General features: G+C 45.8%; 1 long non-coding RNA gene across 1 annotated transcript; it reads right to left on the reverse strand.

The window, feature by feature from the left end:
- Positions 1–567: 567 nt before the first annotated feature.
- LOC123286394 (uncharacterized) lies at positions 568–25,333 on the reverse strand. The gene is made up of 3 exons (XR_006528713.2): positions 25,206–25,333; positions 1,330–1,479; positions 568–670 (listed from the first exon to the last, which is right to left on the reverse strand). It is a non-coding gene; the product is annotated as an uncharacterized lncRNA (long non-coding RNA).
- Positions 25,334–72,089: the final 46,756 nt, after the last annotated feature.

The following is a 72,089-nucleotide window of genomic DNA, read 5'->3' on the forward strand; positions in this document are numbered from 1 at the left end:
TGTGTTCAAGGAGAGGGCTGCACGTGGGTCTGGGGGCACTGGCCTGCAAAGCCGTGAGGCAAAGCTGGCAGCCACAAGGCGCAGAGGGTTCCTTCCATCCACAGCAGCCACACGCCCCCACTGCCAGCTCGGGGGCCACTCACGGGCTCAGGAAATGCTTCTGGTGTTGGCGTTCAGGATCCTGAGTCAGTTTTCCTGATTTTTGAAGCCAAAGACCACAGGATCTTGTTTTCCGAGCTTCCAGGCACTGCCCTGTTCAAAGTGATCCCAACAAAGCGGAAACGACATCTAGAGAATATGTCCCTTGTCCTCACTCAAATTTCCTTCATCGGAAACCAAAGACTATTTCTATCCAGACAGACATTTTCCCACTGGCTGGAAGACTGGCACGCTGTATTTCGGTTTATACAAAAGAAAAGCAGCAACCGTGCCGAAGCATGGCATGACTGCGTATTTACCCTTCGTTTATTGGAGACAGACTGGAAGAGTGTCCTGTCTAGATCGTTGAAGTAAAATCTCTAAAAGACAGAGTTCTTAATAAAAAGAAGAGAGAGGGGGAAGCCAACATACGTGCATACAAACAAAGCCTTTATTCACTCCAGCGGGACCAGAAGTCAGCAGTGGGCACGGGCTGGGGTTTCAGCCGGGATCGGCCAACGTGGATGTGACCCTGCAGGTGAGAGACGGAAAACGAAAGCACAGGATGGCAGATAATCTGAGAGCCATGAGGTCCCCCCACGCTCCCCGGGAGGCCCCTCCGGCAGCGCTCAGAGTCCACTGTCTCCTAACAGCCTCTGAGAGGAAAGGTGAGCAGAATAGAAACAGTTCACTGGGGTTCTGAATTCACTGATGTTGGTGACAAGGAATATGACTGTATTTACACTCCTCTCTCTGGCATTTAGAAAATGATTAGTTGAATATTCAGGAGTGAGCTCAAGTTAAATGCAAATGTGTTTTTTAAAATGCCTCAGAGGAACAAGGCAAAAATCCTGGGACTTAGACTATTAACATTTATTCCTATTCTAGAATAAATGATTTAAAAACATCTCTCTTTTTACACGCAGGAACAAGAATCATTCAGCTCCAAATGCGTCTGTGGTTAAAGTAGTGTCTGGACGATGTCAGAGAGCATCCCACAGTCCCCACTGGAAGCTGGCATGGAAGGCAGGGGTGTGGTCAACACCCAAGGAGACCCTGTTCTAGAAACACAGCAGTGATGGCCTGGAGAGTCCAAGACAAGACTCGGTTGGGAGATGTGTTGCTCCACATTTATGTTATAAAATACCCAGCGGTGAGTTCAACATGACAAGAAAAGGAACGATCACTCACCCTTTCCTGCAAACCCGGGTGGCCATCATTGACAAAATGCGGTAGATCTTGTGAGAGGTCCCAGGAGCCAGCATCATGGGCCGTCGGCAGGGTCACGATGCAGTGTCCTGGTCACCAGGGAATCAGCGTGAAATAAACGGTGTGAGGGAGCTGCAGGGGCAAGAAGGTGCATGTCGCTCAATACCTACAGGCCCTGGGACGCCGTGGCACTGAGGGATTCATGAAATTAGACAGGAGTGGCACATGCGACAACAAAGAAATTGAGGAGAAGGACTCTACACACACACAAAATTTGCCCAGGCCCTTCACACCCTAGTTACACAGGTCGTCCAAACTCAAAGTGTCAAAAAATGGATTTCATTATCTTCTTTCCAACACAAACTCTGCTTCCCCTCTGGTTACTTAGAGATGTTACTATTCTTCCAGTCACCGGCGTTAGAGACCTGGGAAAGGAGTTCATGTCCTTGCCCCCTAACTCCTCCCCGAACGCACACACAGTCCTCACTGAGACCCTCTTTCCTCGTCTCCGTCATCACTCACACTGCTGTGGATCACGGCCTCGTTGGTTCCTGCCTGGAAAGAGCAAACTGGATGGTCCCCTGGTCTCTGGAAGTGATTTCCTGGGCCCTCCTCCTGTCTGTGTTCATGCAGTCACAACGAACACATGCAGCTGTGGGATAAAGAGCACTTCCTATGCCGTGATGCCTTGGCGCCCCTGCTCCCTCTGCACAGAATCGGGATGTCTTCTTCGCCTGGCCCCCACGGGTCCCTCCGCTCACCCTGGAAGACTGAAGGTCATCCCACAACATCCTGGGCAAAGGAGGCGCCGAATCCTTCCTTTCCCAACTACTTCCTGAGCCTAGACGGTATTTATCACAAATTACAGTAACTGTTTATTCTCCCCTCTATCCCTACCACCTACCGGAGGAATGTGACAAGTGAACCTGGACTCTCATTTTGCTTTTTTGTTGTAAGGATAAAATGTTATTGTGTAAATAAAGGTAGATGGCGCACGATTTAAGGCGAGGGGGGTTTTGAGTACAGCGCTCAGGCCACATTGGATGCACAACAGACAGTCATGGGTATTCTTATCTTTCCACTCTCAGTCCCTGGCCCAGTGCCCGACACGAAGTATTCACTTGGTAAAGTGAAGTGGCAAGTGGGTGGCTGTTCAGTGGGACTCTGCCAGTTGGTCATCTGATATGGGTTTCTCCTTCTTTGCCAACAGAGCTTCATGTCTGTTTAGAGCTGTGAAAACACTCCCTTCCCCAGCATTGCTGCAGTGAGGTTGACAAGGGCACCAAGTTCCGATGACATAGAAGACCCTGGTGGTGGCGGGCTTCAGGGAAAGCCATAGTTTTTCCTGATAAAAATGAATGGATTCTGCTGGCATGTGCCTTTTGTCTTTGCCTTCCCTCTTGTTCCACCTGCTCTGTGGATGTGACGCTGGAGTTTGAGCAGCCATCTTGTGACCATGAGAGCAGAACAGTGGAGCAAGAGATGTTCTTGAACAGCAGTCCTGGACTTCTGACATTCGGATTCTTTGTTTTGTGAAAAAATAAACCCCTCACTTGTTTAAGCTGCCATTTGCAAGTTTCTTTTGTGTTTAACTCAGTTACTCTAAATGCAGGGAGGGGGGAGCAATTTTGCCCCACAGGGGCTGTTTGTCCAGCATCCCAGACTCAGTGTGACTCAAGGTGAATTCACCATCTTTATCACCAACTCCCTGTTTTCTGCCTGTTCCCTGTTTTGTCTGTGGTCAGTCCACGGTTTCACATGCTCCCTTCCCGTCATGAATTCCCTCCATCTCCAGGAGGTCGTCCCTCTCTAGCCCACAATGAGCTTTTCCACTCTATGTTCCATGGCACTTCAAATCATCTTGTCTACACTTAATTATGTAATACTTCATATTATTATTTTCATATATGGACAGCTTGGTTTTAAGTATACATTCCATATTTGTAGGACAAAGACGATGTCAAGAACTTCTGTATCCCTGAGGTCAAAGCTCACCCGAGACAGCACGGAGCTGGTACTCGGTGATATTCTCTGCTGATTCTGTAGCATCTTCTCAATTAACAATTTGCCACAGCAGTCTAGGTTTGGGGCTTCCTCATAGTGCAGATCAGCAAGTTGACCAGAACTGAAACCAAAGCCAGGTTGTATTGTCTTAAGCAACACCCCCTGTTTCCTGAATCCTTGCCTCTTTCTACCAGCATCACTTCCTCGAGAGCACACGTGGCTTCTCAGGTCTCCTAGGATGTTGCAGACCCTCAAACTGTGCAAAACAATAGTGCTCCACGGGCAGGACTTCATCACACCCCCACGTAGCCGGCCATGAACACTACAGGCTCGTGCATCCACCATCATTGGCAGCCGAGATGAAAGAGGCAATAATTCAGGGCAACTCAGGGGAACGACTTCAATGTGGGTGAAAGGCGAAAATTAACCGCAGGATAAAAGGCTGTAATTCAACAGACAAACTTCCATGAGTGTCAGCAGGAGGGAAAAAACGTGAAATGCAGATAAAAGGTGAGCACATTCACTTTTCAGGATGACGTAATTGGAAAGGCTTCCTTGCACAACGCTTCCTCTCACAGCCACCCACATCTAGAACAGCCCCCCACGTGACATGCGGAGCCGACGCAGCCCCGCCTGGGAAGGTGGGTGTGACCACAGTGACACGAGCCACCATAAACCAAGGTGGCAGTTTCTTTAGTTAGCTCAAATATATTGACAAGTCTTAAGTTTCAGGGGGAAAATACATTAAATAATCTCTATTTTCAAAATGAAAAACGAGCAGTGCAGTTGAGACGGCTGTTATAACCATGTTGGCCCTCTGTCGGAATATGTGATCCCTGAATTAGATTTTCATTTTCTCTCTGAAGTTTTGAAGAATTGTGAGTGCTGGACATCTGCCTTATAATAGGGTGTTTGAAGTGCTGGCTCCTGGGTCCACCCAGCCCTCCTATATGGGGTCTCTGTGGGTGCAGCCCCAGCATGTACATTTATAAACAAACTCCTGGGGAGGCTCACAACACTCCAATTCCAGTTGGAGAAGAACTTCCCCGGCAAGTCCTACGCACCTCATGACTTTAGTTCATTCAGGGAGATGAAATAGAGAGCCCTGCAGGAGGCTCTGATGGACAGAAGGGGGGCGGGATGGGAACAGCTCACAGATGAGGAGACCTGAAAGAAGAAAAACCAAGTTTCCCGCAGCCTTCCCTTTCAAACGGAATATCTTTTGCATGAACCAGACCCTCGGAACATGCACCGTTTCCCCCGGCCGTCAGCAGACGCACAGCTCCTGGGGATGTTCTGGGATGTTCTGACCACTGCACAGTTGGGCTTCTGCAGAACACTGGCCTGAGGTTTGCTCCTGGCCCCGTTCGTTCCTTCTCACACTGAGATGTGCACACGGCTGAGCCGGGAGGCAGGCACACTGGGAGCGCTGGTTCGAATGACGCACAAAGGTTTCCAGCTGCTCTCGCCCTGGCAGCCTGGGGCCCACTGCCAGCACGTGGCACAGGGCAGCTCCACATGCACTGCTAAGTTTCTAAAAAGTTGTAAGAGTAGTATGCTTGTGAAAAAAAACCAATACAGAGTGATATTGGCTATATTACTTCGGTTTTTTCTTCTCTGCTGTCCATAAGGAGACACCCTCAGCACGATGTGTATATCCTTCCATGGCTTTCCATGTGTATAGACATCTCAGTATGCACAGACAGCTCACACATATGCTAATGTGACAGGAGGGTTTTGGTGCCGTAAGAGGATGCTTCCCCTGCCTCCTTGCACATGTTCTTCTGGAGGCCTTCGCGGTCATTGCAGTCTAAGCTGCCCTCTTGGCTACCATGAGGGTTCCTTTACCAAGAGCCCCTCAGTGCCAAGCGCAGCTTTCCCTCTCTGATGCTGCAGCTGGGACTTGGCAAACTGCATTCTCCAAACTCCCTCTGCATGGGTTTCCAGATGGTTCCTGCCAACGGAAGTTTCCGGAGGGAGCTGGCTGGTGGGAGGAGGGAGAAGGGACTTCTGTTCTGTTGGTGACATCAGCCTTGCCCAGCAGCAGAGGACAGGGCTCCAGCCTCGGGCTGCTCTCAGCTCCGCCCGCACCAGCCCTGCTGGGTCTGCTCAGAGCTGCCAAGACAGCTGTGCCACGTTCCCTCACTCTCAGGTCACATCCTTCCTCGTGCCCTGAATATCAGCCGCCTAGACCTGCCCCGCCAGAAACTGGGCGGCAGCTTCCGTGGCCCCCACCTCTCATGGACCCCTCAGTCTCAGCGGTGGCAGCTGCTCTTGAGGGTTTGGACTCAGCGTCTCCTTTTGCTTTCTCAGCCTTCCAACACCCACATAACCAATTCCCCGTGTTACGTTTGCATCCCCTGGGTCTGAAATAGCTGGTGTCGTTTCCGTTTCCCTGAGTGGTCTTGACTGATGCTGACAAGCAGATTTTGTGAAGTCAAAACAAGTAAGATGGTTTGATTTTGCATGAGCCAGGCTTTGTTCTGAGAAGTAAGCCTTTGGGTATAAAGAGTAAGGCTGTGGAAGACTGAATGTACGATCAGACCGTGGCCAGCCTGTGCATAAAACTAGAACTCTGCCCACAGCCTGCGCCAGCCAGCCCACCAGCCAGCCCACCATCTCTAGTAACCAGTCTGCGAAGCCAAACACACACTCTAACAACCCGCCCCGAGTGGCCAGGACTTGATAATAACTGACAGCTTCCCTAATTTTTGCCTCTGCTTCCAACTCGGGACCAGCCAGAGAAAGCCAGACCTGCACCCTCGCCAGTCGCACAGTGAGCCCCCGGCCCAGCCTCCACGCAGGCCCAGCTGGGCCTCCCCCTTTCCCACCGTAAAGCTCCCCAGTCCGCTGCCGGCCTTCGAGTCTGCAGGCCGCCCCCTCGCTGCCGCCAGCTCAGAGTCAACAGTGCTCGCTCTCATTTAGGGGGTCTTCTTTCTTTCCATGGCTGAAACCATGCTGTTTATGGCCAAATCCACGGAACAGGGAAGAACACGCATGGGACAACAGTGTTTTCTCTCCGAAAAGAAAGCCAGTTCTGCAGCGCCACAGGACGAGCAGGGCCGGGTGGCATGCCTCCGAGCAAGCTGTGCTCCCCTGATGGCGGGATGCAAACTCAGACACACGTCAGGGGACTAAGGTGTGGTTCCCGGGGTGGGGGTGGGGGGGGCGGGACCCGGGGGTTGCCAGCTTCAGAGGAACGTCCAGTATCCGACATCGCACTTGCTAAGGTTTCGCCTGAACAGGGCTTTCAGCCTCGCAGACTCTTTCCTCAGAGAGAGCGATGGACAAGCCGAGGGGGCGGCTCCTGCAGCCCGGAGGGGCCTGAGTGGGAGGCTGTGGGTGCCAGTGCAGGATGAGGCCGAGCCCAGGAGTGCCGAGCCGGACCAGCCGAGGTGGCCAGGGCCCACCAGCACCTCGAGCCCTCCTTGGACGCCCAGGTCACACACCACGTGCCGGAACTTCGTCAACCCCGGGAGAAGCAGGGAGAAAACAAGGAGAGAGAGAATTCAAACCTTGAATTTCACACATTTAAAATAGACGGGTTTGTCTTCTGCCATTAGCAGAAATGAGGATATGTGAGCTAAACTGGGCCCAGCCATGGAGAAGTACAGAATGATAGACTTCGGGCCTCTGCATATTAAATACTAGCATAAGATGTATATCATAACTAGTGTGTGTATAGATATATATATATATGTATTTTTTACATGATTAGAATTATACTAACCCTAATAATCTTTGAGAGCAATTTTTCACTTATATCTTAAAAATCCTTTTTGCCTTAGTAAGTTTAGTATAAAATTATTAAAATTTTTAACTTATTTAACCAGCTCCCAGTGAATGAACATTTAGGTTGTTTCCAGTTCTTTGCTACTACAAACAATGCTGCAATGAACATTGTGGTAGGCGGGATTCCAGACGGCCTCCAAGATCCCCACCCCCATGTGGACACAGCATGTATAATCTTCTCCCTTGAACGTGGACAGGACCTACCAGTTAGGGCACCCATCAGTTGACTCTGAGTTAACTAAGAGGGATGTCATCCTGGGTGAGCCTGACCCAATCAGGTGACCCTTCTAAACAAGGTGAAGTGTCAGAAAGATACTTTCCTGTTGGCCTTGAAGCAGATAAAAGCTGCCATCAGTTCTATTCCACAGGACTGACCTGAATCGGCTTCAAAGGAGACCATGAGGCTCCGATGAGAACTGAAGCCCGGCCAACGCTCTGACTGAAGCCATGTGAGACCCTGGGCAGAGGACCTGGGACAGTACACCCAGACTTGTGACATACAGAAATTGGGAGGCAACAAATGAGTGTTGTATAGTTGACTAAATTTGTGGTAACTTGTCATGCAGTAATGGAAATATAATACAAACATCTTTGTGTATTTTTATCTATATATCTTTGACTGCATTCTCAGATAGTTTTATAGGAAAACCCGAATCGCTTTTTAAATGACAAGATGTACACCTAAATTTTGGGAATACAATTGTTTTTGAAAAGTACATGTAAAGTGATTTTCTGTAAATTGCATGCTATTTTGTTCGGTGAGGATTTTTGGAGTGTACATTTGCATGATGGCATGCTGTAAAAAGTCAGCAATCCGGTTAATGGTAGAGTAGCTCATATTGGACTAAGGCTCCTGCAGTTAACAATGATAAACTCTGAACAAAATATTAAAGAAAACTGGAGGGGATTTGAGTTTTGAAAGAAGTGAGCCACACTTGGTGAGAGCCGTGTTTGTAAAGATTCTTTGCAGGGGCACTCCCAGTCCATAAGCCACGAGTGGGAGGAAGTCACAGTCTTGGTTACATGTTAACCTGACACATCAGGGCTTCCAGAGTAGCTAGAATTGAAGGAGGAACCCTGGAAAGGAAGGAGCCACAGACAGGTCAGCCCTAAATTCTGCACATAAACTCCTCTCAGATGCTTGGCTGACCGCAGAACTGTCCATGTCTGTGGGCATCTCCCAAGAGTCCAGTAGAAAGCTGGGTGGTTGAAAGAACGGACCAGAAGCTGTAGCTTAGAAGAGGCAGAATTCAGGGTCTGAGTCCTGGCAAGTTAGGTTTGGTAAGCACCTTGAGCTTTCCCCTGAAGCCCCAGGAAGGCCATGCCTTAGGAGTGAACTCTGTGTCCCAGGACTGAATGAGGCACCCTAGTACTAAGGGAGAAGCCGTAATAGATCTACTCGAACAGAGCATAAAACCAAGTCTCAACAAATTCAAGGGGATCAGCCACTAGCTCAATTACCTGTTAGAACAAAACCAACGCTCTTTAGAGCAAGAGCAAAGAATGCAGAATCTTTACAATGCATCCTCTACAATGTCCAGTATAAAATTTTTTAAAATTACTCACATATGAAGAAACAGAAAGATGTGAACCACAGTCAAGAGCAAAAGCAGTCAACAGGAAGAGAAGCTGAGACGACGCAGACATTGGAGTTACGGCTTCAAAGCGGTTCATCTAAAGATGTCCGGGGACCTCAGAGAAGATGATATGGACTAGGGAACTGACAGAGAATCTCAGCAGGAAAATGCAAGCTAAAAAAGATAAAACGAAAATTCTAGAACCAAAAACTACAGCATCTAAGATGAAAAATTCAGTGGATGCTATTAGCGGCAGATTATAGACTGATAAATAATACTTATCCAATCTAAACAACAGGAATATAAAAGATGGGGAAAAATGGACCAAATCTTGGTGATCTCTGGGATATAATCAAGCAATCTAACATGAGGAGAGGAGAGAGGAAATGGGGCAGGAAAAACATCTGAAGACATAATGGCTGAAAATATCTCAAATTTGATGAAAAACATCAACTTAGAGTTCCAAGAATCTTACTGAAACCGAAGCAGAATAAACACACACACCAAAAAAAACCCCCCAAAAAACAAAAAAAAAACCACATGTAGGCATATCATAGTCAAACTGCTGAAAACTGAAGATAAAGAGAAAATGTTAAAAGCAGCTACCTAAAAGGATTTATTACATGTTGATGACTTTTCATCAGAAACAGCAAAGACCACATGAGAATGAAACAGCGCTTTATAAATGCTGAAAGAAAAAAAGATAACTGTGAACTCAACATTCTATATCTAGCAAAAGGTTTATTTTACAAATTAGACTGAGATAAAAACCATTTCCACATGAATGTAATCTGAGAGAATTTGTTGCCAGTAGACTTGTACTACAAGAAATGCCAAAAGAAGTCCTTTAGGCTAATGGAAATGATACTAGATGGAATCAGATCCATAGGAAAGAAAGAAGAACACTGGAAATGGTATATATGTGGGTAAATTAGAGAAAAAGGCTACCTTTACCTCTCTTAATGTCTTTTCTTTTCTTTTCTTTTTTTTTGGTGAGGAAGATCGGCCCTGAGTTAACATCTGTTGCCAATCTTCCTCTTTTTGTTTGAGGGAGATTGTCACTGAGCTAACGTCTGTGCCAGTCTTCCTCTATTTTACGTGGGATGCCACCAGAGTGTGGCTTGACAAGCGGTGCTAGGTCGGCATCTGGGATCTGAACCTGTGAGCCCTGGGCCGCCAAAGCAGAGTGCACAAACTTAATCACTGTGCCACCAGGCTGGCCATCTCCCTCTTAATTTCTTTTAAAAAAAACAAAACCTGTTTAAAACAAAAATTATAACACGGCATTGTGAGGTTTTTATTTTCTGTAGCTGTAGAATATATGACAACAAAAGCACAAAGGAAGGGCGGCAAGCGGAATTATATTCAAAATTTCTCATAATTTATGACAATATTAGCTCTATATAGATCACGATAAGCTAAGGATGTATACTGTGTTCTCTAGAGTGACTACCAAGAGATAATTAAAAAGCCAATAGAGGAATTAAAATTGAAGATGAAAAAATATTCAATTAACCCAAAAGAAGGCAGAAAAGAAGAAACACAGAAACAAAAACCAGATGGAACAAATAGAAAATAAATAGCCAAATGGTAAACTTAAGTCCTACCATGTAACTAACTGCCCTTAATATAGTTGAACTAAGCAGTCTAATTAAAAAGAAGAGAATGTCAGAATGCTAAAAAAGCAAGATATAACTGTATGCTATCCACTAGAAATGCAATTCAACGAAAAGGCAGAGATTGTCAGACGTAATAAAGCAAGATGCAACTATATGGCATCTACTAGAAATGCGCTGAAGACACTAACAGGCTGAAAGTAAAAGGATGGAAGAAGATGTTCCACGCCAAGCTTACAGAAGCTGTGCCGCTGTATGAACAGCAGACAAAATAGACTTTAACATAGGATTATCAGGGGTACGTTTCATAAATGTGTATGCATCTAATAAAATAGCACCAAAATATGTGATAGAACTAAGCAGAGAAATAGAAAATGCATGATCACATTTGGAAATTTTAACACCACTGTCTCGGAAACTAATAGAACAGCTAAGCTACAACAGATATGAACAAGAATATCAATGAACTTGACTGAAACTGACAACAACTGCAGAATACACAATCTTTTAAAGCGCGTGCAGAATGTTCATGAAGCTAAGGTTATACAATAAGTCTCAGAAACTTTCAAAAGATTAAAATTATTTTCTCTAACCATAACAGAATTAAATTAGAAATCAACAAAAATGAGATACCTAGAAAAATCCCCAATACTTGGAAACTTAATGACACATTTCTATATAACCCACGTGTCAAGGAAGAAATCACAGGGAAATTAGAAAATACTTTGAACCGAATAATGACTAAAATATAACATATCTAATTTTGGGGAGGCAGCTAACGCAGTGCTTAGAGGGAAATGTATAGTGTTAAGCGTTTATATAAGAAAAGAAGAAAGGCCTTGAGTCCAGGATCCAGGCTTTCACTTTAGGGCGCCATAAAAGGAAAAGCAAATAAGCCAAAGTCAGTAGAAGGAAGGAAATGCTAAAGATAAAAGAGTACGTCAATGAAATTGATAACATAAAAACACTAATGAAAATACACACAGCCACAGTTTTTAAAAATCTTAGTCAGTTTGATAAGCCCCTACCAAGAATGATCATGATGAAGTCATACAGAACACAAATCATGAACTTCAGAAATGCTGTCATTACAGATCCTGCAGGCGTTTGAAGGATAATAAAGGAATATTATAAACAGCTCTATGCCAATAAATTTGATAACATGGATGAAATAGTCAAATTCCTTGAAAATACAACTTAAAATAACTGACATATGAAGAAATAGAAAAATCTGAATAGTGCTATTACTATTACTTAAGAATTCAGCAGTTGGAATTCATAACAAAAATCTTGCCCACAGAAAACTTCCAGGCTCAGATAATTTCACTGACGAATTCTGTTGAACAGTTAATTAAAAATCTTGTTAATCTTACAGAAAGTTTCAGAACACAGAAGAGAAAGAAACATTTCCCAACTCTGTACGGGCCAGTGTAACCCTGATACCAAAACCTGATGCAGAGGTTATGTGAAAAGAAAGTTACAGATCGATGTCCATGTGAATTCAGATGCAAAACTCATTTCAAAAGTACTAGTGAACCAAATTCAGCAATATATGAAAAGGAAATTGATTGTGATCAAGTGGGGTTTGTTCTCAGGGTTTAGTATCAGCAAATCAATCTAGGTAATGTGTCATCTTAACCAGGCTAGAGGAGAACAAGATGATCATCCATTACGAGCAGAAAAGACACTGAACAAAATCTAACACCACTCGGCATAAAAATTCTTAGCAAACCAAGAGTACATGGGAACTTCCTTAACTCACAAAGGACATCTACAAAAATCCTGTAGCTATCATACTCACTGGGGAAATACTGAGCGCTTGGGAACAAGCCAACATTGTGCCACAGGTACTGTACTGGGGCTTAAGGGAGGAAAAAAGAGGAAGATTGGCAACATGTGTTAGTTCAGGGCCAATCTTCCAAAAAAAAAAAAAAGAATGAATTACTGATTCATGCAACAGCAAGAATGAATCTCAAAAGAACTGTGTTGAGGAAAAGAAACTAAACATGAAAGTATATATACTGTGTATTTCCATTTACATGAAGTTCAAGAAGAGGCAAAACTAATTTATGAATTGGCAACCACTCATCTGCTTTCTGTCATCATAGTTTAGGATTTACAGGAAGGGAATATAGTAAGTTACAAAAATTCTGCTGAACATATAATTTCACTGAATTACAGAATGACTTAGCTAGTAGTTTAGATATTGGGAAGTGCAACCCCCAGAAGGAGGAAAGAAGGAAAGGCATGTTGAGAACTGTCTTTAGGAAACATTCCTCCTCGCTCCGGCTTTCCTCTCCCTCTCAGTCCTCCATGATGCTCTGAACCCTCCACTGTCTGCAACCCAAGCCAAACACAGACCCTAAACTACCTCACGCCTCAAAGTTCCCTTGGTTCTGCCATTTCTGGTCAGTGTTTCCCATGATGCAAATAATTTCTGCACATTTGTGGTATTTGTCGAACCTAAATATCAGTGGAATTATGTGACTGATAGGTTCATCATATTTTTCCAATGTTGTGAAATATTAAAATTAAAATATACCTTCTAAAATTGTTTTGCCTTCCACCCATAGTGAGGACCACACTCCTAGGGAGCTGACTACACTTAGCTTGGGGTATGGAGGAAAAATGTCTGATTGAGTGAAATCATGTTAATGTGTGAACGGCTGCAAGCCAGCACTTCCCCAGCTAGCTGATCCTGTATGACTTAACTCTCTGCATTTGAGGTCTCTGAAATATGCCCCCGTCCTTCCTCCTTTCCGGCAACTCCCAGTCGCTCTCTTCTACTTTCTAGCTGTAGGACAAGTCTAAATCTTTAAAAGGGATATATTCTTGAAGTTTGGACTTCAAGAGATCAGATAATAGCATCCAAACAACATTCCTGCTCATTCCGCTCAGCCTTTGGACTGCAGTCTACCATCTGGGTTTTGTGACCAATCCTAGTCACAGGATTCCTCAGCTACTCCCCACACTTGTGCTGTGCTGGCCTTCCAGTGCCTTCACGTCTTGGGCACCGAACCACACTTCAGAGGCCACCTTTCGGTCTTCCTCCCACAGCCACGGCCTCCTGCGCTTCAGGCTCCCTTCCCGTGACAGCTCCGGTGCCCTGCACAGATTTCTCTTATCACCGGCTCCTAGACTCTAGAGCACGCATAAGTTCCCCGAGGCCATTTCCGTTTCCCTCACTTTGAATTCCAAAGAGTCCCTAAAAACTCAAGACACACACAGACACAACTTTCTTTCTCAAAAACTTCTTTGGCAGCCTAGGGAGTCTGCTGGTGGAAGTGGGTTAGGAGGAGGACCAGGGTCTTATATAGGAGCTGAATTTTTGTTAAGTAGGAGGTCTAAAATCAGGCACAATCCCTCTCGAGACGCCGATCTAGATTTGCTAGTGAGACATGACATTTTCTGGGCAGCAGCCGGCGGCCGGGGGGCCCGCATGCTCATTCTCCCCTCACTGGTTTTGGATGCCCGTCATCTTAGTGCTGCTGCTGCAACCTTGAGAGCCCACGTGACAGGGGCCGTGGGTGGGATCCCCTTGCCTGAAACAGTCACCCCAGTTCATAATGAAATGCTGGTCTTTGAGATAAACATCACTCAGGGCCCCAGAGGACCACTGGTTTAGCACACTGTTGCGTAAGGATTTTTCACCATAGCCAGCATTCAGTTTCTTTGGGAGGAAGGTGGACTCCACGCTTTCTCCACCACACCCATTTGTTCAGCGACTTGGGGAGTAACCTGGCCTAGGCAGAACTGCAAAGTGGCGGTGTCTTGGTGAGCCTACCTCGCTGTTCGTCAGGCTCCTTCCTTGCCTTTCAGGGTAACGTTCGTGGAAGGGTTACTCTGAGCTGAGCTATGTGCTAAGTACCGTGTATACCACTTTTCAGTTTTTCCCCAAACAACTCTGTGGGGGAGAAGTTATCGTCCTCCATTTTATAAGGGGGCAGGATATTAAAGTTTGAAGTGCTGGTGCCAAGACAGTGGTGGGCATCTGGCTTTTCCCCTGCCCCTGCTCACCACTGCTCCATCCTGCCTCCACTTCCCGCAGTACCTCACTCTCATCTAATTACTGGGATTTAGCAAATATTTATTGAGCGCCTACTCTGTCCAGGCTGCTGTGTTGCACACAAAGATAAAGAACACATAGCGCCTTCACACAAGGCCTTCAAAGTCCTGGACCAACAGCGCTGACGTCACCTGGGAACTCGCTGGAAATGCAGATTCCCAGCCCACCCCAGACCTGCTGAATCAGAAACCAAGGCAGGGAGGGCAGGACCGGATGGCACTCTGCATTTCCACAGCCCGCTTGTGATTCCAATGCAAGCCAAAGCCTGAGAACCACCGCACTAGACTAGACGGCTGCCCCTCTGGGGTGCTGGACACTCCAGGGTCATCCATCAGTTTAGCGAGTCTGTACTGTGTTCGATGCACTTTACTCTTCTCATTTTATAGCTATGAACCTAGAGGTTTGAAAGGCCTTCCAACACGCTACTAGAAGGCAGTGAGGCCCAATCTGGGGCAGATCCCGGAAGCCCTCACTCTACGTAATTCTTTCTGATCATAAGGTTCCATTTCCTCTCTTACTGGCCCTGGGCTAGAGCTGAAGATAAATAGGTAAGGACCTGGAGTAAATGAAAGCTGCACTCTCTCCGAATAGACCTAGACTGTAGTGTTCTCCACCCTAGCACAGATTGTCTCCTTAGCCTGGGAAAGTGTCCCTGCTCAGTCAGCCTGTTTCCCGTCCAGTCCCACCCAGCGCTCCTTCCGAGCCTCGGATCTGGGCATCCACCTTGATGTCCACTTCCAGCTCCTCTCGACTGAGTGTTCAGACTGTTCCCTCAGGCATTTTCTCCTCCTCTTCCTTCTGGGTACCTGGCGCTCTGGCTCCTGTCTTCTCCCAGCTGCGTCTCCACGATCTCCCGTCCCAAGCTCCACCAGACAGAACCCCATCCTGGCACTCAACCACTAAAAACACACACAGAAATAAATTCTGGCGAACTGTTGAGTGAAAAAAGTGACATTTACATTGTAGATATCTTATGATTATAACTCTAAAGTTATATGCAGACAGGGAAAGAGACTGGGAGGAAATATACAAAAAATAAAATCTGGGTGACTGATTCTTCATGTTTAAAAATCTAGTATATTCCATACACGTTTAAAGTCACATTTTTAAAAATTGGGTTAAAATATACATAATAGAAAATTTACCATCCTAACCCTTTTTTGAGCGTACAGCTCAGTAGCGTTAAGTACATTTGAGTTGTTGTGCAACCGGTCTTCAGGAACTCTTTTCATCTTGCAAAACTGAAACTCTGTCCCCAATAAACACTAACTCAGCCCCTCCCCCAGCCCCTGGGAACCACCTCTCTACTTTCTGTCTCTATGAATTTGACTACTCTGGTACCTCAGATAGGTACACTCACACAGTATTTGGGCTTTTGTGTCTGGCTTATGTCATTTAGTATAACGTCCTCAAGGTTCACCCATGTTGTAGCATGTGTCAGAGTTTCCTTCCTTTTTAAGACTGAATAATACCCCATTGTGCGTATACACCACCTTTTGTTTATCCGTTCATCTGGCTATGGATGTGTGGGTTATTTCCACCTTTTCACTATCATGAACAGTGCTGTTATGAACGTGAATATACAGGTATCTCTTTGAGATCCTGCTTTCAATTCTTTTGTGTATATATCCAGAAATGAAATTGCTGGATCATATTTTAATTCTATTTTTAATTTTTTGAGGAATCATCATACTGCACCATATTTTCCATAGTGGTTGCACCATTTCACATTCCCACTGACAATGCACAAGGGTTCCAATTTCTCCATATTGTCCCCAACACTTGTCATTTTCTGGGTTTTTTTTTAAGATTCACTCTGAGCTAGCATCTGTTGCCAATCTTCCTCTTTTTTTTTTTTTTTTTGCTTGAGGAAGATTGTCCCTGAGCTAACATCTGTGCCAATCTTCCTCTGTTCTGTATGTGGGATGCCTCCACAGCATGGTTTGATGAGTTGTGTGTAGGTCTGTCCCCAGGATCCAAACCCTCGAAATCCTGGGCCGCCTAAGCAGAGTGCACAAACTTAACCACTATGCCACTGGACTGGCCCCCCTTCTGGACTTTTTATGTGAGCTGCTGCCACAGCATGGCTACTGACAGATGAATGGTGTGGTTCTACGCCTGGGAACCGAACCCAGGCCGCCAAAGCGGAGTGCACTAAACTTTGACCACCAGGCCACCAGGACTGGCTCCTGTCTTTTTTTTTAATAGCAGTGATCCTGATTGGTGTGAAGTAGTATCTAATTGTGATTTTGATTTGTATTTCCTCAATGATTAATGACGCTGAGCATCTTATCATGTGCCTACTGGTCATTTGTTTATCTCTTTTGGAGATATGTCTATTCAAGAACTTTGCTCATGTTTTAACTGAGTTTTTTGGGGGCTGTTTGGTCGAATTATAGGAGTTCTTTATATATTCTGGATATTAACCCTTTATCGGCTGTGGGCTTTTCATTTGTGGCCTTTATTATGTTGAAGTAGTGTATTTCTATTCCTAGTTTGTTGAGTGTTTTTTATGATGAAAGTATGTTAAATTTTGTCAGATGCTTTTTCTGCATCAGTTGAAAGGATCAAATAGGTTTTTTCCTTCGTTCTGTTAATAGGGCATATTCTATTGATTGATTTTCATATATTGAATAACATTTGCATTCCAGGAATAAGTCCCACTTGGTCATAGTGTATAATTCTTTTAAAGCTGCGTTTTTTTTAAAGAGAGAAATTCTTTGGTGAAGACAGTGGTTCTGAGAAAACAGACTTGTGAAATAATAAGAAAACAATCTACTTCCTTTCCAACTATAAGGTTACAATGAATTGTACAATGAAAACACATATTTATCCCAAAAACATGGAGGGCAGTGCCCCTGATCCTAACATCTGGGCTGCATTCCTGACTCTTTTACCTATTTTGTACAACTTTTGCATCCTTGCATTAATTCCTGGACTTCCAACTTTCGCCTCAGGATAGGGAAGTTAACACCTAACAAGTTTAACATAAATGTAAATTAATGGCTTAGAACTTACTGTCCAGTTAGAGATTGCCCCGCAACTGGATGCATTCTGTTTGTCACATAATTTCAGATTTTGGTTTTTTAAAATTAGAATAGGATTTTACCACTGGAAAGACCCTCAGGGACCACCTACACTTATCACCTCATTTTACAGATTAAAAAACCACGATTCCCAAGAAGTTAAGTTCTTGCCCGAAGTCACATGAATAATTAAATGCTGGAAAAGGGACTAGAAACCGGGTCTTCTGACTCCTACCGGACTACTGCTTCCAGCTGGCCTCTTTCCATATGCAGTGTCACTTTCTGCAGTAAAAGAGGCAGCTGACCAAGACTTCAGCAGATTTGCAGAGATCTGGGACTCTGGTGAAACCAGCTCCACCAGAAGCTCCTCCCTGCCCTGCACAGGCCGGGGCTGGCGGCAGCAAACCCCACAGGGCCTACAGGCCTCTGCCACAGCCCACACCACCGCTATAGCACACAGGCAGGGCCGCGCTGATCGTTGCGTTCCATTATCTCATTAGAGGAAACTTCCAGGTCCATTTCTGAGGACGGAGAGATCGGGGATGATGCCATCTGATGTCACCTTACATAAGATAATTTTCCAACCTTTTTGAAAAGACAAAGCTGTCTCAAAAAGTAATTCCAGAGAATGTGGACTTGGATTTCTCTCCTCTCACAACCCAACAAATACACTAGTGCTCACCACCCACCTCTATTTGTATGATGTTATGGAAAGATGTGAAATTAGAGTGCTGTCTTAGTCCGTTCAGGCTGCTAAAACAAAGCATGATAGACTGAGTGGCTTATAAACAACAGAAATTTCTTTCTCATAATGCTGGAGGCTGCAAGTCTAAGATCAAAGTGCCAGCAGATGCGGTGTCTGGTGAGAGCCCACTTCCTGGTTCGTAGACAGCTGTCTTCCCCTGTGTCCTCTGGTGGTGGAAGGGACCAAGGAGCTCTCTGGGGTCTCTTTCATAAAGGCGCTAACCTCGTTCATGAAGCCTCCCCCTTTATGACCTAATCACCTCCCACTGACCCCACTTCAAACACCATCCCGTTGTGGATTAAGATTTCAACATATGACTTTTAGGGGGACACAGATATTCGTTCCATTGCACATACAATTTTCATACAATTCATTGTCGTTCGATTTTTTTTTTGTCCTTAAAAGTGTTAGTCATTCTTTCTGTGGCAATAATTTTCTGTAACTACCTGATTTTTGCTTCCTAGGAGTTTTAATTACAATGGTAAGGTAGATTTTTTTTTTTTAATGAGAAGGAAAAAGGACTAGACTGTCCATGTCATTACGATATTTTTACAAGCATAAAATTCATGTAAAGTAGGTTTGGGACGTTGTTTTAAAAAAATACATTATTATGGATCACAGAGATTTATTTTATTAAAATGCACTCTATATTTATTCCCTTATTGAATTAAAACATGGTATTCATTTTTAAGAGCCCTTCAAGGAAAATGTGGCAGAAAATTTATGAAGACAATTATATTGGTTATTTTTATGACTTATACATATTTCCAAATATTTAATTATATACTTACACAAAAACATATTTAATTGATTTTTTAATGTATATGCTAAAGTTTTCAGAAAATAAATGGGATATGCTATAGAAAACATTATTTATCAAATACTTAGTCAAAATGCAATACAACTTTAGAACAAAGGCTAAGTTTTTTTAAGTTAGAGAAGATAGAGATCAGACTAAGATGAGTTTTTCTGCCCACATAGGACCATGCTAAAGGGCAAGAGAAATTTTCATGTCACAATTCCTGTAGCCATAATAAAAGCAAAAAGATTCTCTTCTTTGATCATATAATCCCAGAGACTTTCGCTAAATATTAAGATTTCCACAAAGGACAGAACTTAAAACTTCAATTTGCAGCCCTGGTCCTAATGTCACGGGACCGTCTCCTAAGCCCTAAGCCGGCTAGATTTGCGTGAAGAAGCTGGGTTTTACCTGAGCTTTCCTCAAGGCTGGTCCTGTCACTCCCCAAACAGGTGAGTTTCAGCAGCCAGATTTTTCTGCTGTTAGTCACTAAGAATAGATTTGGTATTTGTAGACCCTCCATTTGGAAATCAAGAGGAATCTCTACAAATGGACGTCACAAAAAAGAAAAAAGGTAAATAGCCATAAGCAAAGTACCCTCTCGCCCATCACCTGACCGACCCTCACTGCATGGTTATTCCTGCCATTTAACAGTGGGGTCTGGTTGCTGATGACATTATGTTTTTGGATGATGAAAGTACCACCTAAAACTTGAATTGAAAAAAACTAAGGTTCAGACATTTCCCCATTGCCTTGGCAGGAGGGCCGCAAACTCAGGACAATTTTGCCTTTTTTTTAAAGCCAACTCATTTTGCTCCTCTGCAGCCTGTCTCATGGAGGTCGTCTTGTCGGGATCTGGTTTCATTCATTCACGGAAACCGCATCTGCTTCCACGCGATTGGCTACCCCAGAGCATATTCAACTTGACACTGTATCTTCCTAGGCCTCAGGCCACTGCACCTTTCCAGCAGACAAGTCTCAGGTTCCAGAGGGAAGCGGCTCTCAGTTACAGAAACCCACTTCCCGGGAGGCTGCCACACCAGGCTCACATCCCCTATAGACTCACCTCCCACCCCCCAACACACACACACACACGTGCACACACTCTGTGAACAATGTCACACACACACACACTGTACACACACATACACCCACTCTATAACACACCCCGCAGCCTTTTTAATTAAAGAAGTATTTAAAGGCAACTCAGGGCAAATTTGTGGGTCTAGAGGTGGTGAGGCTGCGCCGCGTTTGGTCCTAGGCCGGGCGTCTCCGGGAAGGTGAGAGCTGGAGAAAAGGAGAGTGAAGGAGTCGCTGGGCTGGCAGGAGCCCCGGGGAACACCCATAGTGACAGAAGGGTAGCGGCCATCGGCAGCAGTCCTGTAGCAAACCTTGGTGACAAAGAAACAGGGACATGGGCAGCAGGGGCCTTGCAAGAATTTGTATTTTTGGAGAGATGGAGAGACTCAAACTGAAGCCGGGCTTCTGGGGCCCCCACCCTTGAGATGCTGGGGAAAGGGCCGGAGGAGGAGCTAGCGGCACCGGGACGCCAACCCAAACCAAGTTCCTGAAGCGGGTGAGCAGCGTCTTCCAGCGCGGCCAAGGGCGAGCCCAGGCTCCCTGAGGGCAGCGGACAATTCCCTGAGATTCATCTGAGACCACACCACCCCTGGGGACTAGGGGTGCCGGCCGGCCCGCTGCTCAGCTGACACTGCAGTCCCCTCCAGGGCTCCGGGGCCAGCTCCCTCCTGCTGCCTGGCTTCTCACGAGAAGAAAGTTTCCCATCAAGCGATGGCCGCTTTCCGGGCCGGCTCAGCTGGGTTCGCGCTGACCCTTTGCAGCAGCGCTTTTCTCCCCTAAGCAGAGCCACCCCTCCCCTGGGTTGGTGGTGGAGAGGCAGAGAGGAGCAGCGTGCGGACAGGCAGCGCGCCGCGCAGTGTCCACAGTGGCGGTCCGCGGGGAGCGTGGCTCCTCTGCGCCGTGGCCTGCAGGCGGGGGAGCGGGGGGCGCGCCAGGCCGAGGGGTCAGACCCGGCCGCTGGGGCCGGGCAACGGGGCAGCAGGACCCCGAGACGCGGCGGCAGGGGCAGGCGCCAGCCGCACTGCCAGGCTGCGCAGGTGTAGCCACAGGGCTGAGGGTTTGAACTCGCACGGTAGAGGACAGAGTGTGGCAGATGCAGAGAATTCAGAGCGTGGTCTGCGAGTTTGAATCCCTGGGTTCTAAAGGTGTCTCGGTCCCTACTGTGCGGCTCATGCAAGTCGGAAAGCCTCGCTGGGGCCTGGGTCTCCTCTGAGAAGTGAGAAGCTCAGGCCAGACAAGCCTCACTCAACACTCCCGGTCACGCCCTTCTCGGCCTGGGGCTGGCTAGATCCCGCATTCCAGCAAAATGGAAAGATGGTCAACTTCACTAACTACCTTTTAATAACTAAAAAAACTGGAAAAGAACTTTCCAGAACAACTGGAGAGAAAATTCAAGTGCCAAACGTACCAGATGAAACACCTCTCAAGAACAATCAGGAGTTGGGTCAACCACCTAAGCGGCTGTTGACCCTAAACCACCACGGAGAAGCAGACAGACGGCACAAGAAGGTGCAGTTTAGGTCTGGTGGGGAGAGAATTGCAGCTCCCTGCTCAAAGTGAACCACAGCCACGGCTCGAGGAAACACGTGTTTGTGGAGAGGTGCCTGGTGATCTCTCTCCATCAGGTTGCAGTCAGTGACTCACGGTTTGTTTAGCGACTCGAGGAACAGATACTTTCAGACTTCTGTAATAAACCTCAGCTGCGTCTCACCGAGACAGCACAGTCGGCCACTTGTCACCCACAGAGAGCAGCAGCAAATGCTTCCAGAATCTTCTGCCATCTCAACCCTGATCCAGATGCCTTTTTTTGAAAAGAAGGCCACTTTTTCTAGCCTGTGGAGATGGTACTTTCTGTGCAACCTTGAACAAGTTTCTAAACCTCTCTGATTCCCAGTTTCTGTATTTGTAAAATAAGACTAATAATGGTATTCACCTTGCAGAGTCATTGTTGGGATCAAATGAGATAATACATGCAGAGTGCTTTATATGAGGACATAGGAAAGTGCTCAATATGTATCAGCTGTTATATAATTTTAAAGAATAGACTTTATTTTTAGAGCAGTTTTAGGTTCATAGCAAAAGTGCACAGAAGGTACAGAGACTTTCCCATACACCTCTACCCCCAAGAGGCACAGCCTCCCCCACTGTCATAGCAACCAGAGTGGTACCTTTGTTACAACTGATGATCCTACAGTGACACATCATTACCACCCAAAGTCTGCAGTTTACATTATGGTTCACTCTTGGCACATTCTAAGGGTTTTGATAAGTGTGTAATAACATGAATCCACCAGTATAGTGCCGTACAGAGCGGTGTCATTACCCTAAAAATCCTCTACACTCTGCCTAGTCATGCCTTCCTTCCCCCACAGCTGGCAAGCACTCATCGTTTCACCATCTCCATAGTTTTGCCTTTTCCAGAATATCACATAATTGGCATCATACACTATGTAGTCTTTTCAGACTGGCTTCTTTCACTTAATAATATGCATTTGAGGTGCCTCCATGTCTTTTCACGGCTTCATAGCTCATTTCTTTTGGGCACTGAATGATAGTCCATTGATTGAATGTACCACAGTTTACCTAGCTATTATATTATTTTTATTGTTATTTTTCACATTTGTGCTAGCTTTAGAAAGTATAGCCTGGAGGAACTCATAGACCAGTTAGTTAAGTAAGACATACACACATGTGAGATAGCCATAGAAGAATACGGTAAACTATCCGTCTGCCTGATGGAACCATACATCTGATTAGCTAGATCAGACAGTGCTCGACTGGCAGTGCAGACGGTGAATCGGACCATAGGTACCAAGAGCTAATGGAGCTCTGGAGAACAAGTGCCAAGGGAGGGAGCAGTGGCGCTGGCTGTAGCACCAACAAAAGCTTCTTCCCGGGGGAGATCGGGTCCTGGATGACAAGATGGCTAGAGAGTGGCCGGGCAGAGGAGACGAGGTGTGAAACCAAGGCAGGCAGCCGACTGAGAAATGCCCCGAGTGCAGGGCATACGAGCCAGGAGCTCAGGAGACTGCAGAGACCGAGTCAGAGGGGAGCCCTGCACGCTGGACAGACAGCCCAGGCGGTTTCATCCAAACATCCAGGACTGGGTGACAGCAAGTAAGGGGACAGTTAGGAATGTGATGCTACCATGAAGGGACTGAACATCCATCAGGGAGGGCATATCTGGCCTTCCAGGGGGCAGGGGGTGGGGGAAGTCCCCCAAGGCCTGAGGTAGAGGCTGGAGGCCACGTCAGGTGGGAGGCAGAAAATGCCTGTTCCTGAATGCTAAAAGTGGGAATGGACAGAGGGACTTGTATGGACATGTTATAAAAAGTGATAATAGGATCTTGTCTTAGACACTTTGAGGTAGAATTGCTTGTGACATATTAGTCTGAAGTGTTAATAAATATAGGACTTGGTGCTCTAGAGGGAATAGGGACAGAGGAAAAGCTGGAGAGGGGTGCCCACTGCAGATAGAGATAGATGATAGATAGATAGATAGATAGATGACAGATAGATAAATAGATAAATGACAGGTAGATAGATGAAAGAATATACACGCATCCCCATCCCCCACCCTCCCATCCCCCCAGTGAGCGAGGAGCCCTAGGCAGGGGCGGGGCCCCACACCTGGTGCTGCAGTGCCCCTGGCCGCACCTGCTGTCACTCCCCATCCTGGTGGGCTAGAAAGCCTTCCTGCCCGTGAAGGTTCACCCTGCAGGGCAGACTGAGGCCTCCTTCTCTGTCTTTCTTTGCGCCTCATCAACAAAGCCTTTCTGTAATTCGCTGGAGAAAGTGCTCAGTGCAGGCAGATGCTCAGCGAAGATGAAGATTTATTTGCTTTTTGACATGCTGCCTGCCCCCTCCCCACCCCCAGCCCAGGTTTACTGCAGCCCTGTCCACAGCTGCCACCCTGATAGGCCCCCCCTTTGGTATGCGTGACAACAAAGTTTGAACTCAGTAGATAGGTGTGGAGGCTTCTCCTCTGGACAATCCTGACTGTCTACACTCCAGTTCACCACAGACCCCTTGCAGGGGGCTTCCTTACTGCTGAGGGCCAAGAGGGAAGGAGAGAGTCTGCAGCCAGAAGCGCGGCTCTTTCCTCCGCCGGCTGCTGCCAGGCCCCTGGTGGCCTGCTCCAGCCTGGCTACCTTGAAGGACAGGGTCTAGCATGGTAGGAAAAGCAGAGGGTCTGGAGCCAGGCCTGCTTCTGCCACTGCAGTCACTCTGACTGCTCTGCCACTGCAGACATGGACAGGGCCCCTAGCCTCTCCGTGTCTCCGCTTCCTTGTCAAGAAGTCCGGATAACAAAGATGGGACTCTTTTGCGGGACTGATGAACCAATATGTGTACAATACAACATAAACGATGAGCTATTACTCCGGAATTAGGGTCAGTCCAGGGTAGGCTGCGGTAACCAAGGGTCAGGAAGATCCCCCCTCATTCCCTTTACCTTTGGGTCTGGTTTCCGCTCCTAGGGTTCCCTGTGTCCCGTCAGTGGCCTGCTGGAAGCACTGCCCGGGCCTCCTTCCTCATCCTACCCCTACCCCCCAGACAGGACCCCCTTCCGGGGGCCTTTCACCATTGAAGCTCCAGGATGGGGCACGCTGCCCAGCCTGAAACTGGTTTCCATTTGATTAGGAGGAAATCTTACTTTCGCCCTTTTTCATCCCCAAAGATCCCTTGTAGCATCTACACATGACTTTCTCTGTGACATTTAAGGGTAAAGTGTCGCTAACAACAATGTTCGAGCCCTTTGGACTCAGGCTGTTGGAGAGTGGCTGTGCATTCATTAGCACGTCATGTCTGCCCTTCTTCATGGGAAAGAAAAGGCCAACTGAATCCATCATAGGAATATTTCTCAAGAAGCCCACCTTTTTGTTGTTGTTGTTTAAAGACTAGTTATGATTCAACCTTTAGCGGTCTCTGAGCACGTGTTTAACCAAGCCTCAGGGACGCCGGGGCTGGGGCTCTGCAGGGACCACACACCACAGGGACCAGAAGAACATTGTCCTTTGCCTTTTTCAGCACAAAAATAGCCCTCTCTGTGACAGTGGCCTGGACGTATGCTCCCTGCGGCCCCTCTCGTTTTCCGGTAACTTCCCAGACTTCAGTTCTTCCCGGCTTTAGCTACACCAGGCTTAAGCACTCACCGAACTTGGGAGCCCCTTGCAGAATTCTGTCCAATTCAGGCTTGAGGCTACGTGAGGCTCTCTTCCCCCTGGAATTTGCCTTCAGGTGGCTGCAGCTGGGCAAACTAGGAAGGAAGTTTCTCTTCGCACCCTCCCTTCCGTGTGCCTCCTGCCCCTCCCTCCCCCAGGCACATCCTCTTTCCTCCCCCAGGCCCTGGGCCCCGGCTTCTCCTTCCATCTCTCAGGAATTACTTCCTCCCCACATCGCACTCCCCACTCAAGCTGGGACTCTCGGGGTTTGGTTCTTAGAACTTCAGAGGCCCAAGGGGTCATCCAGTGCAACCTCCTGATTTGTGAATGAGAACATGACCTTGCAGAGACTTTACTGGGAGCTGAGGGCACATGGCTGGTCACAGTGAGGCTGGGACCAGACGCCAGGCCTCCTGACCCCTGAGGCAATGGTCCTTTGCCAACACGTGGCTCGGTCCCCAGGGCTCCCACCATACACCTTGCTGGGCTCCCGGGGAATCAGACCTTCCCTGTTTTTGCCATCCCGCCTGGCATCTATCTTCCACCTATCCGAAGCCTCGCCAGTCACAGACCCAGACTGATTCCTTCACACTCACTCCTCAAGCACAAAGTGCCTGAGCAATGTGACCTCATTGTGGGCATGGACATTGTTACAACGCCCCTGGTTCTAACTTCTGGTTGGAAGGGTAGATAAGACCGTCAGAGGATACTGAGCTCTGAATCTTTGCTGGGCTCCGGGCTGTACTCACAATTCTTCATTTAATTCTTACAACCGTCCTGGGAGGCTGGTGGGTTTTTATCCTCATTCAACAGATGAGGATGCTGAGCAGTGGAGAGGATAAGGAAGTTGGCCAAGGTCACCCCACCAGGAGGTAGGAGAGCCGATTTCAACCAGGATCACCCAACTCGTGCCGCTCAGCCCACCAGATGTGGGTACACAAAGTGGGGCCCCTGGACCAGCTGCATTGACATCACCTGGGCACTTGCTAGGAATGCAGAGTCTCAGGCCTCACCCAGACCTGCTGAATCAGAAATCTGAGGGTGAAGGCTGGCACGCCGTGTTTTCACAGCTTCTGTGTGATTCCGATGGGTTCCCCCTAAAGCCCAGGAACCAGTGCAGTAGACGACACAGTGGCCCCTCTGGGATGCTGGACACTCCAGAATCATTGCAATTCATCAGTCTAACAAACCTGTGCATTTTACAACCACAAATCTGAAGATTCAAGAGACTTTCCAACATGCAAATAGAAGGTGGAGAGGCCCAGTGTGGTGCAGACCGTGGAAGCCTCGCTCCAAGTAATTTTTCTAATCATTAGGTATCAGTTCCTCTCTTGCTGGCCCTGGGCCAGGCCTGAAGATAAATAGCTAAGGACTTAAAATAAATGAAAGCCACATTCTCTCCCAACAGATCAATAATGTTCTCTTCTCTAACACGATCTTCTCAGCAGACTGAGAGCGGGTCACTGCCAGCACTTATTTTAGCAAAGCCACAGAGTCCTTTCTGCCCACCTCAAACATTCCAGTTTTTTTACCCATCACCTGGGTACTAGAGATCAACAATCTCATGGTGTGGAAAGATGTTAGAATTCTCTGCTGCCCTTCGGAGGCCGAGTGAAGATAGACAATTTATTGTGGCATTTGATGAGCTGTTGATGCATTTACATGCCTGTTGCTGACGTCACAGTGTGTGTGGATGTGTCTCCACAAGGAGCAAATGCTAACACCCTCACGATGAGAGGACAAGCAGGCACCGTTCATCTCCCCCAACCAATCAGGTGTGCTAAGGCGGCCTCATTTAGTGCCGCAGAGTCTTAAAATAGATCCTTTAACAGATGAGTAACTTTCCAGTGTTTCTCTCCTCACCACCTGGCTCCCATCTCTAGCGCATGTCAGAGAAATACCTTCTCCCAGGCCGCAGTGAGAAACCAGGGTGAGAGAAACACCTCAGAAGAACTACTTTTGGAAAACTTATGTCTGCACTATGCAAGGGAAACCTGAAGGCCATTTTGGGGGATTTTTTGCCATATGCTCCGCACACAACAGGTGAACAATTAAGAAGTATATTGACGGCCACAATACCTCCTGTCTCTCACAATGCCTCCGATCGGCGGGGCTGTCAGCTTGCTACTCTTTGCATTCTGTCTTTATTTCATGACAACAGTCCTCTTTATTCGTGTGCCCTATTATAAATTCATTCATTATTTATTCCTCTGCACCAGGCATGTACTAGAAAATGGAAACTCAAAGATGAGTGAGAATCCTGCCCTGCACCTTGCCTTCCAGGGGCTGATACTATAGAGAGGGAGACTGGCCGGTAACCCTGGCTCCGCGTCGCAGGGAGAGTAACGGGGCCATCTGTGTACCACCTCGAAGTTTCCAGAGCGCACGCGCATCTCTCACGACGCTGATGGTATCTTGTGAGCGAGCGAGACAATCAAGACTGTGATGCCGATTTTAAAGACAAGGAGAAAAATGAAGTCTCTCTGATTAAAAGACAACTCCAAATAAGATTTCTCCACCAGCTTTTACAGACTGTGATGACAGAATTTTGCTTTCTGAGCAAATTTTCTTTCCCCGCCTTGCTGAGCCACTTGCTAAGATGTGGGTCCTTGAAGACGCCAACAGGCATGGAGGTGACAACGTGCTAATGGTCAGGGCAGGCTTTCTGCTTCCAAAATAGACTCTGTTGGGACTCAGAAGTGATGCCATGGTGTCTACTAAAGCAGATGATGAAAACAGAGGGAGTTGTAAATGTTCCAGGTGACGCCTGAGCGGAGGGCCGGGAGCAGGGCCCCTGGCTCTGCTTCCCTGGGATGACGTGGATGTGAGCCCAGGCGGCCTGGAGGCTTCTCTTGGCAGTCACTGCCTGGGCAACACAACACGCCTCCTCAAGCCCATGCAAGCAGGGTCAGTTTGAATGATTAGGCCCTGCAAATAGATGCCCTTGGTACAAAGGAGCAGGGGGGCTGAGAAGGGGTCCGACTCCTTGGCTCACCTCTTCTCTGGAGAGGCCCACAGACACGAGTGAAGCGTGCAGCTTTTCTGCTGCTTCAAGGTGCCACTGCATGCAGGCAGGCCTGGAAAGGGCAGGCCCACTCTTCTCCGGCTCATCCCACATCTCGCCATTTCATAGCAGAGCACGTCAGGGCTCAGAAAGTACCGATCCACACACGGCCTCTGTGGCCCTCACAGGCCCGCCTATTTCTCATCTACAGTCCTCAAGGAGGGAACCGAGGCTGGGGAGCTGGCGGCCCCAAGTCACGCAGCTGGAAAGCGGCAGCGTCAGCTTTGAATGCAGGTTTGTTCCTGGTGCTCCCCAGCTGAGGCCAGACAGAAGCTACAGGAGCACATGCCCGCCAACCAGCCGAGAAGTGAAAGGGCTGCAGGGGACCAGCACCGTGAGTTCAAAATGGGGAAAAACTAAACAAAAAGGAAACATCTCTTAGGAAGGAAGCCGAATCTTAGAGACATTCGGTTTGGTATTTTGGTTGTTTTTCTCTGAAAATGTGAATTGTTCTGCCTTCTTTGTTGACAGTATCTTGTCTGAAGTAAACATCTGCTGTGTGCCAGCACTGGTTTGCACTCAGGTTTTCCGAGGACACGTCTAGTGAGTTTTTCATTCAGGCCCAGCTGCGGTGACCCACTGCCCGCTCTTTATCCTCCCCTCCCGTTGGTCCTGCTGTGACGCATTCCGAACAGAACGAGACGCTGAGTTTGCAGGAGCTTTCTGAGCCTGAGCAAGTGGGATCTGCCTATGAATCCATGGGCTCCCCATAACTAGGAGGGCTCGTGGTGAGGAGAAAATGGAACACGACAAACACTGAGGCCACCCACGCTCCTCTCCTTCGTGTCTGGGGTTGCCCCCGGCCCCGGGCTGGGTGAAGGAGCGACCCTCTGGCAGAGCGGTTTCCTTTGCAGTGGAGGACTCTCACACCAGAGCTTTCTGATCAGCAAAAACTAGGCATTTCCCCATTCTTGAGGGTTGCAGAAAATGGTGGTCTCCAAAGTCATTCATCCTCTCTCACAGCAGGCAGGCATGTGGACAGGGGCCCACAGCGGAGCTCTCCCTCCCTCCCTGGAATCGCCACACTTTAGAAACTGCAATTTCGGTTGCCACTGAATAAACCACCATCGTGTCATCTGGGGATCAATACAAACAAGAGCGTGGAAACAGAGAGAAAAGTGCCCTTCTCAAGAAGCCCGGAGTATTGAAAGTACGGCTTCCACAGTCACCCCTTCAGGGTCCTACAAAGAGCCAAGCGAGAGAATAAACAAGACGCCCATCTTTAAAAATTTGTTCCCAGAACTAAAATGGCCAGCTTTGCCTAGAAAAAACCCAAGCTGGTACATTCCTCTTTTGAACACCTGGAGCTGTTTGTTATTCATTTGCAAGAATTCCTTCTGGCTCACAGCTACTTTGTAGACACCCTGGATCATCTGCTCTGAGAGTCAGCTGAGACGCTCCCACGGAGCTGTGCTGCCTGCCATCGCCTCATGACGAAGGGCCGAGGGTGGCCACTGTCCCCTCAGTTTGGGAAAAAAGAAAATGTAACACAGGAGAGAGGCAGCTTGTGTCGTCTCGAATGAGCTCTCTGCTCTTGTTCTGAACACTCAGAGAAAGAGAAAACCCTGGCAAAGAAAGAGCCTCATTCTTCCTGAGCAGTCCTTCTATTTGCCTTGACGTTCAGATTGTCATTTATTCTCTACTGTGCCTTGACAGTAAGGAAAATCCCTTTCTAGCCAATCAAGGCATCATAGTTGCCTGCCTTTAGCTGGGCCCCAGGTCCTGATAGCCTCCACATTTTTGCTAGGAATAGCCAAAGTTGTAAATTCGAGATTCTGACGCCCCACAACAATCCTGCAGAAAGCCCTTTCCAGCACACACCCCCGTCTCTGCCTGCACTGAGTTGGCGTGACCTGAATAGGTTTTCCACGTGTCAGCCCCTTTCTCCGATTGGCTCTCCCGGGCTACGTGGACATTGCTGCATGTGGGCCCCAGGGCGTCATGACCTGCTGACCAAACCACCCTGGTGAGAAATGTCCCGAGCTCTGCCAGGGTTCTCATCAGAGCCACCCCTGCGCAGGGGGCCCGTGCGAAAAACAAGCTGTGAGTGCACCTGCGCAGCTATCCACACTGTGAATTAACTGCTCACTAATGAGCACTTCTAACTCATGACCCCAGGACTGTCAACTAGAGGCGAAGAGGGTACTAGCAGTTGTGCTGACGGTGGGCGGCCCCCTCCATCTTCTCTCCTGTAGACCCTTCTCTCTCACTCCTACTCCTCGTGTCTTCTTGACCTTCAAGTCTACGTCTTCCCTGTGGCGGCCCAGCCTCTCTTCCTCAGAACTCCTAGAGCATTTGGCATCTGGACCAACTATCTGACTGTTACAAATAGCCTTGCAATGGAATTATTTTCACTTGCATGTAATTTTTCTTCTTTCAACCAGATGACACACTCTTCAGTGTCAGGGGTGGACATCATTTACCTTTTGTTCACGTTTTATGGTTGCACCATTACGCTTTCCAAGTATTAGGGACTTAAGAGAATTTGTTCCTTCCCCATTCAGTCCATATCCCATGTCAACATTGGAGGTGGAGGCACAGATAGTGTAGGATTCCGGTGACAATGAAGCAGTCAAGCTGTGTGGTTGTTACAGCACTGCCTAGGCATCAGGGAAGGGGACCCGTCTCCACTCTACTGCGTGAATTACCTGTGTGTGGTTCCGTCATAACTGCTCTGGCCTTACTGTTTTCATTTGTAATGGGAGGAAATGGTTTCAGACGACCTATAATGGTCTCTTCCAATACTAAAATTGTGCTAATTAACACTTGTCTTTCCTGGCTTGTAAGAAAAGATGATTTTATGGAATTAAAGCACCCTGAAGTTGCAGTACCGAAGCCCCACATTGCCCACCCTGCCACTGATGGAGGGCTCAGGGCTCCCCTTCCCTCAGAAGGCCTGGTTCTCTGGAGCTGAAATCTGCCTCCCACCACCCTCTGGTCTTCAGTTCCGCCTTTGAAGCCACATATTCAGTGGAATCTGCCTCTCCCACGACAACTCTAGAGATGCTGGCATGCGGATGTCACATGCCACTCCACTTCCCGGGTTAGCCTTTTCCAGCCCTCGCATCTGCTCATTGTTTGACATGCTTTCCAGGCCGGCCTGCCTGCCAGTCCTGTGCCCGGGCACGCCTCATTGGTCAGAGCTGGCTGCAGTACCCAGACGGTGCTCCAGCAAGTGCACAGAACAATGGGACCATTATCACCCTGGTAATGGACATCGTACTTTTATTAATACAGCTGAAAATTGCACTAGCTTTTTTTGGCAGTCATGGCCCATGTTTAGCTCCAAATAAACATATGGTTATCTAAAACCTCCACGCCCTCTTCACAGAAAAAGCCAAGCTGTTTCCCCAGCTGTGTTAACAGGCATTATTTTTCTAATTTAATTTTTTATTGAATAAAATTTACTAGCTACTATTTATTATTTGATTTAAAAGGTTAAAAGATTCTGCAATAGGAAATTTTGTTCAGAAATTTTTTATACTTTTGAATATTACATTGCTTGAATAATACTTTAACTTAAAAAAAAGAACAATCTGTAGTACTTCTGTTTCTAAAAACAATGTATCTTCTATGTGGATACATGGTGTTTATGATCTAAATTAAAGGTGACTCTCTTCTGGTCACCTAGTGCTCATTGTCTAGCGTGTGGATTATTTCAAATGCATCAGCCTGTTGTGTTTGGGAAACTGGGGTATGTGAGCAAAGGGGCTACGAGCAACTGAACGACGCTGACGGCTGTGAGCGCGAGGCTGCTGTCTGGTTTGCTTAACTGGAAACAAAATTAATTATGAGACTCACAGATGACGTTCCGGAGTTACTGAATTTGCAGACATTCTCAAATCCATCTGTACTTTTTGGTAAGTTTCTTGTTGTGGGGGTGTTGGGATTCAAGTAGAAACACAATTTTAGCCCTTGACAATGAACTCCAGGCTGGATTTAAGTTTCAGAAGCACACTGAGGCCTTCTTATTCCAGGTTGCCAGCTGAAGTCTTTAGGACCACAGGTGTGGTGTCATTCACGAGGAAGAGGCTAGAGGCCGGGAGGGTACAACCAGGAACATCTGGGGGAGTTTGACTCCAGTCCAGAGAGACAGGACGGAGCAGCCCACTATGCAACTACCTGACGGCCGGCTTTAAGTGGGTGGGCCTATAAACTCAGTCAGATGTACTTTTCTATACAGACATGGAAATTAATCTGGAAAAAGGCCTTTGGATATGTTTGCGAGACCACGTGGTCACCCAGGTTAGGGCCGCCCAGTGTTCTCAGCACAGAAAAGAGCCTTTTCTCTGATACCTGAGACTTTTAACTACCAGGGCTGTATTTTGGTCTAGAAAACATCACCCAGCTATTCCTGGAATGCCGTGTGGGGGGGTGTGGGGGGGTGGGGGGGGGGGTGTGACACTTTGCTTATTAGCACCTGTTTAAAAATAAAATATTTTTCTTATAAAAGTATATATATATATATATATATATATATATATATACAGAGAGTTACTGCAGAAAATTAGAAAAGTAAACAAAAATATAAAGGAAGAAAAATAATCTCAACATCCTAGCAAAAATTCTGGTATATTTTCTTATTACTTTTTTTTCAGTTCACAAATATGAATATGTAGGATAATATTTTTTTCTTTTTGCTGAGGAAGATTGCCCTGAGCTAACGTCCATTGCCAATCCTCCTCTTTTTTTGCTTGAAGAAGATTAGCCCTGAGCTAACATCTGTGCCAGTCTTCTTCTATTTAGTATGTGGGATGCCTCCACAGTGTGGCTGGTGAGCAGAGTAGGTCCACACCTGGGATCCTAACCTGTGAACCAGGGCCACTGAAGCGGAGTGCATAGAACTTTAACCACTTGGCCACTGGGTAGGGCCCATGAATATGTAGAGTATTTTTAAACAAAAAAATCCTTCATATAATTTTGTAAACTTTTTTCTCTTAAAATTATAAAATGAACAATTCCACATACTACTTAATGTTGTTCAAGTATCCAGTCTTTAATGGCTATGTAATTTCCATATATATGTACATAAATACATAAAAAATATATATTTCTCCTAATTTAGCACACTTGAGTGGCTTCAAATCTTTTGCTGTGATAATGCTGTGATGAATGTCTTTGTGCACACATCTTTGACCATATATCCGCTTATTATTTAGAATAAAGTACTAGAAACAGGCTCATCACGTCTAAAGTAATTAACAGCTCTTAGGGCTCTTGATACATATGAACCAGTTGCTTTTAAGGAAACTTTCCTGTACAGACTCATTTCATGAGAGTGACCCGCCCGTGTCACCCTTTACGGCACTGAGTCTTAATTTATTTTTCATCTGCCAATTTTATGTGAAGCAGTAAATTCTAGTTTTAATTTGCATTATCTTTGATAACTACTTATGATGAACTTTTCTATGCATTATGTATATCAGCTTCTTTTATGAACTAGTTCTTCTTGTCATTTGCATATGTTATAAATTTTATTAACCTCTACCCCCTTTTAAAAGATCTTAACAGTTGACCTTTTCAAAGACGACTGGACTGTGTCTGTAATGGATCGATCGTACTTGTAAATATGAGTTAATTGTGGGTCGTGGAGGGTTCTGTTTAGTGATTGTTCCCAAGCACGTGGCTTACTTTTATTCAAGCAATCATTCTTTCCTTTTGTGCTCCTGTTTCGTTGGTTTAGATAATACTCAAGCAAATTACACAATGTTAAGAACAAGTTTGGGACCAAACACAAGTTGCTTATGGGGCACATATGACTCAACTAGCAGAGCCAGACATCCTGGGGTAGAGAAGGGACCTTCCAGCCGTCAGCACGGGCCGGCCGCCTGGGCCCCATCAGTGTACCTGACAGGGGAACGGAGAGTGCATGCTGCCTCATCCAGCTGTCGAGTGGAGATGGGCTCAGGCGGCTCCTGTTTCTCACATTTGAAGAGGAGTTTGACTCCAGCTTTCTCTTTGTTTCTTCTTTTCTCCTTTAACTCTCTGGTTCATCCCTAAGCCTTAGGAAGGTGATTAATTCACACTCTCTTTTATTTTCCTACCAGCCCTTTGACGCTATCCTCTAGCAAGACTTCTAGACCTCTGCAATTTTTGACAGTCATTATTAGTAAAGTCTAATAACGATATGCAGCAAACTCATGAAGTTCTGTTGCATGAATAAGTAAGCAAATGAATAAATGGATGAGCTGCCAAGTATGTTAATCATCAAAATCACAACAGTCTCTACCTGGAGACTGATGTTCAGGCTATAACAAGGGAAAAATTACCCTCCTAGAGGATGAACGTATTTCTCAGAGACCTCCTGATGGCCAGTGGAGTGTGACTGAGGAAACGTCCTCCAGAAAGGGGCCGGAAACAGTAGCCCTGTCACCACGACATTCGGTGGTTGAAAGAGGCAAATGGCTGTCCATATTTTTGGTTGAAAAGTTAGTAAGTTCATTTACTTTTGAAATGAAGATGACTTGGTGATCCAGATATCAGATCATGGACAGAATTAAAGGGAGAAAAAACACTGGAAAAATAAGTTGAGTTGAAGGGAATGGAGAAAAAAAATAATTTGGAGGTAGTAAAGGAAACACATTTTGTTTTGTAAACCAGGGGCATTTTAAAAGACAAAGATCCAGCCTGCCTAGTGGTTAAAGTTCAGTGCATTCTGCTTTGCTGGCCCAGGTTCAGTTCCTGGGCGCAGAACCACATCACTCATCTGTCAGTAGCCATGCTGTGGCAGTGGCTCACATAGGAGAATTAGAAGGACTTACAACTAGAATATACAATTATGGACAGGGGTTTTGGGGAGGAAAAAAAAGAGAGAGGAAGATTGGCAACAGAGGTTAGCTCAGGGCTAATCGTCCTCAAAAAAAAAAAAAAGGTTCCCAGGAAAACCTGTAGTTGAGGAGTTGGGGGCCCGGGGAAGAAGGCCACCACAAAGCTGCAATGTCCATCCGAGACCCGTGGAGGGGACGTCCGCTGAGTCCCACAGGGAGCTCCGGACAGCGAGGGTCCCCCTCAGAGCTGGCCTGGCCAGAGGACAAGAAAGCCCCGTGTTCATACCCTCCGCGGGATCATGGGAGGCCTCTGTGGAGCCGGAGTGAGGGGTGAGGGGGAGCACTCACAGCGGCTCCTACAGACCACATGTTGAGGCAGGCAGAATCAGGTCCCAGTGCCCTCCATGACCTTCAGAGGACCGACGGCTGGCTTAGGACGGGGCTGCCTGCCGTCCCTCCTTCCCCATGGCTGTCCCTTGCTCCCACCTTCCCTGCTTCCTACCACTCCTGTTCCCCCAGAGCGCAAGATAGGGAACGATACACAGTGAAACACTTGCCACCTTCAAGGGCTCCCCAAGACGTCATGGACCCAGAGGCTCCACGGCCAGGCCCCGCCGGGAAGGGGGGAAGCCAGGGCAGCGGGGCGCCGAGGTAGCCAGAGGCCCCGCAGGGCCGCCTGCCAGGAGCGCGAAGAGGAGGGTTCTCCCCAGCCCCCCACACCGCCACCTGGGGCGGCGGCCACGCTCACATGTGGCCGCGCCGCGCTCTCCCGCAGTCGTGGTCAGGCTGGCTGCGCGCAGGGGGCGGCCGAGGCTTGCGGGGTGGGCCGTGCTGGCCGCGGAAAGCCCGCAAGCGCTGTGGGATGCGCCGGGCGACCAGGGCCGCTGGCAGGGGGCGCACCGTGCAGAGATTTCTGGGGGCTCCTTGGGGCTGCTCTGAGCCTCCCCCGGCCGAACGCACGGGGCTCGGCAGCGCTTCCTCATCAGCTCTGGCTTATGCTCGTGGGTACGATTTTGAGGGGTGTGTGTTTTTACTTGAGGAAAAAAAGAAAGATGAGCTACTGATTCATTTTATGCCACCTGGCAAAAATTTGTCGAGCTGTGTATTACTGATTTGTGCAATCGAGTGTATTTGTTATACTTTAATAAAATGCTGAAAAGAAACATAGTGTCACATTTTTACCTTCAGGGCATCACCAGCATTCATGAAAATCTTGGGTTTTTCCTGCCTTGCTCTTGAGTCAACGAGGACAGCACAAAGTGGCTGCCATTCACCCACCCGTGACGTTCAGATGGAGGCTCTTAGGTCGGCCTGCCACTGCACCGGGTGAATCCAGGGAGGCAGCTTGCCTGCTTCCCAGCAGCCACCACCCGGGCATACCCGTCTGGGAGCATACCTAAGGTCGCAGAGAAAGGGGAAAACCCAGACAAATGAAAAGAAAATAGTCAGTCTTCCATGAATGTGAGATTCAGCGATCAATAGAGTGGGTTTGAAAATGAGGTAGCACTTCTCAATTATTTATGGCACGTTTCCAGTCTGCTGGAAATATTCTGCAGCTCATAAGCAGAGCTCACTGCCTCTTATTCTGCTTGCTTACATGGCCTACATATTCTGAAGCAGAATCCTGAAGGAAGGTTCCAGGGCTGAAGAGGCAGACGCGAGAGATCACTTAATCCTTCTGAGCCCCGGCCTCTGTGTGTGAAACTGCCCCAGACTCCCCAAGCCCGAGCTCAAACCAGGCTCAGGAGGTGGGGTGCCAGACTTGTTTTCACCCCTGACTAGCATGTGACCTTGAGTAACTCCTTTCTGTTCTAAAATTCTCTCACGTGTGAAAGCCTTTAGGAGAAGAGATGCTAAAGGAAAACTGAAAACCAGGTCGAAAAGCATTTGGAAGGTCCGCTTCTGTTGGTAGAGTACCAACTATTCACCAGTCCGAGCACATTTCTGGAAGCTGTCGCCCCTCTCCTTTCCCGGTATGTGTGCAGGGATTAAAAATAAATGAAGTCAGGATTCTTTCCTCTCCCCCTGACAGACTTGTTCTCTCTCTCAGTGAATGGCTTTTCCAAGACTGATAACCGGTAATAGGGGTCCTTCACCGATTCTGACCGCTGTAAGTATTTTTTCTCCACGGAGAACATTTCCTTGTACCTGAGAGACTTGCAAGGCTGCTTCTGCAGCATCTGAGCTCCACTCCAACAGCCGTCGCTGAGGAGTCCCAGACAGCTTGCAGTTTAACCTGAAACTCTGAGTAAAGCAGACGCCAATCAAAGGCCCAATAGAATACGAGTTTTAAATTTAAAACATGTCAAAAATATATTTTTTCTAGTGATAGAAATAGTATATTCAATTTAGAAAGGCATAAATGTGAGAAGAAGTAAATGAACATCACTGATAATCTCAATACCTAGAGGTAGTGGCTTAGGAATATTTGGGGGGTGACGTGCATAATACGTGTATACACACACATATAAAGTTGTGTTGAATATATTTTCATATTTTATCTTTTTCAGATGCTATTATTATATTGTATCTTCTTATACTATCACATATGTTTTAAAAAAAATTATACATTATTTAACATTTACAAAAGATAGGAAGAACATCCTTTTAGCCATTCCCCAGCCAAAGAAGGACAACCTCTAACACAGCTGAACCATCCTGGGTGCTTGCTTCCTGCTCTCACTCATTTTCCCCACTAAGAGGCAACCTTCTTTCAGATTTTGGTGATTACTATCCCACACATTTCTTTGTATCGCTCCCTCATATATTCATATTCTTAAGCAAGATATAATATTGTTTTTCATGTTTTTAAAATGAAATGAATGGTGTCTTATTTTTATACATTTTTCTTCATTTTGCTTTTGTCCCCCCATTCTTTTCTAGAGATAATACTTTGTTTGGGAGAGTCATCCTCTGGACTGTGTCACTCTGGGCCATTCACCCCACTGGTACCTGGTGCGGCATCGTGCGAAGGTGCTGCGTGTGTGCACATCCTGCTGATGGACATGTGCCTTGCGTCCAGCGTGTCTTCTGTTATAAACATTGTCACCGTTACCATGCTTGGCCACATCTTCTTTTTCACATAGTTGAGAGTTTCCTTAGCGAATATACCTGGAGTGGAATTGCTGGGTGCATGCACCTTCCACCTCGCCAGATACTGCCAAAGTCGTCTTCAAAGTGGTCGTAATAGCTTTATTCCACAAGCAGTGCCTAGAATTCATATTGCTTCGTGTCCTTCCCAATGCCCAAGATGGTCAGACTTTCAGAATTTTAGCAGTCTGGTGGGTATAAAATGATACGTCACTGTGGTTTTAACTAGCGTTGCTCATTATTCAAATACACAGTATTTAATGGATGCATAATAATATTCCATCCTAAGGAAGAGACTGCAATTTCTTCATTCTTCCCTTATTATTGGACATACAGTGTGCTCCTAGCTTTTCACCGTATAAACGGTGCTTCATTGACTATCCCTGTGCATCATTTTTTAAGCAAATGGCTGATGACTATTCCTTAGGAGAAATGTGTGAAGACGTACATTACACAAAGTTGCTCAGCACCCAGTGACTTCTGAGTCTGCTTATTTGCTTGCCCTTCTATAAACAGTGGGTTAATATTATTTCATAAACAGTGTTTATCAATTTAATAGGGAACAATTCTAACTTGTTTAAATTTGCATGTTACTTCCTTATTGGTGAATTCAGTTTTGTTTCTATATGCTTATTGATTATTTCTAATTCTTACTTTGTAAATTATTAACACATTCTTATTACCTGTTTTTATATTGAGTGCAGAATGAGATAGCTTGAACTTTGAAAATATTGCAAATTTTCTCTCAATACGATTGCAGGAAAATTTCCTCTAAGCAAAAGAGAGATTTTGTCTAAAGGTGTACACCAGATGGGAGTATTGATAATCAAGTCACGTGATACCGTTAGGAGATAATTACACGGACTCAGAGCTTTGGGCTTCTTTGGTTTTTTGATTTTAGTTGGAGCCAAGTCACTTGATAATGTTTCTTAGTGATTATAAGCCTGGCATTAATAGGTTTTATATTGAAGATAAAATATGTAAAAAGAATGTGTTCTGTAAATCCAGGGTAAGTATTTAGTTGAGAGAAATCTCACGGGACCACATGTACTCACACACAACCTCGTGTCAAACTTCATCACTAAATGTGGTTACAGATGAGAACATAATTCAGGGCTGAGACAATTTTCTACTAGGACACAGAGCCTCTAGCTAAGAGAGAAGTCATAAAACAAGCTGATAATGAAGCTCATTTGCAAGGGAAATGCAGCACTTGTGTGAGCTGAGCTGATTGCTTTCCTTAAATGGGAAAAAGATTGTCGTCTTTTAAACCTGACAGGAGATCCTTGATATTTCTCTCAGGAAGCCTCTGCCTGTCTCCCCAATCTTGTCTTCCCCTCCCTACACTGCGGTGAGAAGGCTCAAGATGTTGACACGGCACAATTCATGAATATGCAAGAATAGTTGGGAAATAGCTGATTTGAAGTGAAATGAAATAACTATAAATCTGAGGGGAAAATAATGCAGAAATTAAAAGCCCAAAGACCAAGAATCTAAACATACAGTCTAATGTCCTAATGCACAGTAGTCATAGTCTGTAAACTCACCGTGAACACTGAGTTAGTGAGAACTGAGCCATTGCTCCTAAGAGAAACACGGAAATAGGTTCCTGCGAGCTTCTGGTCAACTGATCAATACATAGCCTTGTTTTATGTGTGTTTCTGTTTAAAGAAACCTTGTTTAATACCTATTGTTGATCCATTGACATTGAACTCATGGCCAACAGCAGTATAACTCAGGCCTGAACGAAGCTCATCTAACAAACACATTTTCTCCATAAGGCACATGACAGCCTTCCTGTGCTAAGGAACACTAGACAGCGCTTCAGCACTACTCATGGGGCCGTTTTAAAAGTGAAATCACAACAAAAAGCACAAAAATACAAAAATTTAGTGATACTAGACAGACTGGGAAGGGGACACCGTTATACAGCATGAGGGCTGAAAGAAGGCAGAGCATTGCCTTGCTCCACCTCAACTGGGAATACGCGCGGCGGGCAGTTCAAGTCTCTTCTGCCCCTGCACATGTCCGCGAATGACCACAAAAACACCGAGAACATTGATTTGGGGGTTGCAAATAAATTTCAGTGAGTAACCAAATTCATAAATACAGAATTCACAAATACTGAGGATCGCCTGTATTTTAAATGTATTCCTTCAGTCTTGCCTTTATTCTAGGAACTAGGGGTGAAGTTAAGTTTTGCCCATTGTGGCAAACACTTGTTGTTTCAGCCTCTGTTTCTTTTTTTTCTGATAACATTGCTTCATTTTTCTGGAGAAACTGCTCTGGAGAAATTTCCTCCACAATGAGCCTTCTTGATGGTGTTTCAGTCAACAGTCCTGTTCTCTTATGACCAAGGCATGGACATACCACCCAAGCTAGAGCCATAGGGATCTCCTTGCTGGGAATGAGACTCTTGAGCTGAGTGACGCAGGATGGAAAGTGGGTGAAGCTGATTCGTGCAGCCAGTGGCACCTGCAGGAGATGCCTCCCTGCCTCCCACACTCTAGAGCCCCACATCTGCTCTTGGTCATGTCCTTTTAGCTTTTTCCCAGATTATCAGCTTCTTCTCGTCCTTCCATTAGATTCCTTTTCTGCTCCAGTTAGCCAGAGCGAGTTTCTATTGATTTTGACTGAAGGACCTTGACTAATACACATCCTAAAAGGTGAGGAGGGAGGTACCTATACCACTTTGGCTCCTTCTTCCCAACAGTAGCAATTTCTATTCAGGGACGGGGGAATTGCTAACTGAAAGAAGCAGGATCTGATTATCTGCATATTTTAGGGCAAGAGAATGTGGCCGTCAAATGAAACTGTGGGTAATTTCCATACATTTTTTAGTGCATATGCTTGGCATTTGTTTTTTAAAAAACTGTAATATATGCATTGATGGAAAAGGACACGTAAATATACACATCAGTCTGGTCATCCACAGCTTCATTTGTTGACAGTTAAACCTTGACAACCTCAGAGAGCCCAACCTCAGGTTTCTATCAATAGCACAAAGTCACTGGTGGAAGACAGAAGGTTCTGGAAAGCAAGACCTACAGTCCTCTTCCTTCCTAATTCTCTAACTCCAGTGAATAAAGTAAGGCCGCTATTATTACTTCTCGTTCAAATGAATGACAAAGCTCAACATATCCAAAGTTTCTTTAGTTAAATAATTGGCCTTATTATTATTGTTGTTTAAATGGGAACTTGGGTTTATATTATAACATAAGAAGGGTACTCCCAGTATTTTTATTTGAAAAGTGATGACAAAATTAACCCGACTATTTTAAAGGCGGCTGTTTCTAAAATCCTACCACAACCATCTATTCATCCACCTAATAAACATCTAACAAGCACCTGCTGTGTTTCAGGCACTGAGCTAAACACTAGGGACCCAGAGACTCTGTCTGTCATTCACAAACAATGGCTGAGTGTTTCAAGAAACCCAAGTTTCTGCCTCTGGGATCTCTCAGCCGGGTGGAAGAAGTTTACATATAAACAAATGACCTTAAAATACACTCCGTTCTTGTTTATTTTGTTGACCTTAGCTCCTCAGAGTGTGCCTTGAACTAGCAGCATCACACCACCCGAGAGCTTATTAGAAACTCAGGAGGAAACGAAGGAAAAGAGAGTGATTTAGAGCTGAAGGTTAAGAAGAGTCATACTGTGTAAGCCAAGCTAAGAGGCCTTTAGGAGTGAAGAGCTTTGCTTTTCAGAAAGACAACAATGTCAGCTACACTAGGATGAGCCGTCACAGGGAAATCCAGGGTGACAGGAAAGCTATAAACTAGACAAAGACACGAAGACCAAGTCCATTAATCTCAGCTTCATTGAGCTTCTTCATCAAGAAGTCCTCCACGTGCCTTCCTGTCTCCATTGAACTATAGGTGACTGCACTTTCCAGATGCAATTCTCTTGGGTTTCACTGGAATCATCATGGTCAATAAATATCTTTCTAGAACCTACCATGCCAGCAGTGGTATCAGGCCCTGAAGGGGACCCAAGGATGAAGAGCTTGTGGATTTGCCCTTCCAGATGTCTACAGTTAGCTTGGGAAGATCGGAACATTGAGTGTGTGCTCATAAAAGATGATTATAATACGAGAGCATATGCACCTAGTGCCAAACGAAAGGTAGAGTCGGTAAATGCCATGGAAAGAGGAAGGTGTCCCTCTGGCTAGAGGTTTTGGGAACAGTGTTTAGAGAAGGTGAGGTTGAAGGTGAGTCTTGAATAGCCTCTCCACCCCCGTCGGTAGAAGAAAACTCTCAGGTTGATTCTTACTGTCCATTCAGGGGCAGTTCAATAGTGTGCAACCATCAGCAAGGCACAATTAAGACTGACGAATTCCGTACTCAGGTGAAGAAATGCCACATTATTCAATTTTTCTAAGTCTTATTGAAACCCTCCCCAAGTCTTATTTGCCAGGATGCAGAGAAATTCCAATTTCAGTCATAATGGGGCTACCTCAGCACCATTTGGAGTCATGCCTGGAACTTGTGGAAAGGTCCCATATTCTCCAGTCCATGTTGACCCCTGGTGATATCTTGATTGTCTAAGATCTGACATCCCTTGAAGGGAGTTTATATCGCTCCCATGCCAAATTCGGGATTAGGACTCTCTGGGATTCGGTCGAGAGCCATGGCCTGGGGTTCCTTTCCGCCTGGAGAGGTGGACCATCCAGCATCCACCCTGAGGCCCTGCCTCTTTCTGGGCTACTGAGGCGGTGCATCAGCTTCCTCTATGCCTGCAAATCTATCCTCTAGCTCCTCAAGCCCCGGGGCAGTTCTACATGCCATTCCTTCAGCTTGCTTTTCAAACCAGGGCTGAGATTCTGTGGGAAGCAGAACAACGGCCCCAAGATGTCCATGTCCTAATTCCGGGAAGCTTATAGGGCAAAGGGACTTGGCAGATGTGATTAAGGATTTTGAGATGGGGAGATTATCCTGGATTATCTGGGTGGGCCAACATAATCACAAAGGGCCTCATAAGTGAAGGAGGGAGGTGAGAGGGTCAGAGAGATTTGAAGATGCTGGGTTGAAGATGGAGGAAGGGGCCATGAGCCAAGGACAGCAGGTGGCCTCTAAAAGTTGGCAAAGACAAGGGAACAGATCCTCCCCTGAGCTTCCAGAAGGAACATGGCTCTACTGACACCTTCATTCTAGGCCAGGGAAACGTGTTCCAGACTCCTGACCTCCAGAACTGTAGGATGTTAAATTCATGTTAAGTCACTAACTTTGTGTAATTTGTTACAGCGGTCATAGGAGACTATACAGAGCCGTTCCTGAGCAGGGGCAGAGTGAGGGGTGAGGGGGTCAAACCTATCAGCTTTGCATCTTCCTTCACCGCCAAAAGAGTGAGCAGAGACTCAATCGACCACCAAACTAAATGAGCCGGCTGCCTCCGGCGGGAGGCCTGTTCCGCTGCTGAAGGAGCTCGAGGCCACTTGTCAGTGATGTCTTGGAAAGGATTCATCCCTCTGAGCATGCGGGAGGTGGGGCAAGAAGGGATTAGTCTAGAATGTCCTCTTCAGTGCTTTCCATACCTGAGTTTTCATTATTTGAATTAAAAAAGAAAAGCGCCTTTCTTCTTTGTGATCACGTAACAAATCCCTTGCTGTAAATGCTGGATCTTTTTTTTTGTTTTTGCATTTGGAGATGGTAACGTAAACTGCCAAGATGGCTTATAATCCTTTATTTGAATAACATTCAGATAGCAAAAGGGGCTTAAACACCACACACGGTGTGTTATGGGAATCAGGTTCATTTTGCATCTTCTACAAAAGGGATTTTTCAGTGTTCCAAAGCAAGCTGACCTGCCCTGTGAGATCTGATGGACTCCATGAGTCTGTTAACCTCTGCTCTGCCGCATCCAGTCCTCAGCCTCGGAGCCAGACCTGAGGAGTATTTTGGATGCAGTGAATTACAGAACATTCTCTGGGAAAAGCCAGCTCTCAGGTTCATCCCTACGTAGGCTGAGAGCCAAGCTGGGGCAGAATTGGGAAATAAGCTGAGTGTGTGCTGGGGCCTCGTGAGCCTCAGTTGTCTCATCTGTAACAATACCTGGGAGTGACCATACCTGGGGGTGACAATCCCTGGGATCATAGGGCTTTTGAAAGGACTGAATGAGTGTGCAGAGCACAGCATCTGGGAGATGCAAGACCTTCAGTAAATGAGTTTCCAGGACCCTCTTTGACAATGTTCCAGCACTTCTTCTCCATTCCCGAAGACTAAGTGTCCACCTCCTTCTCCAGGTACGGCCTGGCCTCCAGATTAAGATAGAATAGTTGATTTTAATTTTTCCTGTCCAGAGAACTTGAACATTAAATGTGCTGCCCAGAGAGGGCAATGGTTAACCCAAAGGAAAGCAGGTCGAATGTGGTAGTTTGGGTGCAGAGTCATGGGGCAGAGAGGACACTGGGCTGGGGGAGATGTGACTGAGCTCAGAGGACATCACTGGGTGGCTTCTTGCTCCTTCCATTGGTGGCTCACATAGCACCACACAGAGAGTGTGCACAACCTTGGCCTTCAGTCTCTTAGAGGGTACCTTCAGGCACGAGGGCGGTTGAACAAGGGCAGGCCTGGCCCCGACCAGCTCTCCTTGGGAAGAGCAAGGGCCGCCCTACTGCCGGCAGCCTGCTGGCATCACCTCCCTGGGACACACAGCGCATGGCAACAAAACGAAAAACTAATGACCTGCAAATGGAATTTCATTGCTTCTTATTTTGCGTAGATGCTTCTGACTGAAACAGCTGTCTCCACCACCTCTCTCTGGGCCCAATTGCCCCCATCTGCCAGTCTTACATCCTGATGGGCCTTCCATTTCAACTCAAGCACACTCAAAACAATCATTTCCTAGCTCTGGGGAGTTCATGTCACCTCTGTCCACCTTGATTTCCCCAAAGGAGGCTGTGAGGCTGGGGTCATGACTTGTTTTAGGCTCCAGTGTTTTTTTGGCCTCTGACTTTTAGACTATATCTGAAGTTTGCGTGCTCTGTGAGGAGCATCCGTGAGTTAATGACTTTTCCTTGCTCTCGAGGGTCAATAAGGTGAATGGAAGGCTGCTCAAACTCAGAAAAACGTCACTTCCCCTATTCGCAGGAGTGCATGGACCAGAATTACCATGTTTTTATCACACTCTATGACTGCGCTGTCCTTTTTCACCCGCTAATCATCCCCTACTCAGGATCAGAGTGGGCCGCCTGCAATAAAGTAGTCTACCCACATTCTTATGACATCAGGCAGGAATCCCAAGGAGACTGTCTTTGCGTCTCTCTGCACACCCTGAGAAAAGTACAGGCTCCCCACAAACCTGTGTGTGTGTGTATGCTCCCCTGTTCCTCCTTCCGGATGGGCAGAACAATGCCCCGCCCACCCCACCCCCAAAGATATCTACATCCTGATTCCCAGAACCTGTGAATTTGTACCTTGCATGGCATCAAGGACTTTGTAGGTGTGATTAAGTTAAAGACAACCGGGAAGAGATGATCCTGCTTGAGCCCAACAGGAGTCCTGACGATCACTTGAGTCCTGAGAAGGGAAAGAGGAGGCAGGAGGTCCAAGTCAGAGAGAGATGTGACAAGGGAAGCACACAGTGGAGAGATGGCAGCGTGAGAAGGACTTGGCCCATGTTACTGGCTCTGAAGGAGGAAGGGGCCATGAGCTAAAGAATGCAGGCAGCCTCCAGAAGCTGGAAAAGACAAGGAATGGATTCTCCCCTGGAACCTCCGGAAGGAACTGCCAATACCTTGCTCTTAGCCAGATAAGCCCATGTCAGACTTCTCACATACAGAACGGCAAGGTAATAAATTTGAATTGTTTGAAATCACTAAGTTTGTGGTAATTTGTCACAGCAGCGAGAGGAAACGAATACAGTCCTCGAAAGTGAAATTCATGAAATCCGTTCAGTAAGGTTCCCTTCAAATGGCTGTGGCTGCAACCACTACAGCTCTTAGTCACCAACCCAAGCAGCGCAAGCGCAGGGTACCTGTTCCAAGACTCTTGCTAAGGAAGCCATCGACACAAAGACGGAGTAGGAAGATGCTCCAGACCACATGGGCAGTTGGAGGCGGCTCTGGCTCTGGGAGCTGGGCCTGTGGGCTCCATCAGCCTGTCCCTCCAGGACAGCTGGGCTCAGCGCCGCCTTCCCCGTGCACTTTGTCCCATGACATCTACTGCATGTGTTCTGTTCTTGCTAAAATCTCATCACACACACCCCCAAAATAAAGGGGAAAAAAGCTTTCTTTAAGGTTGTCCCTCAATTTAAATCACTTTTCTAAACAGAACAATGCCTAAATTACCTCAGAGTTTCAAGCTAATTCAGTCAAAAAGAATTTATTGAATTATGCATTACGTTGCCTTATAAATCAGAGATGATAAAGGACGGCCTCTGCCTTGAGTAGGTCAGCCGGCTGGATTGGAGTACTTAGTTTATTACGAAGTTGCTCAAGAACAGAGCGAGCAAGCTCCCTAGTGAGGGCTCTGTTCGCCTCGCCGTCCTGAAGCTCCATCTGTTTGGTCTTTATAAACAACCACCCCTCGGACACCCACGGTCTCCTCCTCTTCACTAGCATCTTTCTCCTTTGTCCCTAATGAGACCCAGCCTCAGTGTGCCCTCCACTGCTCACTCCGTGCATTCTCCCTCAGAGGTACCCTGCCCTCCAAGGCCACACCCCCAGACCCACCCTCTGCCAAGTGCCAACCTCATGGCTCTGGGCCGAGACGACTGCCCTCCGATGTCTTGATGCCACATCACACAAGTCTCCAGCTAGTCCTCACCCAAACAGCCAGGGCTGCTTGCATTCCTGCCTCCAGCAGTGGCTCTATCATTTCCTGAAGCTTGAAAGTGTAGGCTGTATTTGACTCATTGCTTCACTTCAAGTTCTAAGCCCGTTGCTTTGTTGTTAAGTTTTATCATAGCTCTCATTTTCAAGGCTTGCCAGTTGAACCACACACTGTAGTCCACCATCTCATGTACCGTCTGCAAACCCTATGAGATAGATGTTATTATGCCCGTTTTAGAGAGGAAGAAACTGACGCTGAGAGAAGTCAAGTTCACAGGGCTGGTGAGTAGCAAGCCTGAGAGTCAACAGGGGTCTGTCTGACTTGGTTTCTGTGTTAATTATGTTTTTAATTTCTTACACTTTATGATGCTTTGACATCTCATGGCCTTGTGGACCCGGGGAGGGACTGCCTCTTCCAGGGTTAGCTATTTCCTAGAGAAAGCAAACAGCTAGCCTGTGAGCCTGCCTTTGATATGCAAACTACCCGGTCCAGAGCCCAACCACTTCCTTACCTAACTCACAGCAAGCAAGTGTCCCCCTGGCCCACGGCACCCCAGGGCCAGGTCCCAGCAAATTGGGGAGCACCCCGTAGCCCAGATCTCACTGAAATTATTCAGACTAGCCAATCCTGAGTTGACTCAGCGTACCTACCCTGCTTCGCCCACTTCTTACCAAGAAAACCACACTAGAGGCCCTGGCCCAAGCTGGCCCCTCGCATCTTCTGCCTCCAGGCTGTGCCTGGTACTTCCCCACGTGGCCTGGGGCATGGGCTGCCCCCACCATCCTGGGAACTATGAGTAATAACTCTTCTTTCAAAGCAGCTGTCTGTTATCTTACCCATCTGATTAAAACACAATGCTGGGTACACTCCAAGACAACTTCCTGTCTCAGCCTGTTTCCTCCCATTTCTCCTTTTCCTTGTCTCAACCTGAGGATTCTCCTTGATCCTATTTCTAGTCGCACCTTCGTTTCAAGGCGGGGTCAGGACACTCTCAGCCTTAACTGCCCCTTGGGGCCACCTGGTGAACGTTGACTGCAGCCTAGCCTCTCGCACTCCACCCCAGAGATCTGGGATTAATTGTTCTGAGGCAGGTATACTCTCAAACCTGGGTGGGCTTTTAGGAATCATTTAGGATTCCCTAAAGGGCTTGTTACAACACAGTTGGCCCAAACCCACCGCCAGAATTTCTGATTCAGTAGTTCTGAGGTAGACCCTGAGAATTTGCATCCTACCAAGTGCCCGATGGTATTAAACTGGCTCAAGCATTCATAGTTTTTAAAGAACACCAGGTTATTCTAACGGGCAGTCAAGGCTGAGAACCACTGAGCTGGACCAAAGTCAAATGGAGATATTGTAAACTTGAATCATGAGTGAACTACTTTTTTAAGAAAGATCTATAAGGGTTGATCCCAATAAAGAACCATGGTTCTTCCAGAAGTCAGTGGAATCCTCAGACACACGATAAACGGTGTCTCCTCGACCTCTGCATTTTGGTTGCGAGCTCTGGAGCACAAACACGAGGCTTTCTCCACCCCAGGGGACCAGACGGCGTTTGCGTCTGCAGGTGAAGGTGAGCCTGGCTGAGGCCCGTAACGATGGAAGACAGAACCGGACTTTACTTAAACGAGCAGGTGCCTGGGCCTGAGCTGTGTGCCTGCAACAACGACGTGGTCACTGGGTTTGCAGGGCGAGGCCCGGGCATGGTTGTGAGGAAAAACACGGCTCTCTTGCACACACAAGAGGATGGCTTTCAATGCGTTCCTGGTCCAGCTTCTGAGGAACATGAATCAAACTGTAATTGGCTATTTAAAGAAACGCCGAGCAACCAGTAGAACTATGTGAAAATTGTAGGGTCCCATGGCCAGATGAGGAAGAGGGGAGCACAGTGGTTAAAATACCTCCCAGCCCATATCCTGACCTCCCCAAACCCTGCCAGCAATTCAGATAAGGCCAGGGTGGAACAAATTGCTCTGGGGACCCACCTAAGACATTATTGCCACAGCTAGTTCTAGTTTCTGGATAAGCCCAGTTTTCAGTTGCCTCCAAACCACAAATGCGTAGAGGAACCACCCCGGCACTTCCTGAAGACACAAACTAGGAAGCACTGGGACTGTCCCCTTGCAGAGACACGTCTTCTGCCACCATGCGAGTTGTCCAGGGGCTAAGGTGTCATCCACATAAAATTTTGGCCACAATAAATACTTCTTTCCTGGAGGGGATTCCCACACTTTCAATCCTCAGATTCCCTGGATGAAAGCTTCAGGAGCATCACTGAAAGAAAAGCACAGAGAATAAGTAAATTTTGACATGGTCTGGGGTGGGCCAGCTACGGGAGTGTTGGGGGTGGGAAAGTGCACCCACGCACCCCTATGGGGAGGGTGCCTTCCCCCAGGCCTGGCCCGGGGCCTTGGGCGTACTCCTCCCTGAGAACACAGCATGGGAGCCTGCTGCCGGAGGGGCCCTTGGCTTCAAGGTCTGCCGCTGTCATCTAATAAGGAGACCACTTGCCAGGCCCACCTCCTGGGAGGTCATGCAAACCGAGTGAAATCCACAGTGTTCGTGCGGAGGACAGAGACCGTCAAAAATGCACAAAGTGTCACCAAATCTGAACAGTCCCCACAATCAGGGCCCTGCTTCACGGATTCCTCCTCTCCATAAAAAACAATTTTTAGCTGGCTTCACCAAATCTTTGTAGCTTCTTTAGAATAAGCTGTGAAAAAGCCATGTATAACACCGACCTGAAATGCTGTTAACCACACCGAGGCAATGGATCTCTCCGCTCGCTGAAGGTCATGCGCGTCTCTGCGCTCACTGTTTCATTTTCCTCTGAGTGGTCTCTCCCCACCACCACCTGGGAGGCGCGCGGATCACCCAGGCAGGAGGGACTCTCTCAGGATGAGAGACAGACACGCTGCTCCCAGCCCCCATTTCCCTGAGTGAGGATGTTTCGAATCAATTCAGACCGTCTGTAAATCGGCTCACACTAAACCTCTTCTGTTTCCTCAGCCCCATCTAGGCCTCCTCTTTGAAACGTCTTCCTTCCTGCACTGTTGTGTCTCCAGCTGCTGCTTTGTGGCACACTCCAAAATCTGCCAACAGTCTCCTGAAGCATTTCAGGTGCTTCGGCCTGAAACTGAGACTGCCTCTCGCTGTTTTGAAGGATGCTCACGACTGTGACAAACCCCAGGAGTCTCAAGGCTCTCCATTCCCCTGGATTGTTTTAGGATGTGCTTCTCTTTTTAACTTGAGTCCCTAAGGCCTCCGGTTTCAGATAAGAAAGTGATTAAAGGGCCGCTGAATTACGGTCCAACTCAGGCCATGCGGGGTCCCCAGGGGGGGCTGAGAGATGTCAGCCCCCCTCCCGGAAGGGAACACAACCACTTAAGGGCAGATGAAGTCTCTCGTCCCTTAGTTTACCCGGAGTTGTCAAACTCTTTTCCCTGGAGCCCCGGGGTTCCCACAGGGCAGTTTTGCTGAAGCTGTGTCTGTTAGTGATTCTCGTCATTAATTTTGCAATTACATACTGTTTCTTCCTTTCCTATGATTTCACTGGGATCTCTGGAAGGAGAGGAGATAAAGCATGTGGATTCCACCTGCCGCCGTTAACCATCTCAGTCCGCGTAGCTCTTCTGCCTCAAATGTCAAATGCCTTCAAACTTAGCTCCAGTATGTTTTATTTATATCACGGCCTTGTTGGCCAGAGGGAGCTCCGGTTTCACCCTTTTAATCTCATGTCTCTGGTTGCAGAAGATGTGGCCCTGGCCATGCTGGGCTTGGGTGTAGGGTGTGCCACAATGAGTAGCTGTCACAGGTCAGGATCCCTGGAAACAGACCCTGAGCTGAGACTGTCGTGAGGAGGTGCTGTGGAGAGCGCTCCAGGGCGATGTCCATGGGGCGTGCAGGCGGGACTGGGCAGAGCGAGAGGTCGCAGCAGATGCCTCAGCCCGTCCCACAGGCAGCTCAGCACTGGGGTGCCCTTTACAGATGCCCCAAATCGAGACGAGAGACCTGGATTTTGTACCCTGGCACCGACCGTTCTTAGGGTGCTGACTCTTTCTGGAAGGAGGCACGACCTGGGGCAAGGCAGCTTTCTTTGGCCAAGGGTAAGTCCCAGAGGGGAGAGTGGTCAGCAGCCAAGCGCCCTGTGGGGTCTGGGTGCAGCACTGCAGGATCCATGACATGTGTCATTTCCCAGGGCCTGAGGGACTGAGATGGAGCCCCAGAAGACTTCTGTGACCCAGGAGCTCAGTGAGGCTGAGCACCCACCAGGCCAGGGGTTTCCACAGTCCGCTCTGGGAAGTCCTGGCCTCCTGGGGCTCTCCTCAATCCCCAGCAGCCCGGCGTGAACTTCTTCGCGCTTGTCAGGCCTTCTGGTGCTGTGGGATGCTCATCAGAGATCCAGCTGTGAGATTCCTCCTTCTCTCTATCGTTTTGGAGTCACTGAAGGCAACCTCCCCTGAAATAGAGGCAAGGAGGGGTGCCCCCTTAGGAGGGTGGGTGGTCTGGAGAAGGGAGCCCCGTGGTCTGGAGAAGGGAGATGAGGGCAGCTAGACTCTTTGCATTTTGTAGGTTTAAAAGGAAAATCTGCCTGAGCCTTTGGGGTGGAGCCCGAGGGAGGGAAGGATGGCATCCTGAGGCCTGCAGTGGTCCTGCACCAGGTGCAGGGGCCGGCTGCATTTGGGAAATGAGTTGAGCAGTCAGAACAGCAGCCTTGGGAGCCCAGCTGGGAGAGGGTCCTCGGCAAAGGGGACTCCTCTTGTCTCAAAATCCTGGTTGGGGGGCTGGCCCCGTGGCTGAGTGGTTAAGTTCGCGCGCTCCACTGCAGGCGGCCCAGTGTTTCGTTGGCTCGAATCCTGGGCGTGGACATGGCACTGCTCATCAAACCACGCTGAGGCAGCGTCCCACATGCCACAACTGGAAGGACCCACAACTAAGAATATACAGCTATGTACCGGGGGGCTTTGGGGAGAAAAAGGAAAAAAATAAAATCTTAAAAAAAAAAAAAAATCCTGGTTGGTCAGTGGAGAGATCAGTCCCTGGGAGGCTCCTGGTGGCAGTGAGGAAAATGTCCACTGTACTCTTCATGACCTGTGTGCAATGGCAACGCTGAGGGCCAGCAAGGGCCAGGCCCATGATCTTGGGTGGTTACCATTTGGGTTCCTGGAAAATATGTTGGGGTGTGTGTGTTTTCTTTTGGAAGGGAGCCTTTTGAGGAACATACTGAATTTTTTTGGTTAATATGTGATATGAGGGTTTGAGCAATTATTTAGAAAAATAGCGATGGTTATTATAGTTGCAACCTGCATTAATAGAGCAGTTCATCTAGTTATACATGTTTATCTGTGGCTAAAATGACTTTCGAACACACTGTCACAGCATGAAGGCATCTACAGGGCAGGGATTATCAGGGAGCAGGAGGAAAGGCCAGCATTGACTCTGGAACTGTTGCACCTACCTCGGTAATCTCCTTGTGTGACGAACAGCACCAGGTGTGGAAAGGCCCAGCTCCCTCCTCCAAGGGGCCACAGCTGCGAAGAGACAGCAGAAGAAGCCGGAAAGAGAGCACTCACCAGGAACAATGTCTGCCAGCACCTTGATCGTAGGCTTCCAGCCTCCAGGACTGTGACAAATAAGTTTCTGCTGTTTAAGCTAGCCAGGCAATCATGTTTTGTTATGGCAGCCCAAGTAGACAAAGACAAGCCTTTCCCACAAAAGAAATATCACACCAAAGAGGGAAAACCGAGCTCTAAGAAAAAAGATACTTAGGGCTGTGTGAACGTCCTGAAAGGTAGGAGATTAAGGTCAATGTGGCAAAAGGCTTCAGTGTACAGAAAGGCGATCCGAATGGGGTCTTGGTGTCTGCTCAGCTTGGAGCAGTTGATAAGGATGGGTAAGAGGGCTGAGGGACCCAAAACCTGCATCATTGTGTACACTCACCCCTGAAGGCCTCTGCATGACATGATGCTGAAACCAGAAAGCACAAGAGATGGCGGGGGATGCAGCCGCAAAGCCCGCCCTCTCTGGCACAGTGTTTCTCTGTGATCGTTGACAAGGCCATGTAGGTGCTTTGCTGCACCTCAGGAAAGGCAGAGAGATGAAAATAATCCAGACGTGAATCAGGAAATGAAAGGGCTGCCACCTGAAGGGAGAAAACCATCCTCCTCACCACCAAAAACAGACAGCAAACAAGAGCAGGCACACCGCCAGGCTGCCTTCCGTCGGGACGGGAGACGGCCTCTGGGTGAGAGTCCTGACCCTGCCTCAGTTTCCCTAGAAGCGTTAGTGCAGCTGTGTGGCTACCGACTGTTGACGGACGCGACCTTTCAGAAGCAAGGGCGAGGCCTGAAGACCGTATTTCTAGACAAGTTCGGAATAAAGACACCGGAGCTGTTGCTTTTACTCATTTTGTGAAAGAGTGCTTTGTGGGTGCAAAGTAGACATGGCATAAGCAGAAAATGCCAGGCACCACCCGGCAGCTGGAGCTGGCCTGGATGAGGGGAGAGAAGGACATGCTGTCTGCATCAAAGAGGTGGCAGCCGGGGCAAGACGCAGAGCCGGGCATGCTAGGAAGGCAAATGACGCCTTCCTGAAATACACTTACTGTGGGTATTCGAGACACAGACATGATATAAATTATAATATGGTGCATACCCGTGTACATGCCAATCAAATTTGAGAGCAAATCTTGGCACCGCAGTTGTGAACTGTTCATAACTCTGACCCCCCCCCCCTCGCTCTCCACCCAGGAAACCTCCCATCTTGCCTTCAGAGTTGGTCAGACCCAGGCGTCTCTTCAGTTTTTTACCTTCTATTTATATATAAATAACACTTTCAGCCTGAAAGTATGCTTTGAAAGGCCAGGAATTGAGACAAGAATGCAGGGCCAGTCTGTGGGTGAAAGAGCAGTCAAGGTAGGTGACACGGTGCCCAGGCCCACGTGCCCCTCCGTCCCCCCTCCCCTCACCTGTTATCAGTTGAATGGTCTATGTTTCCTGTGGGCAGGTGCTGTCTTTGTTATCAATAGGTGCTACTGCGGATGTGTAGAAGGCATTCAGGGGATACCTAGAGAATTAATGGAAGAATATATCAGAGAGGGTATTAGGTTTTAAAGCCTGAAATAGGGGCTTTCAAAGCCAGATTGAGAGGTCTGCCTTTTTTTCATATGCAATGTATCAGGACGATTGACAATGATAGAAATGTATAGAATGAATGGTGAGCAAGTGAGGCCAGCTAGGAATTTAGTTCCCCAATTTAGTTGTATGAACAATTATTGAACACCAGCTTTGGACGAGGCACTGTGCTGGTCTCCAGAACAAGCGGCAAGACATAGACCCTATCCATAAAAAGCATAGCCCAGGCTTCCTGTCCATGTCCGAGGGCAAAGTCGTCCTGGCCTGAAAAGGTCGACTTAAAAATCTTGAGTGCTTGCTCTAAGATGGGCTTGCTCATCACTGGGATGATAGAGTTACTGCAAGTTTATATATCTGCAAATAATATTGAAAAATATAAATCATGATTTGTGACATCTCGGTGTTCAGATTACACGATTTATCCCTGCAGTTTCCCCAGGAAAAAGCCTACTGGGTACAACTGGACTGTCTCATCCCCGATGGCTGCCGTTAGTGCCTGGGATTGGCCCCTAACCAGGCAGGACCTCAAGTCCTCAACATCTATACACATAGTTATTGGCTAAAGATCGATGGTTCCAAGTCACGCCTCATCTTTTCTAAGTTGGAAGCTGAGCCATCTGGGGGAGAAGAGAAACCTCTTGTGGAAGAAGGTGGGCCGTGTGCTGGCGCCCTCTGTGGGATAAATCTTAGTGAACATTACACAGGATGGGCTCCCCCTCTGTAAGCTCACCCCCCAGTGTCTTCCACAGATGCTTTACCTAAGTTCAGGAATCAGGAGAGTTTGACCAGTTTAAGAATAACTGTTTGTCCAGAGGACATCCTATGTAACAAAGAATCGCGTGGTTCCTACACAGGTTTTGAATGTCCCATGTACGGCATTAAAAAAAAACCTCTTTGTCCAATCTTGATTTCCACTCCCACTTTTTTTTTTTTTGAGGAAGATTAGCCCTCAGCTAACTACTGCCAGTCCTCCTCTTTTTGCTGAGGAAGCCTGGCTCTGAGCTAACATCCGTGCCCATCTTCCTCTAGTTTATACGTGGGATGCCTACCACAGCATGGCTGCCAAGCAGTGCCATGTCCGCACCCGGGATCTGAACCAGCGAACCCCGGGCCGCCGAGAAGCGGAACGTGCGAACTTCACCGCTGCGCCACCGGGCCGGCCCCTCTACTCCCACTTCTTGAGCACACAGTTGCCTAATAAGCAAACCCACAATGACAGACAGGTCAGCAATGTATCATATTCCAAAACCAGATTTTAAGAGCCCGATTTGGAGCCGTGTTCCTACGGGACCCCAGCTCTTAGGTTTAAAATCTGAAATGACTTGTACAAATGCCGCAGCGTGTTTAAGTGAGCTGTCACGGCTGTTTGGGCTTCTTCCTCTCAGTTTTTGTGGGTCAGCAAGCGGGCCAAGGCAGGACTCATCTCTCGCAAGTTCATGAGGCATCAAGTCCTGACAAGCAGAAGTTCCCATCTTTATGGCTGACAGGTGAACTTAGACATTGAAAACTAACCAACAAAATATTGTTTTCCAAAAAGTTATACGTTTATTTAAAACTCTGAATGATGTGTTAGCTTTGCCCTCAATCCCTGCACATTTCAAGAGATTCGGTATCACGTTACCGCTAAAGCACGTGGAAATTTTATGTCAAACATGAAAGGCATCCTATTCCTTTTTAAAGGACTGCTTTCAGATTCTATGTTTCAAAACTATCACCTGGGTTAGAAATTTGGGTATGTCCTCATTTGGTGGGGTTTGGAAATATTTTTTAAAGCTCTAAATATTTTCAAACAATAAAGAAATATTTTTAAAACATTTTAAGATGTTTTAAATCTTTGATAATTCACAAAGTTTCAACATATGCAATTGTTTTCATTATATCTCTGATGTGTCATTCACTTGGCTACAGTAACAGGATTTTTCCGTAATTTTTTTATCCGCTGTTCTTCCTGTTTCTCTGCAGCTTCCTTTGACCCAGTAACCAGACTGCCCTACGTTCTATTGCATTCCTTTGTTGTCATCTCCGAAGATACTTTTTCTCATCTCTCCATCATCACCCTTTACCTCAAATTTTCATATTTCTCTTTGTCTCTGATCCTCTTCTTGAGAAACACAGTGAAGGACGAACAGGTTGATTTAAACACAATGCTTTTCTCCGTCTCAGGGGGCTGATTTCAGAGGTCGGCACTTTTGTGCTGCCACCTGCAAGCATGGAGTGGGGAGCAGGGAACAAAGGGCTGGGAGCACAGACAGCACCAGACCGATGACACAAGGACACCAATCGCAGAGAATCCTTTATTGCTGACTTCTTCCTACACATAGTTGGTCTCTCGACTCTACTTTAACATTCCAGCTGACTCAGACTGGGCAGAGTCCTTCTCATCTGGTGCCAGCTTCCTCTGAAGCGTGGGGGTGCCCGCCTAACAGGCAGGAAGAGGAAAGGAGTAACTGGTGATTACCCAACGGGCTGTGCAGAGCGCTCCCTGAACGTAAGGCAAACGAATAAACAAAATCAGCGAAATGCTCTCTGCAGACAAAAAAGTGGTCCCTCCCACATTTGGACGGAGCAGAGCCAGGCTTGACCGAGAAGGGTCGCACCTTTGTCTGTGGAACTTCTTCTCCACCTGCCCTGACAAATACTTCCAGAGCTTTCTGTCTCCAGGGTTGGGTTTAGCCCATTTACAAAGCCTCAGTTTACGTTTGTAAATTCCTATTCCTGAAAGCTTAGCCGCTCCACTCGCAAATTAAAAATGGAAACCTCTGGAGTGGTACCCTGAGCCTTTTAGTCAGAGGACGGTGTCGTGAGTTTGCTTCTGTGTTCTGTGGTGTCTGAAGCAGCAGAACAGGGTGACAAAGAGCCCAGGTGTCTCTCGAAGGCCCCCAGGGGCTCTCCCGTCTCCCTTCTGTTGACATGGCTGGAGCAGAGGTCAAGCCGAGGGCATTCACTTTGAAACTGAAGCCTTATCATCCCGTATGAATTTAGTTTCTTTTTGCCATGACTTGCCATGGGAGACACGGACCTGCACATTGGCCCCTGGCTTCCTCTACCTCTCGCTCTCTTTCCAGCCATTTAGAATAGAAAAACTCGCCCTTCGGAAATCTAACCTTAGTAAATCAGCGCATGGTTTGTCTAACCTGGTTTCGGGATTTGCTGTGTTCAGATAGTCATGAAGCCAACCTCATACATTTGCAATTTTCCTCATTGTGTGCGAAATCCAAACAGGGAAGAAATATTCAATATTCATTACTAAACTTTCATCCTAATTAACAATGATGAAAATGGGTGTGGTACAGCTGAATTTTCCAGAATCATGTCACAGAGATTTCACGTATCAAATACCTCAGCATGTTTAAAATTAAAAATTCCAAATGGAAAGACCTTGAAACCCAGTTGAGATGTTGGCAGAGTGACAGGCCTGCAAGAGTGGCAGCTGGTCACTTAGAGGGGGTAGAATCCTCCAGTTTCGGTATCCGGCCAAAGAAAAGCCTTTTTCTGTCAGAAAGTTAACATAAATAGGAAGCTTGCATGAAGCCATAAATAAAAGGAAAGAGAGGAGGGAGCGCTTTCCCAGGGGCCTGGGGCTAAGGTCAAGTGGTCAGTCAGCCAAACAGTGTCCACTCACATAGAAATCTGGCTGCTCCCCAGAGCCCTTCTCTCCTAGTCTTCACCCTTGCATGTTTCCAGCATCCTCTCTTCAGAATCCTTTGGGGTTTACAGTAACAAGCACTTGGAGAGGCGGTTGCCTGATAAGAGTTGGCTGTGGGGAGCAGAGAGGAAACAGCGGAGAGGCTGGAGGCCTGGGCGGTGGGAGGCGATGACAGGAGCAGCATGTCCTCGCTCCTGTGGCAGCCCTGACCCGGGGAAGACTGTGAACCCCACAACAGACAGGGCCGGTCGGTAGCCCGAGCTCAGAGCGCTCAAGAATGTCTTGAGAAAAACATGGTGTTTGGTCTTATTCGTGAAAGCCGTGCAAGCTGCTGAGGTATTTGAGCTGTCACCCGGCAGGCCGGTCTGTTCCCAGACTGCCTGTGTGGAGGAATGGCTTCCTCAAGGGCCTGGAGCGGGGCTGGGTCCCTGCGTTCTGAGCAGAGGCACAGCTGTGTGTCCCTTCCTGATGGAGATGAAACTGCTGCTGCAGGGGAGGAGAGAGTGGTGAAGGGTACTAGGCCTGCTTAAAACCTTTGCAAGAATAATGTATTCCCGAGTTAAGAGAATTACACGCAGACCTTCCCAGTTAACCTTTCAGTCTGGGAACTAACTAGAGATGACTCAGAAGTCTGTGCTCTCTGGGGTCTACTCTGACAGTGGTAAGTCAACAGTTTGAAGACAAAGAGGTCACATGTAAGTGACCGGCCGCTATTCCTACCCTAACTGAATGAGTTCAGCGGGCCATGCAGCAACTGTAGGCGCGAAGACATAGGCTTGGTTGATTTGATAGAAAGAAAAGAGAGAAATTCAGGTCTTGGGTTATATGGGAATGAGGGGCTGGGCGTAAAGGAGCTGTAAAGGAAACCTGGGTGGGCAGGCGGGTGAGATCAAAGGGCTGCAGACAAACCCCCACATTCCCCTGCGCCCATGCAAGCTGGAAAGTGCAAAGGATCTCGCCATGCCACTGCTACCAATGCAGGAAGTGCATTGGACTCAAGGCACATACTTGGCATGAAGTGAAGGACTCAAGGGGTTAAATGTCTACTTTAGTTTTTTGTTACTATTTTAGTATTATTGTTGGGACGTGGGAAATTCATGGTGTTTTCCTGCCACTGATTTTGAGAAGAATTATCCTCTGCTTCTTACCTGCCTCACAAGAGGTTCTTCCAGGAAAGCACGGACCATGGAAATGGACCTGGGAGAGAGTGGACTGCTGGCCCAACCTGGATGAAGAAACTCATGTTCACAAGTACAGTGATTTGTCATCAATCACACAACTAGAAGAGGTAACAAGGCAAACGAACAGCCTTCTTAGAAGTGGCATCTGCGTCAAACTGAAAAGCTTCTGCACAGCAGAGGAAACCATCAACTAAATGAAAAGACAACTTGCTGAATGAGAGAAAATATTTGCAAATCATGTATCTGATAAGGAGTTAATACCCCAAATATATAAATACCTTATATAGCTCAATACCAAAAAGACAAACAATCCAATTAAAAAATGAGCGCAGGATCTAAACAGACATTTTTTCAAAGAAGATATTCAGATGGTCAATGGGCACTTGAGAAGGTGATCAAACCACTAATCATCAGGGAAATGTAAATCAAAACCACAAAGAGATACCACTTCACACCTGTCAGAATGGCTGTTATCAAAAAGATGAGAAATAACCAGTGTTGGTGAGGATGTGGAGAAAAGGGAACCCCTATGCACTGTTGGTGGGAAGGTAAATTGGTGCCGTCATTATGGAAAACAGTAAGGAGGTTCCCCAAAAAATTAAAACTAGAACTAACATAAGATCCAGCAATTCCACTTCTCTGTGTATTTATCTGAAGGAAATGAAAACACTACAGTGAAGAGACGTCTGCACCCCCATAGTCATTGGAGCATTATTTATAATAGCCAAGACATTGAAGCAACCTAAGTGTCTATCAATGGATGAATGAATAAAAAAAGTGATATATATACATATATATATATATAATGTTATATATATACACACACATATATATATAATATTATGCAGCCATAAAAAAGAAGGAAATTTTGGCATTTGTGACAACATGAGTGGACCTTAAGGGCATTATGCTAAGTGAAATAAGTCAGACAGAGACAAGTAAATACTGTGTGATCTTACTTATATGTGGAATCTAAAAACAAAAACTGAGCTTGTAGACGCAGGGAACAGATTGGTGGCTGCCAGAGGCAGGGGGTGGGCAACATGGGTGAAGGTGGTCAAAAGGTACAAACTTCCATTTATAAAATAAAGTCCCGGGGATATAGCATACAGTGTGGCCACTATAGTTAATAATACTGTATTGCATATTTGAAAGCTGCCAAGAGAGTAGGTCTTAAAAGTTCTTGTCATAAGAAAAAACATTTTTGTAACTGTGTATGGTCACGGATATTACCTAGGTTTATTGTAGTGATCGTTTTGCAAAATATGCAAATACTGAATCATTATGTTGTATACGCAAAACTAATATGTTATATGTCAATTATATCTCAATAAAAAACCTATCATATAAATCAAGGAATTTCACATGTGCATATCAGCATCGTAATGTGGCTATTTTTCTTATATTTAATACAACACAGATGATTACGTCCTCCCTCAAAAAAAAGAAAGAACACTTGGCAATTCTCAAACAGGCCATCCAAGCAAACATTTCAGAAGAGCTCTCGATTGTGAAGCCCCCAGGGAAGCTGTAACAAGGATGGCGCTGACAAGCAGCATGGGGAAGTTAAGAACCCTTGAGGACCCGTGAGCCGACCTGGTGAAGTGAGATGTGGGCAGGCCATTTAGCCTTGAGGAACCTCGAAACCGCCTGCAGTGTAAAGAGAAGAAAAGCGACTGCCCTTTCAACACAGAAGAACTTTGAGTGAAATTGTGGATATATATGAAAACTCTTCATAATCTGTAAAGTGTGATTCAAGTACAGATATTTAAGAAACAGGGTTGAGCTCGAACCTGTGAATCTGAAAGGTGATACCGGAAACGCATGATTTCCTAATCAATTTGCAAATATTGCCAGAAAATTAGCTTCCTAAAAATTATGTATATAAGGTCGCAGGTCGATCTCTAAGATTTGCCAGTCCAGGAAAAGAGGTTTACCTAGCACATGTCTAAATATTTAAGTTCTGAATCAAGCTAACAAACTAGTAAATAGATTCCGCCCTTCTATCTTTGTATCATCCTAGAGACGAGACTCAGATACAAGATGCTTAGACTCCTGGGCATTCCACGCCAGGATGTGATGGTGCGAGGATAACCTCCCAGCCTGCTCCCCTTCTCCTTCCGCTCCCAGCCCCGCCTCAGCAAGACCAAAGGCCTCGAGCGCGTTTGTGTGAATGCCTCAGCCTGGACGTCCAAGCCCTGCCCACACCCCTTGCAAGCTGCTGCTGCCCTGAGCCAGGCAGAAAAACTGGGGTGGGGGTGCCTGGGAGGCCCAGAGGTAACAAGGGATGCCTGATGTCATCTTGGGAACATCCCTGCCTGTTCCAGCTTGCAAGTGCTGCTGGGAATATGAGGCTTAAGGTCATTGACCTGAAAAAGATGTCTGGAATAAATTATTAAGAGAAAAGGCAGGTTTCAAAGTACTATATAGAGAACAATACAATTGTTGTTAAGAAAAAATCTGGAAATATATATACCCAATCTGGGATCTTTATTATCCCTTTAATAAACCTATTTCTACTATCTATCTCTCATGAAAAAAAATTTATTTTTTGATTGCTTCTGGAATGTGACACTAAAATGGATGGATAGATAGATGGTAGACATTAAATATAGCAATATACTGTATTTCACAACTAGGAGAGGCACACAAATGATGGACATATCTGAGGAATATTCTCAAAAGGTGATTACTGACCCGTGGTAGGAGAGCTTGAGGATGGAGAGGGAGTTACACAGACGTCCGTTCTCCATCCTGATATAAACAGTCCCATCAGTAACGTGCATTATAAACAGAGAGTGTTCGTAAAGTCGGTGGGTGGGGAAAGATAGGACCCGAATGCAGTGAGGGCAGCTGCAGGCTAACAGAGGAAGAGTGTGTGCAGACAGATTGCACACACTAGCTGGCAGCACATCAAGCTGTAAGTGTGGCCAGGAGAGAGCAAACACAGACAGGTAATGAGGGAGCACCAGGCTGCGGGTAACACAGGCACACAGAGATTTGTTGACTACCGGGACCAGGAAGGAGGAAGGACGCTGGTAATGTGCGACGGCCTTCTGCCCTCCCGCCAGCTTGGCCAGGATTACCAGGGGCTTCATAACTGAAGCAAGAAATAACACAGGGTGAAGATCCCGGGTGGGTAACTAAAATAACTATGTGCTTGGGCATGAGAACTTTCAAAGGAGTATCTTAGTTAAAAGGAAAGAAAGCCAAGTTGGGGACCTTATCAACAAAAATATTTAAAATATGAGAAACTAGTACAAAAAATAATACAGCATCACCATATCACCACCCAGGTCGAAAGAGAAATTACAGATATAACTTCATTGCCTTCGGCTCCGTGGTCGCAATCGCCATCTTCCCTCGCCAGGTGTAACCGCTATCCTCAAGTTAGTGAGTGTTCTTCCTGACCATGTTTTTGTACTTTTCCTATAGATAATACTGTTTGTAGTAATTTAAAATAATTGATATCGATTTAAGTGATGTAATTTTGCCACTTGCTTTTTTCTCCATTACCTTGATGTTATGTTTTTGGCATTTATTTGTGATGAAGTATGTTGCTTTAGTTCATAAACTTTCACTCCTATATAGTATATATGGTATATAAATATGCTACAATTTATCCATTTACTATTGATAGACATTTTGATTTTTCCTTCTTTTTTTTTGAGGACAATTGGCCCTGAGCTAACATCCGCCACCAATCCTCCTCTTTTTGCTAGGGAAGACTGGCCCTGAGCTAACATCTGTGCCCATCCTCTTCTGTTTTATACGTGGGCCAGCTGCCACATCATGGCTTGATAAGCAGTGCATAGGTCCACGCCCAGGATCCGAACCTCAGGCCACCCAAGAGGAGTGTGTAAACTTAATCACTACGCCACCAGGCTGTCCCCATTCATTTTTCCTTCTTTTGCTGATACAAACAAAGCGACAGTGAGCACCTTTACACATTTTCCATCATGAGAGTTTCTCTAGGATAGAACCATAAAAGCAACACTGCTGGGTGGTAGGATATGTGCACATCTTTACTTTGACCAAATATTGCCAGGCTGCTCTCCAAAGTCTTTGAGCCAATTTACACTTCCTCCAGCAGTCTGAGAGTTCCCATCTCTCTACACTACTGTCAACGCTTTTTGACTATGAACTGACTCATTCCTATGTAATTGACACTCTCTTGATTACTAGTGACGAACATGTCTTCACATATTTACTAGCTATTCAGTTTTTCTTTTCTGTGTTTTGCCCATTCATATCCTTTGCCTGTTTTCCTCTTAGTCTGTTTGTATCTAATTGATTTGTGGAAATTGTTTATATATACCAGGTTCTAGTCCTTGTCTGGTTACATGAATTGCAAATCTTTTCCCAATTCATGGCTTGTCTTTTCACTTAGTCCATTGTGTCTTTCCATATAAAATTTTTCACCTAACTGTAGTCAAGTACATCAGTCTTTCCCATTCAGTTTTAGGTGTATTTCTATCTCATTTTAAAATATCCTTTCCCACCATGATGGCATAAAGATATTTGACATATTTTCTTACAAATGTTTTAAAGTTTTGCTGTTTACATTTAGAGTGTTGAATACATCTGGAAGTAACCTATTTCCCTATCTTGGTAGCTCGTTCTCCCTAGCACCATTCACTGAGCAGTCTATCCTCTCTCCAACATGTGACACCCGAGTTTCTACACGTCTGAGTCTACTTTTGGATTCTCTGTTCCATTCCACTGATCTTTTTGTATATACTTTGTAATATTTATTTTCTGTAGGGCAAGACCCTCAACTTTTTTCTTCTTGAATTTTTACGTTCTTAGGTTTAGAAATGTTTACAAAAACTGGTCACGTTTTTCTTTGTCATACCCTTTAGAGGTATGACAAAGCATCAGTTAGGAATCTTTCTCTTGCAAGGAACAAAAAGTGCCTTTGACTATTTTAAGCAAAAAGAAGGGAAAAAAAGATCTTCTTACAAAGATATAGGTCTCACAGAATTGGTAGGAAACTAAGATCTGGCTTAGAAAATGGGTCAGATGCAAAACAGTGCCAGGAGGCCAAGCAGAATGGAATGTAACTATGGAGTGGCCTGCAGGGTGGTGGTGGTGCCACCTCCTTGCTCAGTTGCTGGGAAATGGACCTTCCACGGGGTATAACTGAACTGACTTTAGAGGACTGCCCTTTTACACATTAGGGATTGCCCAACAGACAGCAATTTTATTTGATATCGTTGATGTTGAACCACTCTGATTTTCATTAATTAACCAAAAGACGCTGAAATCATGTCCTCATGAAGGATGAGCATATTTGACTTCTTCCCCTATGTATCAGGTGGACAATAGCAAATTCACATCAGCTGCATCAGATGTTTTTTACGTAGGTTCAAATACTGGTTCTTAGTCTTCAGTGTGCATTAGAATCACCTGGGAAGCTTTCCGACCTCACCGATGCCCTCGATCCTGCTCAGACCAGTTAAACCAGCATTTCTGGAGATGGGGCCTGAACTACTTCTTCTCCGCCTCCCTTCTTCTTCTTTTGCAATCTCTCATTTCTTTAATATGGAAAATGCCAAACCATAATCTCAATATCCCCAGAAACATACATGTGTTGAAACCTGTTGTTACTCTCTCACTGCTGGCCTGAGGTTTCTTTTTTTTTTCTTTTAATTTCCGGTGTACATCATTATATTTCGATTTCTGTGTAGACTGCATCATGTTCACCCACCAAAGGCTAATTACTGTCCGTCACCACACATCTGTGCCTAATAATCCTTTTGCCCTCCTCCCTCCCCCCTTCCCCTCTGGTAACCGCCAATCCACTCTGTCTCTATGTGATTGTTTTTTTGTTGTTTATAGCTTCTACTCATGAATGAGATCATATGGTATTTGACTTTCTTCCTCTGACTTATTTCACTTAGCATAATACCCTCAAGGTCCAGCCATGTTGTCACAAATGGCCGGATTTCATTGTTTCTTAGGGCTGAATAGTATTCCATCGTGTATAAATACCACGTCTTCTTTATCCATTCGTCAATTGATGGGCACCTAGGTTGCTCCCAAGTCTTGGCTACTGTGAATATGCTGCAATGAACATAGGGGTGCATATATCTTTATGCATTTGTGTTTTCATGTTCTTTGGATAAATATCCAGCAGTGGAATAGCTGGATCATATGTGAGATCTATTCTTAATCTTCTGAGGAATCTCCATACTGTTTTCTATAGTGGCTAGGCCAGTTTGCACTCCCACCAGAAGTGTATGAGAGTTTCTTTCTCTCCAACGCTTGTTGTTTCCTGTCTTGTTAATTACAGCCATTCAGAGCAGCGTTAGTTGATATCTCATTGTAGTTTTGATTTGCATTTCCCTGATAGTTAGTGATGTTGAACATCCTTTCATGTGCCTGTTGGCCTTCTGTATATCTTCTTTGGAGAAATGTCTGTTCAGATCTTTTGCCCCTTTTTAAATTGGGTTCTTAGCTTTTTGTTGTTGAGATGTATGAGTTCTTTATATATTTTGGATATTAACCCCTTATCAGATATGTGGTTTGCAAATAATCTTCTCCCAATTGGGAGATTGTGTTTTCATTTTGTTGATGGTTTTCTTTGCTGTGCAAAAGGTTTTTCGTTTGATGTAGTCCCATTTGTTTATTTTTTCTATTGTTTCCCTTGCCCGTTCAGACATGGTACTTGAAAATATGCTGCTAAGACCGATGTTGAAGTGTACTGCCTATGTTTTCTTCTAGAAGTTTCATTGTTTCAGGTCTTACATTCGAGTTTTTAATCCATTTTGAGTTAATTTTTGTATTTGGTGTGAGATAATGGTCTACTTTCATTCTTTTGCATGTGGCTGTCTACTTTTCCCAGCACCATTTATTGAAGAGGCTTTCCTTTCTCCATTGTATGTTCTTGGCTCTCTTGTCGAATATTAGCTGTCCATAGATGTGTGGGTTTATTTCTAGACTCTTGATTCTGTTTCATGGATCTGTGTGTCTGTTTTTGTGCCAGTACCATGCTGTTTTGGTTACTATGGCTTTGTAGTATATTTCAAAATCAGGGAGTGTGCTACCTCCAGCTTTGTTCTTTTTTCTCAGGATTTCTTTGGCAATTCAAGGTCTTTTGTTGTTCCATATAAATTTTAGGATTCTTTGTTCTTTTTCTGTGAAAAGTGTTGTTGGAACTTTGATAGAGATTGCATTGAATCTGTAGATTGCTTTAGGAAGAATGGACATTTTAACTATGTTAATTCTTCCAATCCAAGAGCACGGAATGCCTTTCCAATTCTTTGTGTCTTCTTCAATTTCTTTCAACAATGTTTTGTAGTTTTCAGTGTACAGATCTTTCACCTTTTCGGTTAAGTTTATTCCTAGCTATTTTATTCTTTTTGTTGCAATTGTAAATGGGATTGTATTCTTAATTTCTCTTTCTGCTACTTCATTGTTAAGTGTATAGACACGCAACTGATTTTTGTATGTTGATTTTGTATTCTGCAAATTTGCTGTCTTGATTTATTATTTCTAAAAGTATTTTTGTGAATTCTTTAGGGTTTTCTATATATAAAATCATGTCGTCTGCAAATAGTGACAGTTTCACTTCTTTCCAATTTGGATCCCTTTTATTTCTTTTTCTTGCCTGATTGCTCTGGCTGGGAACTCCAATACTATGTTAAATAAGATTGGCAAAAGTGGGCATCTTTGTCTTCTTCCTGTTCTTAGAGGGATAGCTTTCAGTTTTTATCCATTGAGAATAGTATTAGCCGTGGGTTTGTCGTATATGGCCTTTGTTATGTTGAGGTACTTTCCTTCTATACCCATTTTATTGAGAATTTTTGTCATAAATGGATGCTGCATCTTGTCAGATGCTTTCTCTGCATCTGTTGAGATGATCATGTGATTTTTATTCTTCTTTTTGTTAATGTGGTATATCACATTGATAGATTTGCAGATGTTGAACCATCCCTGCATCCCTGGAAGAAATATCACTTGATCATGTTGTATGATCTTTTTAATGTGTTGTTGTATTCAATGTGCTAGTATTTTGTTGGGGATATCTGCATTGATGTTCATCAGTGATACTGGCCTGTAATTTTCTTTTTTTCTGTTGTCCTTGTCTGGTTTTGGTATCAGAGTAATTTTGGCTTCATAGAATGAGTTAGGAAGCTTCCTCTCCTCTTCAATTTTTTGGAATAATTTGAGAAGGATAGGTATTAAGTCTTCTTTGAATGTTTGGTGGAATTCACCAGGGAAGTCATATGGTCCTGAACTTTTATGTTTTGGGAGGTTTTTGATTACTGTTTTGATCTCCTTACTGGTAATTGGTCTATTCAAATTCTCTGTTTCTTCTTGATTCAGTTTGGGAAGGTTGTATCATTCTAAGAATTTATCCATTTCTTCTAGATTATCCAATTGGTTGGTGTTTAGCTTTTCGTAGTATTCTCATAATCTTTTCTATTTCTGAGGTGTTCATTGTACTTTCTCTGCTTTCATTTCTGATTTTATTTGTTTGAGCCTTCTCTCTTTTTTTCTTGATGCGTCTAGCTAAATGTTTGTCACTTTTGTTTATCTTTTCAAAGAACCAGCTCTTGGTTTCACTGATTTTTTTTTTTAGTCTCTATTTCATTTATTTCTGCTCTGATTTTTATTATTTCCTTCCTTCTACTGATTCTGGGCTTTGCTTGTTCTTCTTTTTCCAGTTCCTTTACGTGCACTGTTACATTGTTTATTTGAGATTATTCTTATTTTTTGATGTAAGTCTGTGTTACTATAAACTTCCCTCTTAGAACTGCTTTTGCTGTATCTCATAAGTTTTTGCATGTCATGTTTTCATTTTCATTTGTCTCCAGGTATTTTTTGATTTCTCCTTTGATTTCTTCATTGACCCAATCATTGTTAAGTAGCATTTTGTTTAATCTCCACATATTTGTGGCTTTTCTGATTTTTCTTTCTGTAGTTGATTTCCAGTTTCATGCCTTTGTGGTCAGAAAAGATGCTTTGCATTATTTTAATCTTCTTAAATTTATTGAGACTTGTTTTGTGAGCTAATATGTGATCAACACTGGAGAATGTTCCATGTGCATTTGAAAAGAATGTGTATTCTGTGGTTTTTGGATGGAATCTTCTATATATATCTACTAAGTCCATCTGGTCTAATGTGTCGTTTAAGGCCAATGTTTCCTTATGGATCTTCTGTTTGAATGATCTATCCATTGGAGTAAGTGGAGTGTTAAACTCCTCTACTATTATTGTGTTACTGTCTATTTCTCCTTTTATTTCTGTTAATAGTTGCTTTATATATTAGGTGCTCCTATGTTGGGTGCATAGATATATACAGGTGTTATATCCTCTTGTGGGATTGTTCCCTTTATCATTACATAGTACCCTTCTTTGTCTCTTATTACAGTTTTTGTTTTAAAGTCTATTTTGTCTGATTTAAGTATGACTACCCAAGCTTTCTTTTCATTGTTTTTTGCATGGAGTATCTTTTTCCATCCTTTCACTTTCAGTCTGTGAGTGTCTCTAGGTTCAAAGCGTGTCTCTTGTATGCAGCATATATATGGGTCTTGTTTTTTTAATCCAATCAGCTACCTTATGCCTTTTGATCGGAGTGTTTAGCTTATTGACATTTAAAGTAGCTATTGGTAAGTGTGTACTTATCGCCCTTTTGTTACTTTTTTTCTGAGTGTTTTAGTAGTTCTTCTGTTCTTTTCTTCTTCCCTTGCTCTCTTCCCTTGTGGTTTGATGGCTTTCTTTAGTATTAAGTTCCTTTCTCTTAATTTTTGTGTATTTATCATAAGTTTCTGGTGTGTGATTACTATGAGGTTCATATATAATAACCTGAATATATAGCAAACTATATTAGCTTTATGATTTTTTCAGTTTGACCTCTTTCTAAAAGCTCTACTCTTTTACACCCCTCCTCCAGAATTTTATGTTTTTGATATCATATCTAACCTCTTTTTGTGTGTGTAGGCATCCATTACCATCTTATCATGGAAACAGGTAATTTTAGTACTTCTGTCTTTTGACCTTCATGTTATCTTCATAAGTGGTTGATCTGCTACCTTTACTGTATTTTTGCTTTTACCAGTGATTTTATTGCCTTTTTTTGTCATAATTTTTTTATTCCTATTTGTGGTCTTCTCTGTCCCACTTAAATAAGTCCATTTAACATTTTTTGTAGAGCTGGTTTCTTGAGGATAAACTCCTTTAGTTTTTGCTTGTCTCGGAAACTCTTTATCTGTCCTTCCATTCTGCATGATAACCTTGCCAAGTAGAGTGTTCTTGGCTGTGGGTTTTTTCCTTCCAGAACTTTAAATATATCATGCCACTCCCTTCTAGCCTGTACGGTTTCAGCTGAGAAGTCAGCTGATAGTCTTATGGGGTTTCCTTTGTAGCTAACTTGTTGCCTTTCTCTTGTGGCTTTTAGGATTCTCTGTTTATCTTTAATTCTTGACATTTTAATTATAATATGTCTGGTGTGGGCCTCTTTGGGTTTATCTTGTTTGGTGCTCTCTGTGATCCTTGTACTTGTATGTCTGTTTCCTTCCTCAGGTTAGGAAAGTTTTCGGCTATTATTTCTTCAAATAGATTCTCTCCTCTTTGTCTCTCCCTTCTCCTTCTGGGACACATATAATACAAATGTTAGTGTGCTTGATGTTGTCCCAGAGGTCCCTCAGACTGTTCTTGTTCTTTTTAATTCTTTTTTCTTTTATCTGTTCAGCTTGGGTGATTTTCTCTAGTCTCTTGTCCAGCTTGATGATCCGTTCTTCTATATCATCTACTCTGCTATTGAGTCTCTCTAGTGAATTTTTCATTTCCAGTATTGTATTCTTCATTTCTGATTGGTTCTTTTTTATGTTTTCCAATTCTTTGTTGACATTCACACTGAGTTCATCCATTCTTCTCCCAAGATCAGTGAGCATCCTTATGACTTTCTGTTTGAACTCTTTGTCAGGTAGATTGCTTACCTTTGTTTCATTTAGTTCTTTTTCTTAGGATTTTTCCTGTTCCCTTACTTGGAATGTATTCCTTTGCCTCCTCATTTTGCCTCTTTCTCTCTGCTTATATCTATGTATTAGTGGGTCAGCTACATCTCCTGATCTTGGAGAAATGGCCTTATGTAAGAGATGCCTTATGAGGCCCAGCAGTGTGCTTCCCTCTCATCACCAGTTCCAAAAGTTCCAGGAGTGTCCCCTGTGTGGGCTACGTGTGTCCTGCTGTTGTGGCCGGGTTGCTCTTGCTGCAGGTTCCCAGGGAGGCTAGGTTGTCTTCCTCGCTGGCTGGTTGTAATGCTCGGCTGCAAGTGGCTGTTATGCACCCTTCACTTACTTTTTTGGGCCTGGGGAGCCCCAGAAAAGTTGGCTGTAAGGTCTAATATCACATCCTGCTTCACTTTTCTGTTGAGTAGGCCCCTAGTATGGCTGGTTGCCTGGCCCAGCGGCTTACAATTGATATAGGCCTCTCACCTGTAAGGCTCTTATCAGCTCTCTCAGGATTGCAGCTGAGTGGGGCTGGCCCTGGGCATGGGAGCACCCAATTGTTTCAGGCTTTGGAAGGTGGGGTTGATCCCCTATGTGGCTGTTTGAGCAGCACAAGTCTTCTGCAGCTGACAAGCCCCACAAGACCACACACACCATCAACACAGTCCTGCCCTGTGCTCATGTCCCAACCTCCTGAAGCAGACCCAGTCACCCCACTGCAAAGGCCACACATACTCCACCAGTGCCCTACACACTCCACCCACTCCTTGTGCACACCCCACCCTGAAGAGGTGGACCCACTCACCCAGCTGCAGAGAATCCAGGCACCCAGCCTATGCAGGTCCACAAGTTGCCTGAAGGTTTGCTGTTGGGTGGGGCCAGTCCCTAGGGCAGGCTGCCTGCCCTGGCTGACCTGGACTAAATCAGGACTCTAATGGGTGGGGCAGACCCTGGGCTAACAGGCCAGGGGAAGAACTCCAATGGCATCTGTGTTGGACGCCTATACTAGGTCACAATATTGGCTGCCACCAATATCTCAGTCCCAGGAGAGGTCTCAGCTCTCATCAAGATGGTGAGTTTCTTTTCATCAAAGGAGTGTGCACTTCTCTTTCTGGTGATGTTAGGTTGCTCTCCAAAATGGGTGAATTTGTGCATGGGCCCTTTAAAAGCCTGCTTCCCCCCCCCCCCCCCATTATGTCCAATAGCTTTTCTGGGGGTATTCTCCATTGTAGTTAATAGCCAGCAAAGCCAGATATTCTGACACTCATCTGGGTTGTGCTGAGTCCAAAGGATGCTTATAGCAGTAATGATCCCCAACTCAGGTCCCCCACTCCTCCAGGGAGGGCTGCGTACCTTAGGATTGCTCCTGGCTGGCCATGAAGCACCACAGCTTGTAAAGGTGGCTTTTTTTCTCTCCAGAAAGGAATTTCTGCCTCTTCCACTTCAGTCAGGACTGTCCCTTGTTGCGGGGGTTCTTTTAATCCAGTTTTCAGTTCTCTCTCAGGAGTAATTTTTCCGAGTAGTTGTAAATTGGTTGTGTCTGTGGGAGGAAGTAAGTTCAGAGTCTGCCTATGCCACCATCTTGACACCCATCTGGACTTGAACTTCTTTAAGCCCTCTGCCCACACCCATCTGGTGATGCCAATAGGCAGCTAGGGTTAGGAGGCACTGGGCTAAAAGGAAACAGTTGTGCTCACACCAGTTTCAAGTGAGATTGCCTCCATCTTTGGTTTGCGCAATAGCTCCATCATACTAATTCAGAAGAGGCATTGACAGATTGGACTCTGTTTCAAAGTGCGTAGTTTATCAGTAGAAGCAAAGGCTGGTGAAAGATGGGCACATTCTTCAGACACACTTAAATAATCTTGATGAGAGGTACCAGGATATAATAGTGTTTGTAATTAAATAATGGTGCCTGCAACCAGCTTCTCTCTTGTGGGCAATATTAATTTTTTTAAAGTCCTTCATATCCTTGAGGGGAAAAAAATTGTGTTCTGAAGAGTACTCTTATTGAATCATAGATTTATAATTTATGGGAGATAAAAGACACCTTTTGCAAAAGATGTAATATACTAAGCTTTATTTTCATCAGGAGAAAACCATGCTGATAGACTTAATTACAGTAAACAGTCTGGCAGTTAGAGCCTATCACTCAGAACAAGATGTGAGTAGTTCTGATGGTAAGCGAACTGCTCCAGAGGCATATTTTTCTTCTTAAAATTTGACTGACTTAATTCTTTAGATTGGTTGGAGCTCCTGGCATCAATA

This window comes from Equus asinus, chromosome 6, assembly GCF_041296235.1.
Source record: "Equus asinus isolate D_3611 breed Donkey chromosome 6, EquAss-T2T_v2, whole genome shotgun sequence".
Lineage (NCBI taxonomy): Eukaryota > Metazoa > Chordata > Mammalia > Perissodactyla > Equidae > Equus > Equus asinus.